The sequence below is a fragment of the Siniperca chuatsi genome, linkage group LG6 (assembly GCF_020085105.1).
Source record: "Siniperca chuatsi isolate FFG_IHB_CAS linkage group LG6, ASM2008510v1, whole genome shotgun sequence".
In the NCBI taxonomy this organism is placed as follows: domain Eukaryota; kingdom Metazoa; phylum Chordata; class Actinopteri; order Centrarchiformes; family Sinipercidae; genus Siniperca; species Siniperca chuatsi.
Window position 1 is genome coordinate 14,263,572 of NC_058047.1, and position 72,089 is coordinate 14,335,660.

General features: G+C 39.1%; 3 protein-coding genes across 6 annotated transcripts; 1 reads left to right on the forward strand and 2 right to left on the reverse strand.

The window, feature by feature from the left end:
* Positions 1–2,534: 2,534 nt before the first annotated feature.
* On the reverse strand, positions 2,535–9,731 carry tmem44 (transmembrane protein 44). Of its 3 annotated transcripts, XM_044201104.1 has the most exons (11): positions 9,429–9,730; positions 9,220–9,346; positions 9,051–9,141; positions 8,654–8,811; positions 8,242–8,328; positions 7,955–8,125; positions 7,325–7,486; positions 6,911–6,979; positions 6,651–6,782; positions 3,182–3,241; positions 2,675–2,814 (listed from the first exon to the last, which is right to left on the reverse strand). In XM_044201104.1, the coding sequence occupies exons 1-10, from the start codon at positions 9,596–9,598 to the stop codon at positions 3,221–3,223; spliced, it is 1,188 nt and encodes a 395-aa protein (XP_044057039.1). In that variant the 5' UTR covers positions 9,599–9,730; the 3' UTR covers positions 2,675–2,814; positions 3,182–3,220. The 3 variants fall into 3 exon arrangements, with proteins under 3 accessions (XP_044057037.1, XP_044057039.1, XP_044057038.1); XM_044201102.1 differs by lacking the exon at positions 3,182–3,241 and having other exon boundaries at positions 2,535–2,814; positions 9,429–9,731; XM_044201103.1 differs by lacking the exons at positions 2,675–2,814; positions 3,182–3,241 and adding an exon at positions 5,514–5,652.
* A 796-nt stretch (positions 9,732–10,527) lies between these two features.
* lsg1 (large 60S subunit nuclear export GTPase 1) lies at positions 10,528–17,924 on the reverse strand. Its single transcript, XM_044201105.1, has 14 exons — positions 17,673–17,924; positions 16,973–17,099; positions 16,353–16,473; positions 16,175–16,261; positions 15,897–15,983; positions 15,728–15,788; positions 15,150–15,326; positions 13,984–14,346; positions 13,552–13,653; positions 13,297–13,440; positions 12,294–12,417; positions 11,930–12,009; positions 11,267–11,437; positions 10,528–11,177 (listed from the first exon to the last, which is right to left on the reverse strand). The coding sequence occupies exons 1-14, from the start codon at positions 17,769–17,771 to the stop codon at positions 10,998–11,000; spliced, it is 1,923 nt and encodes a 640-aa protein (XP_044057040.1). The 5' UTR covers positions 17,772–17,924; the 3' UTR covers positions 10,528–10,997.
* A 1,145-nt stretch (positions 17,925–19,069) lies between these two features.
* fam43a (family with sequence similarity 43 member A) lies at positions 19,070–21,073 on the forward strand. 2 transcript variants are annotated; one of them, XM_044201109.1, is made up of 2 exons: positions 19,070–19,148; positions 19,267–21,073. In XM_044201109.1, exon 2 carries the CDS (start codon positions 19,300–19,302, stop codon positions 20,335–20,337), a length of 1,038 nt encoding a protein of 345 aa, XP_044057044.1. In that variant the 5' UTR covers positions 19,070–19,148; positions 19,267–19,299; the 3' UTR covers positions 20,338–21,073. The 2 variants fall into 2 exon arrangements, with proteins under 2 accessions (XP_044057044.1, XP_044057041.1); XM_044201106.1 differs by having other exon boundaries at positions 19,076–19,148; positions 19,264–21,073.
* The last annotated feature ends 51,016 nt before the right edge of the window (positions 21,074–72,089 follow it).

The window sequence follows — 72,089 nt, forward strand, 5'->3', positions numbered from 1 at the left end:
CATAGCCTAATTTACACATAAAGGACCTGGGACCAGGAAGTATTCTTCTGGACCTTGACCTTAAGCAAATAATGACGATGTTATGTATAACCTGCTGTGTAGGCCTAGTTCGTACACAATGCACAGAGAGCAGGAGGTGTGGGGGGTCAGTAGAGGGCCTAACAGGTTCATCCAACCATGGTCATTAAGCAAATATGCAAAAAAAAAATAGGTACATCCTTAGCCGCTATTCATCAAATGGTCTCTCCAGTGTTTTAGTATTGCTCCTCCATAAAGCTGAGTGACTTGCAAGAGACAGAGTAAACAAAAAGTGGTGAAAATCGAAGCAGCAGAGGCAAAAATATTCATGCTTCGCGAACACTAGCTCCTACATTTCCCACAATGCAATCAAAAGTGCCTGGTGCCCACAGGTTTTAAACTCCATGTCCCCAGTTTGTAATGCAGACTTTCTGTAAGAAATTCAAAGTCTCATGGCCAAGTTGAGACATTATACAACTGTTTTCGACTGTTACAACCTGTCACAAAGAAAACTTGTCTTTGTGTCAAATCAGTTTCACAAAGTTCTTGCACAACTCATTATTATATAATCTTTTATTCAGAGTTATTCAATAACAACTAGGTATTCATTAATCAGCATTCAGTTTCTGATTTATTCCTCACCCATGGTCACTGCAACTATTCAGGAATTTGTGTTACTCCTGAACAATTTCCCCTCTCCCTCCTCCCCTTCTGGCCAACATGCAAGGTGAAGAAAATGTGCTGCAGGCTCAAATCATCCAGCATCTTCCATGTCCTCTGCAGTGGAGCGATCACTGACGTACGGGCCAAGAAAAACAGAAAGGCCTGTTCCCCACTGCTGCTTCAGATGTGCTAATCCGTGCTCTTCATCACTTCTGCAAACAGAATTCCACCTTTTTATATGGGACACAGTTTGTTTTCCTTTGGCCCAGTCTCAGAAGGGACATAGATGAGGCCCAGAGATGGAGCAATGCTAGCTCAGCATTCATCATGACATCAGACGGCATGAATGTAGTACAAACATATTCTTTTCTTTAGTTTGTTGGATCTGTTAGGAAACTCAGATGAAAAACAGCAACTTGTGTTTTGATCTATTATCGAGATGGTTGACAGTTTAAGTTCTCAGCAGGTGTACAACAACTAAACACATAAACCTGTTGCAAAAATAATGCCCCCAGTAAAGTTGAGGAGACATATTTTACAATATGAGCTCCAGTTAAACTGCCACTATGTGTGTAATGATTGATCTTATTCAGCATCTCAGATTTCAGGCCTCTTTACCAAGCTGTTCACATGGGATACACTTCTATCCATCAGCAACATTAGATTGGCCTAAACAGCAAGAAGCACTGGATGGCTTTTCATTGTGGGTTCATTAGTCACATCCCAAATGTATTAAAGACAAACAGTTACAGAAATTAATCTTTTTTATATATATATATATATATATATATATATATATATATATATATGACTGAATTAAAGATGTCAAATGATTTCCACTATCAGTAGGGCTGGACAATATGGTTGAAAATATCACAATATAAATAGGGATTACATGACAAATGTATGTAAAATAACTTAAAAAATAAACAGATGTTGAAAGCAATTCATTTTTTTCTCCAGTGTTATGCACTACCTGACACTGAATTCTTCATGTGTGTCCAAAAAAAACTTAGATTAAAGCTTGCCCAGAATCATAAATTGAATTGTTAACAGAAATTGGTAGAGCAGTGACATAAGATCATATCATCTCTTGGTAATATTCAATTAACATTATTGATTTATCTCCCAGCCATGTTTACAGGCCAAACAAGGTGTTAAGTTACATTCATTTCTACTGCAGCAATTGCTTTGTTACACTTCATTAGTTGTTTCCCAGTCATTTGTCTCCAACAGACATGTCACTTGAGGACATGTAATAGGGAGGAGTAAAATGTGCTTCATAACTTTGCTTTAATCTGTGTATTGTTACGTTATCAGGTTTTAGGAAGTCCCTTCAGTTAAAAATGTCCTGGTCTGTTGCTCCAGCATCAACGTCTAAAGCCACGGAGCAGCCAGATGGACAGAGGTCGGAGGGATGATGGAGAGGACGGAGGGGCCCTGGCCGTCTAGTCTGGTGCTTATCTGCTCCGCTGGGCTTTTTCCCAGTCCAGCCCTGATAACCCGGGTCGACTAGCAAAATACAGGATATGACCCGATAACCTTGCATGGCAGCAGGGGTGCAATATTGTTTTATTAGGGGAGGTCTTTTCTGTAAACCTTCCTAACAGTTCTCAGAGGGCTTGATGAATGCATTCAGGACAGAGTTTTGATAGCAGCTGTAGTTGTTGCTCTGCTCTGACAAATAGCCATAAATTAGAGACAAAGCTGCATAATGCAACATCACCAAGCAAAAGACCTGCAATTTATCATTTTACCAACACTGGCCAGTTGAGGTGATGAGAAAGATGCAGTATATTACACACACACACACACACACACACACTAAACTGTAGAACAAGACAGATAACAGGTCAGTGTTAACACTTTTTATTACCCCTCAAATTAATGCACCAGATGTGTATCACATTACTAACTGAGAGCGACATTTCTTTGTCATTTTGCTAAGCTTGCAGAAGAGACACTCTCACCCTCTTCTGTACCAGAATGAGCTTTCTGTGGGAGTCCAGATATGGCACAGGTGCAGATGTTAAAGGGTTTGGGGTTTGTTGGCCACATTTGCACAGGAAACTCATCCCCCTCCTGTTTTGCTGTTTGTTCATTCCACTGGGAATTTGCCTCTTCGAAATCCCACTGGAAAATATGACAGGTCAAGATATTATAATGCAGAATTATAGCTGAAGGATTACAGTATGTCATTCTACAATACTTATATCTAAGAGTCATACCTTAGTAGCTAATTAATCGTCCCTGTAGCTATTCACTTATTCTATTATGTGTCTTGGGAGACAATTTAGAAATTATTGTTCTATAAAAGAAGATGTTAAGGCCTCAAGAGGGGTATGTTTTGCTCAACTGACAGACATCCTATAGTGGTTGCCATTTGCTCACACCACCTCAACTCTATCCAGGCTGCAAATACTCTTCATCTTGCCGAATCATTTCTAAAAAAAAAAAAAAAAAAAAAAAAAAAAGGCACAAATATGTTATTACTACTTACTTTTTCTGAGGCCTTGATCCTTATTCCATTTAACACTGGTTATTTGTAATGTTTGAGATCCTGAAATGAAGGTAAATTTTACTGTCTTATGACTGAGGTGTGAGAGAATAAACTAAATGCAAAAGGTTTAGACTTGTTCACACAGAGTTAAGTCCTGTCCAGCAGGCATCACACAAAAGACCATAAACATCTCCCAAAATAGCAGAGGGTAACACTGGCCCCCTATAGTCAAGGCAACCATTTTGCACTACTTCCTAGGCAGACAGGCCCAACCCAGTGCTGGTCTTTAATCAAAGATCCTTTACAACAGAACAATTGGGCCACAAGACAAATCTCGACAATTCCACCCCTAAATGCACCCCCCACCCCTCCCCTCCACAGTCTCACCCCAGCGAGCAACCAGCACTCAGCAGAAATGTGCAAGAAACACACAGCACAATAGACAATTCAAGCTGCTGGCTGCAGTGAGCTCGGACTGCTCAGTTTATGCAGGCAGCAAACAGTCCTCCAAAATGTTGTGTGGTTTTATCATGATCAGGGATTATGGTGATGTCATGTAAAGCCGACAAAAATTAAATTCATGTTAAATGTAAATACATTTTCTTTTTAAATTGTTCAACAGAACTACGATCTCCACCTTTCCTCAGCTTGCTTTGAAATATTTTACAGTTGAATAACCTCTGGGTTTAATGTAGTGGAAAAGCTTTGCAAAAATATAAAAAAAATAAATAAAGTGACAGTTTTCAATGAGCAGTCTTGAACTCATCTGGAGTTTAAACATTAGACACTTTGCCAACTTGTATGGAAACCATCTTTCCATTAAATCACCAAGTAAACAGCTTTTGTTAATTCTAACTGAAAACGTGGAAAACGTACGAGGGAGGGAGGAACTAACCTATGAATTTACCTGCTGTTGTCTTTGTTTAGAAAGACTACACATTTGTTCAGTGCTGACCAGCAAAGATTAGCTGTTATTGTCAGGAGTTTACAGATTTGGTCTTACAGACTCGCAGACTAATCTGAGCTGCCCCCAAAACACTGAATATTTGGACGCTAACCTCTACCAACCAATCAGAGTTGAGATAAGAGTTTTCAGACAGCCAAATAAAGTTGTATGCTTTCCCACATTCAACATGTACACACATACTGTGAATACTGTGTTGAAGCCTTCTTACGTCTAACACCAACTGTGCTAAGGGCATTCACATCATTTGCTTTTTCCTGTTTGGTGAACAGTATCAGGCTGCAATTGTTTGTGTGCACACCATTTGCCTTTGTTTCTGATTAAATTACATCCTCTATAGCTTGGGTTTCTACAGCAGCACAGTAAGGGAGTTTCTCTTGTGGCTGTGAGCGTCTGGGCCTGAAAAGGAAAAAGCTTGTAATTTCATTCTCCCTGCAAACTCAAACTATGTAATTATAAATGTGACCTGTCCATGAAGCAAGATTAGTTTTTGCTACGTAGCCAATATTTAACTCTGGGCACAATTGTACATTGCAGAATTAAGCCACATTCCCCTTTACTAAGTCACCACTTAAGGGAGCAGTGTGTAGGATTTAGTGGCATCTAGCAGTGAAATTGCAGTTTGTAACCATTTGAATACCACCAGTGTTTGGTTTGTCAATTTTGGGCTACTGTAGAAACATGGCGGTGCGACCTCTGTGGAAGGGGACCCACTCCCTCTGTAGCTATAAAACGGCTCACTAATATATTTCTGCTAATAGCTCCCCCTAAATGTTACACACTGGTTCTTTAAAATACAAACCCTGTTTCTCATGCTGCTGACATTCTCTCCATACACTTGTACCCACAAACCCGCATGCACACACAGGTCTCTATAAAAGTTTGACTCATCAATCCTGCAAAAATATGTTGACTGATTCTGTCTTCTTACAAGAATCTCTGATGACTGTCTGACTTACTTCCCTCAGAGTCACATGTGAAAAGCACAAAGCTAGGTCTACAGCAGTTCAAACCCTGTCCTGAGTGCTACTTCTTCTTCATTAGATTTTCATTTTGCTAATAATAACTGTTAACATTGAAATGTGAGGAACTGAATCTCATCTAATCTCACATGAACAGACATACATACATACAGAAGTATATAGATCTAGAGATACTTGTAGTAGGTTTGGCTCAAATATGGACAGAAGACCAAATAGTTCTGTTTTAAAACCTTTAAGTAGGGGTGATGAGTCATTCAAGAAATTGCAATGTCATTGAAAGTCTGTCAGCATATCCACAACAGCAATTTCAACTAAACACTCTCCATGTGTGTATTTTTATCATTAAGGCACAGAATCACATCTAGCTCTGTGAGACTGCGGGGCATCCAATTTTACTTAAGTTTATTACTTCCAGGGAAACACACAAAGTCATCAGCAGCAAATCCCTTCAGTTACTCAAACAGTTATCATTCTCGACTTTCATCTCTTCATGAACTTCAGTGTTGTGTTGTGCAGGGGAAAACCTGTTATATAAGCCCATAAAAAAGGCAATAAATGTAACATATTCAGGTCATTACACAAGGTGATATAAAACAGGTTAAAAAGCAGTCAGACACCCTGATATATTCATTCACACCTTCACAGTAGTCATGCACCACCCATTATGTCAACATGCTATCATCACCTAGTGGCACACTATGAGAAGTACACTTCATAGCATTATTTATTGACAGACTAGTCTGAGATCACTGTTCATTTGATACATTTTTTCAGTATCCACAATTGCAAAAAAGGCAAAGCTATTCCTGAAAATATAGTAATGATTGCAGAATACATATCTATGCAACATTGATACTTTAATTTTTTTAACACAATTTCAAGACAAGAAATAAGTAGGAAACAGAAAGTAGATATTTGAGGTATTCAGATGAGTCAATATTGCTACACTGCTGATTGATATCAAATAAAGGTGAAATATTACTTCCAGGTTATTACTGGCTAAACATTAAATCAGAGGGTTTAATAGGATTGTTTAAAAAAAAAAAAAAAAAACAATGACAACATTTTTTGTTGAGTTGCAGACTACAGTATCAGTATTTTGAAACATTTATTAAAAAAGGATTTTACTTAAAGGTCCAGTTTGTAGAATTTAGTGGCATCTAGTGGTGAAACTGCAATTTGCAACCATTTAAATACCGCTCGCCTCACCCTCACATTCCAAGTGTGTAGGAGAACCTATGGTGGCCGCGAAACATGTGAAAAAAGCAAAAGGCCCCATCTAGAGCCAGTGTTTGGTTTGTCTGTTCTGAGCTTCTGTAGAAACATGGCGTTCTCCATTCAAGGGGACCCACTCCCTCTATAGATAAAAACGACTTATTCTTTAAAAAAAGAGCTATAAAACAACGATTCTTATTTTCAGGTGATTAAACACTAATTGAAAACATACTTAAATATTATATTCAATTTCTGCCAATAGCTCCTCCTAAATGTTACACACTGGTCTTTTAAGTGTCCAACCCACCTCCAGATCAGAACTCTCTAGTGAAGAGTCATAGGATGTATCTGAGGAGCAGAAACTGTCCACTCGCACCATCCTGTTGAGAGGCTGGTCCTCCACCTCCTCCTTGGACAACGTCACCTCCTTAAGGCATATCTGCAAAAACAACAAAATACCCATACATATTCCACTGCTAGGATGACCACTTAGACACACAGAAAATATGCAGTGAAGATTTCATATCAAGAGTGCATTTATGTTGTTCTGATAGATTCTTTGCTTACTTTTCTTACAGGTTGAACACTGACATCCATATAGCGGCCCATCTCAGTCATCTTCTGGACATGTTTTGTCTTTGAAGAAAAAAGGTTGAATAGTACAATGTTCAAACCAAGACATTAGTGAAAAAGCATTAGCAGCATTCATTTTATGAAAATGACTCAAATCTTGCAGAGGAATGCCTGCATACCATCTTCTTTTTACTTTTAGTAGAGTGTGTGGCATAGTAAGTAAAAAAATTCCTATACTGTCAAATTTAGAGCTTTATTTACTCAGGGAGTCTCACTGAGATCAAGATCTTTTAATTAAACATTAAGAAATGCCAGCCGTAATCTTGTCCATGCAATAAATGTTGCAAAATAGTCCTGTACGGTTCCTAGAGTTTAGGAAAACAAATAGGATGTAAAAAACATGCTTACTTTTGTTTGTGCTGATGAGTGAACTTGCTGTTTTCTCTGTCTCTTCATGACAGCGTTTTCCTCAGTGGGGATGTGCGAGCCACCTAAAAGGCTCTCTGTGTCTGGAGAAAAACTGGTAAGCTTCCATCTGGTTCCTCTCTTGCACCAATGGATGACCAGAATCTGACGTTCTTGGATTAAAGATCAACAGTACAATTTACATACATTTAAAAGCAGTTCAAGACATTATTTAAATCCAAAATTATACTGCACGTTATTTCCCAGGGATCAAACATTGTGGGTAGTATTGTCCTTCTCTTGTATTTTACATTGATGACATTTGGGTTTCTGTTTGTGGTGCTCTCTCTTTCTGTTCAGTCATGGTGTCTCGCTGCTGCAGCTTCTATAAATCTAAAAAACAAACCCCTGAGAATTTTTCCTCAGGAAAAAGCTACCAGAGAGAGTTTAGATCATGAAAAAGCTTTCATAGGCTGAATCAACATTGTGTTATAAATGATACCAGGGACCATCTCCAGTCCAATGCCCTGGTTAAGGGCTTTGGCACGAGTTTTATTGTGGTGTTAGGGAGTTGAAGCCCTGAGCTTGACAGAGTGAGTAAGATGCAGTCACACCACGCTATATAAAGGATACAAGAAGGTCTAGGGTGACACAGCATATTGCTGACAGCAGCCACGGCATGACTCTTAAAAGAAACCCAAACTGAGTGGCGTAGAGGAGTATGGCAGCAGCATAGAGGGCGCCAGCCAACGAGCACAGCAGTCCAGAGAACATGTAGGCCCAGGTCAACATCTGTCCTCTGCACTAAAAAGGGAAAAAGTAAATGTCGTTCCCTTAAAAAGCAATTTAACACTGAAAAGGATTTTTGGGAAAGCTATAAGAAGTGGTTCTGACACAAAAATGCACTGTTTGTCACTTACTGCTCTGCAGAGTGCAGGGAACCTGGAGGTACAGGCGATGACAAAGGACAGCAGGCCAAGTATGTAACCCAGGATTTCAGTGTTGTCCTGTAAGAAGAACAAGCTGTTATAATGTTATAATGTCAGATACAATACGAGGTAAGGACATTCAGTCTAAATAGACTTGATTGAAGAACATGAATATCCATCCACACTGCAGAAATTGAAGATGCTGTGAATATATAAGCTGCTTTTAAAACTACAGAGCACCACATGAGAAAAACAAAAACAAATTTAATATACTGGCAGATTATTTCAGTTCATGCCACTTATCACTACACATGAAATGTAAATGTATTTGTCTATGGAACTACACCAAGTCATATCATTAAAAAAAGGACTACAACTAGCCACAGTGGTGGTGTGTGCTTACTTGGAGAGTGAAGTGCAGCAGTCTCCTCCTGCTGAGAGGTCTGTCTGCTGGGTGGTGGGTGACCCTGGACTTCAGAAAACCTCCTGCAACCACCATCAGCACACACACTGCAAGGAGGTGCTGCCTCCTCCGCCCCCTCATCATCCTCAGCCTCCTTTCTGAGGGAGAACACACACACACACGGGGAGATTTTTGCACTTGGAAACAGTTGTAACACATCACCTATTCATTTGTTTGGTTATCTGTAGAGCGTCTCTGATAAGTCTCCTTTCTGTTTTGACTAAAGGGTTTGGCCAGTCGGTTGCTAATACTAAAACACCTGTGCTACCTTTCTCCACTTTGTTTGAACATTGTACAGTTGGTTAGATTGTCTGAGAATGATAAGGTTTGAACTTACCTGCCTTCGAGTTCCAGCACAGGAGCACAGGGAAGCAGCAAGAAATAAAATGGACAGCATCCATAGCAGCAGCAAAGGCACCCATTAAAATCTACAGAGGAGGGAGCAGATATAAGTTATTATTACTGCCTGCAAAAGATGACAAGTACCATGATTACAACTATGTTACCTGAATATGCAACTGTCTGGACAGAATAGCTCCAATTGTGCTGCACATGTTACCAAGGAGGCTGTAGATGAATGTGATGGTTTCTCCCGGATACACTCCCCGATATCTGCACCTCTGATACACGAGCCTTAAACAGTGAACACGGGGTTCAATGATAGAACCTTTTCAAATATTTACCGTGAATAAATGCTGAATCCAGAACTACTTACAGAAAGCACGAGAGCAGTAAAAGCAGCGCAGACAGAGAGCTGAGACCGATGGGGACGCAAAGTTTGTCTGCGTCATGGGAGAAACAGGTAACGACTGAATCGACGCAAAATGAAACCAGACTGGAGACAAAAGTGTTGGGATTTCCGTCTGTCAATGCACGTTCCCCCATATTAATTGCAAATATGTTTACATTTCGTGTTACTAGAAAAAAAAAACTATTCCATGCAGCCGACGTGCAAACACGCGCGTCGAACGCACAAGAGCATAATGGTAACGAGCCTGATTATTTTAGGGAGGAGCTCACCTGTGATGCACCTGAAATACGTTATGTTGAAATTAACTATAGAGGTCTCACTTTTGAAGGGTTTGAAACTAACGCTTCCATTCATACAAAGTCAAAACAAATGTTCTGTTTTATCATGTAGTTGGAGATCAACCTGTGACATTTGCATCCAATGTTCAGGATCATGGCCCTTTAAATATTATTAATTGACATAGATCTTTGTTTGACATGATGTGACCGACGTGACCTGATAACTGTGGTGTGAAGTGTCTTGGGTTAAAGCTCTTGAATTGTTTTTGTCTCTGATTATAAATCAACACTGCCAACTTCATTATTGCTAGTCTGGGTGCTAAATTTCCCCTAAACAGAAAGGTCTAAACAAAAATCAACAAAAGGACAACATTCAGATAAAATCTAGATGTTTTAATGCCACACCTCTTATTTTTAATCAAAGCTATATATACATCTTCTGCACGCCTTCAGATTTCGTGAGTTTTGGTGAATTTAGCTTTATTTAGTTGAAAACATATGGGTGACCCTTTTCACATTACACTCATTTCATTAGATGTTGATATTAAAATACAGATTAATGTAAGTTTTTATGCTCCTAAACTGCAGCAAATAAAGCTTTTAAAGAAATGAATTCCTATATGAATGCATATGCCCATGTGGATTTCTAATTATTTGATGTGATTTGAATTTTCCAAAAACATTTGCGAGTACACATTATTCTTTTTTCTTTTCCACCTTTGCACTGTGTAGCATTAACCAACGATAGCATCGTGGAAATAGAGTGAAGAAGTGACACACCAACATGAAAACATTCAATTTATTTCATAATCTGGTTTGGTTACATTAATCACAACTGTATATGGATAAAAGCAGTGTCCAACATACAGTCATTATCTGGTTAATGAATACTTTGTAATGTATCTTTTGAAATGGCTTCAAAATACCTTAAAATAAATCCTTTTCAATGTTTTATAAAAATCACACCCTCTGGATGTTGAGTCCATTTCGAACACTGTGGTGAGATCTGACCAGTAGAAACTGGTGATCCAGTTGATGGAATGCATTGCACCAATATGATTTTCTGACAGATTATGCACCTCATTTGTTAATTTCAAGACAGTCTGACCTTTCCATACTTACAGGATTAAGGGGCCTGAATCTACCTACAGATACTGCTCAGCATTAATTCCTTTGGAATCACATGTGGCTTCAGGGGTTTTCTATTCCTGCTGAAATGATCTGTAATTAAAAGTTCTTTGATTTCAGATCATCCTCAGGCATCCAGATGCTTGTTAAGACGGCGTACTTTCTCCTTCTTGTTCTTGTTGCCGTGTTTTTTCCATGGTTTTCCCACCACCACCTCTGATCCAGCTTTTACTAGGCCGACGGGTCCACTGCCTGGTTTGTAGCCCATGACAGACTGAACCCCCTTGGAGAGCGCCCGCACATTCTCCTGAAGACAGAGATCCCATCAATAGTCATTTCATTTCACAATCAACAGCCATTTTTCTTACTAATAAGAAGACAGTAGATGTATCGTACCTGATGGAAGAAGTTCTTGTCAACCACATTTTCAATTCTCCTGATTTTGTGTTTGTTTGTTGTTGCGGAGAGGTCACAGCTGTCTGAGTCTCTATTCAGGAACTTGTTGTGCTGCGGCTGAAAGTCTTCAGCATTAATATGTGGAGGAGGATGGCAGTACAGAAGCTTGCCCTGTAAGGAGTCAATAATTTTAGTAGGGAGAGGATGTTCTATTCAGAATGCACACATTTTAAGTTAATGTATGGATGGTATAGAAACAATTGGTCAAATTAAAAAAAAACTAAGTCAACATTTCTCATACTTAGTCAACGATTATGTGATACAAAACAATTTCATAGAACAGCTACTCCAATATGGAGCTATAAGGCCAAAGGTCCCCAATGTCCTTTTAAATGTAAAGCAGGTATTGTAGGTTAAAGCTGCAGGTGAACTTAACAGATTGTGGCAACTAGTAGATTAAAATAACTTATTTTGTTTATTTATTTAATCAGAGAGAGGTGTTACATATTGACTTTACAGAGACTGTCTACACATTTTGGTACTCAATGGATGGTTCCTTCTGCCCTATTCAACCTTACCCTCCTACTATACATAAGTAGGCAAAACCAACAACAAAATGTACTAACTATAGTTTTTCAATTCTGATTTGGGTCTGGCACTTACGTTTACATAATCCTTCAGAATGTACCGGGCTGATCTGGACTGATCGGGCTGGCCGTGCGACGTCATAAAGCCTCTCATGTCTGAAATAGATGATAAACTTTATACAGCTCTTATCTAATAGCACAGTTTACACAATGCTTTAAAAACACAAAAATAGTTAAATAAGCAGATATAAAAAGACCACATTCAAGAGAAACTAGATTGAAAGAAAAAGAAACATGAAGTGGGCAAATACTACATAAAACCAAGTCTATAAAAATATTAACTGATATAAAAGATGAGGTTCACTCTCACAGCATGGCATTTTTTGGCCTATTGTTAATTTATTCTCTATAGAAACATTATAAATGTCCGGTATTCTCACATCCATAAGCCATCAGCAGCTCCTCATAGGTGGGGATCCTGTCAGGGTCTTCATCTTCTCGTGGTCGGATGATGTTGATGCCGTAGGTGCCTTCTAGCACATGCCGAGGGATCGTCTGACATATGTGACAAATCTGTTAAGGACTTAACTAAGATCAGCATCCGAGAAATTCTTAAAGTTGGAGGTGCTGTGAGCTTCATGGTGTTCAAATACAAGATTCTAGGTATAACATTTTTAACATCAACATATCCCAAAGTTAAAAGATGGGTTTGGTGTGATTACAGTTAGCGTAAAGTGTTCACTGTCAGAATACTTACTATCAATACACCTCATACTCCAGACAACAACCTATATCTTGTATTTTTAGGCATTAAGACCACATTTCCTATAAACCCCCTTGGTTCCTGCTACAGAAGATTTCGGCTTCTCCACAGGCCTTTAACTAAATTACCTACGTCCCACTGTGAGAAATTCTACTTTCTCAAAATGCATGTTATAATGACTTTGTAATTTTCAATAATTTACAGCTTGAACAAATCTGATATACATTGAAAGGCTCTTCCAAGAAATATAAAAAGATGTGGGGGCCTTTCTTAGCCTATGCAGAGAAAATTACTTTCCCAGTTAACACAGAATAAGATCCCATTTTACCTTTTTTACTTATTAATCTTATTTATTTATTTTTAATTCTGACCTGAAGGGTGAGGATATTATGTTTACTGCAATATGTTAAATATGACCAAGCTGACTGTTGGTGGTGGTGTTGTTTTTTACTGCACTACTATAACATGACCCTGTCACTCACAAGCGCTTTAACATTATTGTCATTATTTGTGTATAATTTTTTTTTTTTTTAAATCAATAAACAAAGTTCATTTAAACACTTAGAAAAATCACAACCCTACACATAGCACCTTAAACGGTCATCAATACTTCTTTCCTATAAAAAAGCTGCTGCTGGATTCTGCAGGTGCTGTGCAAAAAAAAATCTTACAAAGGATATAAGGGAGACTGCAGGAACGTGATCTCTCATCTGGTCAATGGGCAGGATCCCAGAGCAGATCATCTCAGCTTTGGTTGAAACAAAGGAGGGCATGACCAGACCAGGGCAGTCACAGAGGCACAGGCCTGGCTCCACATACAGAGTCTGTGATACGTGTCAAGAAAAGGCAAGAAAAACGATCACACCTTAGGCTTTCTGTTGATGGAATGAATGACCTGAATTCATAACGAGAGGTTTTTTAGAGAAGTCCTGTACCTGAAAGTGCTTAGTGTGTCCGGGAGTGGCTGAAACAGACACCTTCTTGTTCCTTAGGATAGTGTTGATGGTGGAACTCTTTCCCACATTAGGATACCCAACCTGTTGAATTCATACGCGATAAAAAGTTGGAATTGCTTTACAATCACTCAAAACAGATGATAGTCCTTGTGGAAAGTGTAGAGCCCCATTAACCCATACGTTTTTCTAGCAATTTTCCCTGTCATAACGGGTCAAAACAGGAGCCAGAGTCAATTTTCCATGCAAAACACTCAGGACATTTAGTAAGAACAAATGCAAAAAACATTCCTGGGGACGTATGCAATAGATTGCAATGTTCTTACTCTACACAGTATATGCCAAGTGCAAATGAGCACTAAATCAGAAAACTTTCTTTTGCGGTAGAGTGTATAGTGTTAACTTTTTACCTACCAGTCCCACTGTCAGTTGTCCGTCTTTCCACCTGGGCCCGTTGTGAACAGCCTTAAACATGTCCAGCAGCTCATCCTTATGCAGCAGACGGCTGGAGTTGTAGAAGGAGGATTTACTGGATGAACCAGCAGTCCCTTCCTCTTCTTCACCCTCTGAGCAGGTGTGCCAGTCCTCCTCTTCTACAGTTATCATTTCCTGCTGCTCTTCCTCTGTACCACTCTCTTCTCCCTCTTCATCCTCCTCCTCCTCTGCCTTCATCTCCTCCTCTCCATCTGCCCATTTTTGGGTCACGTCTTCATTGTCTGGCTGTCCTTCCTCTTCTGGGTCACTCTCTCCACACTCTTGATCCTCCACTTCCATGCCCTGTGAGAAGAGAGGGTTTGCACTTGGATACTGGGTTTAAAGGCAGCAGCAAGTCTGAAGATGCTAAAGAGCAAGACTATTCACGATCATTTCTCTGAAACAAAGAAACTACAAACTGATAACATCCATCTCCCCATGATGAGAGAATGTGGAAATACACAGTTATCTGCTCCCAAGAAATAAATGCATTAACACATACATAGGTAATGTTAAGAGTTAGGGCTGCTCGATTATGGCAAAAATCATAATCACGATTATTTTGGTCAATATTGAGATCATGATTATTCAACACAATTTATAGGGCTGATCTGAATGCTTCGAAGCATCTACAGTTGCCATGGTAATCAAAGTCCAAATCAGCATCAGGGTTTTTTTTTATTCAAAAAATCCCAAATAGCCAATGAAATAAGAAATAGTAATCCAAACGGCTTCTTAGAATGCAAGAGGATGACAGAAACGCAGTGCTTCCCCTAAGTTGACTGCTTGGGGGGAGGGGGCTCTAATTTATGCAGTGTAAAATGCCATAGGCTTAAGCTAATGAACCTTGACAGTTAAATGCTGAGAGTGAGTTTGGGCTTTTACGGAGGGGCAAAAGCGCACTGCTATAAAGGAAAGGGGTGCGCTGGATTTAAAACACAAGACATAACAAGAGCATCACTGTGAAACTGAATGCAGCACAATAATCGTTTTATGTCGATTATCTTGTTTTCATAATCATTGGAAGGCAAAATAATTGAAAATGAAACCTGATTAATTGCCCAGCCCTATTCAGAGTACAGCTTCTCAAACCTCCCTGTCCTCACCTTTTCCTCTGCATCCAGTCTGTCGCTCTCAGCCAGGGCAGACCAGAAAACTGCCCTCAGCCCCTCTTTCTGGAAGTGTCTGGCCCAGACTCGCCTTTGCTCCCTGGTCAGCAGGTCTGCCTTATTCACCAACAGCATGTTCACCTTATGCTCTGACACTTCCTTTACATACAACTCCTGGCAGCACACAACAGAAAAATTATACAGAATAAAATAGAAGTGAAACGTTCAGTTCACCTTTATACAATATTTCTGCTGGTTACAGGCAGTTTGATTATTTTTTATTTAATTAGATTATGCTAATTATTTAAAATGAACTACAGTAAGTATAAATGTTAGATAAATCTTTGAGGAAAAAAAACTCAAGATGAAAGATAACAGCACAAAAGAAAGCAAAACGCTACAAGAGAACAAACAGTATAAATGTGACAGAAAACATTTAGAATATGTATGTGTATCCAAATGCAGGAATAACTGTCATTGAAAAACATTGGAAGGTGTAGTCAAAGTTTAGTTACATCCACCTTAAGCAGTGCACACACCTTCCCTTTCCCGCTAAAGCAACTCTGCTTACTTACCAGGTCGGGACATCTGAACAGCAAAGGATTTCTGGCATCAACAATTTGAACGACGACGTCACTACAGGAAAACACAACAACAGTTTTGCCTTAAGTACTACATAAGAAGAACACATTCCTGATTAAAGGCAGGTATGAGCTGACAGGTGTATACAGCTTTAGTGTTTACCTCCTCTCGATCACTCTCCACAGTTGTCTCCAGAACTCCAGGTTCCTCTCAAATGGGGTGAGAATTAACTTCTGCTCCTCTTCTAGCCTTTAAAAGGTAACACTAGCAGTTAGATGGCTGACACTGATAATTCTACACTGATGTAACATAAACCACATATTACAAATGCTGTTCTTGATTTTGTACAAACCTTTTTAGACAATAAACATGCAACAATGACACTACTCCTTGTAAGAACACAATCTTTGTAAGAGCAAAGTTTACAGAATATTACGCACTTTGCAAGCTCTCGTCTCCACTCCAAGAAGCTGTCTTTCTCTGCTTGCTGAAGCGCATCTGGACTGGTGCTGTCATCCCAGTGTGGGCTTAAAATTGGGAGAGAGATATCACAAAAATTGAAAATGCAAAACACAGTGCAGCAATATCACAACAATTAACTAAATCTGTTCTACTTACCGTCGAGGAATTCTGAGGAAATGCTTGTTGTCTTCATGCAGCTTCTCCAACCTGGTTCTCTCCTCAGCTGTTAATAAGCCTGCTCTGGCTTCCACTGGCACAAACTTGATGTTGAGTTTCTCTGAGAAAACAAAGCAAGAAACAGTCAGAGACAGCAGTGGGATCAAAGGACAGACGTGCAGTGGATAACACAGTAACAATTAAGACTAAATATATTCGAACACTCTCAAAGCTGCTGCCCAAATTCCAACTTCCTCCAGAACACAAAAATGTATCTATGATCCTCTAGACAGTGAGGGTGAGGCACAACCAACAGTTCTCAATGATAAGAGTATTAAGACATGAGCAATAAGTCAATCTTATACATACGAAACAGAGTGGAATCCAGTAGATAGACACTGCAGCTGCATACAACACAGTACCAACAGGTACAACCCAAAATTTGCTTTGATACATTGTTTACATACAACAACCATGTAAGAGAACGGCATGTATTGAGGCTATGAGTACACCTTGCCATGCTTGCCAAGTAAAAATTATTGACAATCTTTGGCCACAACATACATGTACAACATACAACCCAAGAACTACATATATGAGTTAAATTAGGTATTACTTACCTGCAACAAACTCTGTTCCTGCCAATTCGGCAGTGGCCAGAAAGTCATCCATGGAACTCTGTTCTGTCACTGACTGCAGGTTCAGCCGTCCCCAGTCATAGCCATCATTCAGCTCACTGGTGTGGAGCTGCAAATGTGAAACAAGGGTCAAATAAGGCCTGCATTAATAACAACCCACACATTAGTCTAGGGTTATAGTGAGTACTTAAAAATCTGCAATACACACTGAGTGTCACATACTTTAACTCTGTTGAGTTGTGCCAAAATAGCTTTCATGGTAGTATCTTTTCCCATAATTGTCTTAGCATGCAAACATACTGTGGGTAATGATAGTAGTATGAACCAGCTCTAATAATCTGCAGATTGTGCGGTAAAAATAATGCTAATATATAATTAATCTCAATGCCGAATTTACAACAGGAACCTATTTATTACTATCATGTATTACATTATGTACTTAACGCCCCCAATATGCAAAGCAGCGACAAAATGACATTTTCTTAAGGGAGTTTGGTGTAAGCAACATACCATCCTTTCAGAACTATTGACAACTCTGCCGAACCCTACGTATAGTGAAGAAGTTGAGTGACAGTTCAAACAGGGCCAACAGTGAAGTTGAACTTAATACCATATTATGAACAGCGACCTCTATGATTTGTTTAAACAGGTTTAATATAAGCTAGTTGTTGCCATGTCTTACCCATGAGTCGCCCCTCTTGTTTCCTCGGCCTGCCTGGAGTCTCTCCTTTATCAGAGCTCTGCCCAGTCCTCCTCCTCCGCCTGCCTTCTTCTTACCCATACTAACTTCTGATGTTGTCACTTCACATAAAACACGGTAATATAATATATATATCGGAAAGGAGCAAAAACGTTAGCTATCACTAGCTACTGTGCCCCATGTGCACTCCGTTGTTGTCGTCGTAAGAACCGGAAGTGGGACAAACCAATCGAGTCTCATGTCCGGAAGAATAGACTTCAACTACTTAGAAATTAATATATTTAATTTAAGTAATTACGAATTGACATATCATATCTGAATAATCCATCCCTAAAAAACTCAACATAATATCTGCTTTATTGTAAGCATCTATAGTGACGTAGCTATGGTACGGTCCATTGTCTGTCCAGCTATCAAATGTGCCCTGAAGAAAATCGGACAGTGCCAATATTAGTTCCTTATGCCTACCTAGGGTCAGTTTTACAGTCAAATGAATATGAATACAGTCTTCATAAATATAGTTGTAAAGTACATTAAAATTCACAAATCAAAAGTTAGTATTGCCCAAAGTAACAAGTAAATCAGTTTCCATCATCACACAAACACAACAAACGCACTTCTGATATCAACCAAACGATGGCAGCATAACACAGCAGTGTCAAAATGACTCTCCTACCTTCCACATATACCAAAATGATGAACTGACTGAAATTGTAAATATTTGACTATATATTACTTTATATTATATTTCTCAATTTGACATAAAATCAATGCCTTTCATTCTCATCACTTTATGGTTTTTATTGTTAAAATTGCGTTTAAGTGAGATACAAAAGATTGTTGATGGTGATTGTGTTGGTTTCATCTCAGAAGGAGGATACACTTCAAATGTCAGGTTGAATTTTTAGAAAATATATTAAAGGGGACATTGCTTATCTTAAATTATGCTTAAGACGTTAAAATAACGGTAATTGTAAATGTATACGGACTTTGTTACTTTGCACTCAGTGGTGATTTTATATTTTCATTTTAAAAAAATATATTTCTTATGTTTTTATCTATTGTAATATCACTATAATGGTCAAGGAATGGTAATAAAGTTACGCTACTAAATCATTGTGTAACTGTTGCATTCAGCTAATTTGTCAATGTTTGTGCCTGTAATCGTTTTTATTTCATTTATTTTCAAATCATTAATATTAACTGTATACAAAATTATTCTGCAGCCATTTGGAAACAGCGGGCAAATGTGAAAGATTATATCGAGGAACACAGTCAACACAAACCAACAGGTCTATTCTCATTTGGTTCAGTCCCCCCTACAGTCACATTCAAATGGTTTCTTCCTGTATATAATCCGTGAAGCTTGTCTCTGCACAGCAGACTGTATTGTGCACATTGAGAGAGGACGGCGAACACCACAATGGACCAGCACACTTTAGAGGATGAACAGATGAAGTACAGTGTCTTTGCGTTCAGTTCTCATAGAGTAGCTTATAAATGACCTAACAGGGCAATAAACACTTCTAGGATTTAGTAGTAATACAAAGTTTTTTTTTCCTTCCTCTCTCAGTAGACTTTGTTGCTGTTGACTGGAAACAGCAATAAAATGCTGCCTTGGAAGAAGAATAAGTTCGACCTGATTGAGGAAGACAAGCAGTCCAAGCAGAAGGGTTATGTGAGTCTCAACTACTCTGCGCTCACCTCCTTCGCCAAGTCCTGCCCCGAGAGCGCGCTCAACAGGGTGGGCAGCATGTTCAAGTCAAAGAGGAAAAAGGTGAAGATCACCAGCGAGGACCCCACATATACGGTGCTCTACCTGGGGAATGCCACCACCATTCAGTCCAAAGGGGACGGCTGCACGGACGTAGCGGTGAGCAAGATCTGGGGCAAAAGCGAAATGGGCAAGAACGGCACCAAGATGAGACTGACCATCAGCTCGCAGGGCATCCGGATGGTGCATGTGGACGACAAGGTCAGGAGGCCGGGACACTTGTACTTGCTGCACCGGATAACCTACTGCGTCGCGGACCCGAGGCTACCCAAGATTTTCGCCTGGATTTACAGGCACGAAATGAAGCACAAGGCCGTGATGCTGCGCTGCCACGCAGTGCTGGTGTCCAAGCCGGAGAAGGCAAAGGCAATGGCGCTGCTGCTGTACCAGACCTCGGCCACGGCCCTGGCTGAGTTCAAAAGACTAAAACGGAGGGACGATGCCAGGCACCAGCAGCAGCAGCTCATAGGGGAACAAACCATCCCGTTGGTCCCCCTCAGGAAGCTGCTGAACGGACAGTGTTACTACAAACCCCCGGTGGAGCGCAGCCGGAGCGCGCCCAAGCTGGGCTCTATCACAGAGGACTTGGTCGGGGAGGAGGAGGAGGAGAAAGCGATGCACTTTGAGTGTGAGGACATTCTAGACACGGACGATGATTGTGTAGCCAACGGTAAACAGGAGTTGACTCAGATTATTAATGATTTAGGAGAGATGAGCATAGGAAACGATGTGCAGACACTGAAAGCTGATCTCAGAGTCACCAGACTTCTCTCTGGAGAGAGCACGGGGAGCGAATCCTCCATAGAGAGCAACCAGGAGCCCCCTGCGCTCATTAATGGCTTTGAGGAGGTAAAGGTGCAGGAAATTGCCTGAATAATTTAGGCATTTCTGGGCGCCTCTGACGCATTGTTTTGTTGAACACAAGAAACATTTCCTCTGTGGGCAACCTTGTGTTGCAGAGTCTTTGTCTAATATGTGCCTCCACGAATAATTGAGAGGATCCAGAAAAGATCTGGGACAATTACCGCACATTGACACACAATTGGGCTACTGAAAGATATTTTAAGATGTGTAAACACAGAGAAAAAAAGGAAAAACAAGTGCATGCCCATTTGAGAGATGACTGGTTGAACCGACAAAATCCCAGTGCGCCTTAGGACGCATGGCACTAATTCCATCTCTTTTATTTAAGAGGATTTGTTGTAGTCTGAAACTTGTTTACCTAAAGTTCTTTTCTCTCTCTTGAAAATGGCATCCAAAAAACATTCCGTTTTTAAAGCACGTTTTGCTTTTTTTCTAAGTGGTTCAGTGGGTCTAAACAGGCATCCTTACTTTTCCTGTCAGGGCGCTTTTCATTTATTTTATTTTGCACTGTTGTAGAATTCATTCAAGTATTATGTTGACTACGTGTACATAATGTTTGTGCTTATGTTGTCTGAAACATAAATGCCATATCTTTGCTGTGCAAAAGAAAAAACACCTTTATGTATTAAGATGTAAAGTAAGATGTTTTAAGTATAAATATGTTATTTTTTAAAGAAGAAAAAAATGTGGTTTGTTATGTGAACCTCATAGAATTATCAATAAAAAAGAAAGTGATATAAAGTCATTGAAGTTCATGTGTAGATTTGTGTTGGAAAAAGTAGGTCGTGATTTCTTTTTTATATGATTTACCTTGAGAGTCTCAAACTGAGGTCAGATTTGCACTGCTGAATAAAAGTCACATCGATGCAGGAAACAGAGAAAGACGTTTCTCAGCTGTATAGATTATAGGTATTATCAGCGTCATCACTGGAGTATCTGTGTTGTTGTATATACGTATTTCATTTAATAGCCTTGGCTAGTCTTATCATTTTTCGTCAAATTGCTTTCAGGGAACAGGCTGTAGAAGTTATTGAGTTAAGGTACTGAAGACCCATTCATTCTGACTGGCCTCAGGGAGGCCAGGCCACACAGAAGGACGTCACCACAAGCACAAGCAGTTAAACATCACATGGGTCCTTTAATGACTAGGCAGCAGAAGCACCAGAGGCCTTTTAACACCACTGACTGTTTTTAGGTTGCTATTATGTCTGTCACCCTTTGATGAGACACTACAGAGAGTCTGTTAAGGGTCAAAACTGTGACTCTATGCTGTATGTATTACACGAGTAGAACCACACATTCGTGCCAGCGGGGACATTTCATTCACGTTTAGCCTACTTACTGCATTAGTAGTGTTATAAGTCAGTTCAACTTCACCAAAATATCAGTTAATAAACGGAAGTGCCACTGATAAAAGATTAGATTACTTCCTTCTATTAAATGTCTCTTTGCCACCTACAGTGGACAGAATCACCTCTCATGCCAGCACCTGTGGTCAGCGTGGCATGTGACTTAGCGGCAGTTACACCACTTCTCCTGCTGCTCTAAATGCCGAAGACCTGCCACAGTCACTTCCTTTTCACGCCCAGCAACAGGCCTACACACATTCCACACAGTTCTCGCCAGTCATTTAGCCCGAGACAGATAAAACAACATCAACTAGAACACACTGATATTGATATATTGATGTGCGTAAGCCATTAGTGTTATGCGTCTGTTATGCCAGGGCTGCACCCCAAAGCCCACAGCATGCAGGGATGCTCCTCAAGTGCCAGGCGTATTCTCACTAACATCACCAGCACTGACGCTGCGCACTAACAGGGCTGAATAAGACATGGGAAAGGGGGAAAACAGGCCTGCTGTTACCCAGAGGAGTTGGATATTGGGATTGTTATCTGGACAGACTGTGTTTCACCAGCTGAAACAATCCCATTGGCCATGCTGAGGTATTCACTGAAAACAAAAACACTCCCACCATGGATTTAAAATGAGATCCAGAGACAGAGGGTAATGTATTTCAGCCAGTGGTTGGTGAGTCCTATAAAAAGCCTCCCAGCGGTTCATTATGAATTGATGTGCTTTCAGGAGGCACACACACACATGCTCTAAATCAAGACTGTTGTTTCTGTATTTGTGGCTAGTCAAATGGTAAACGTCCATGTGAGCTGAAATAGAGCTCAGAAACCCACACGTTTAGTTTCTCTTCCTCACGTGGTGTGATGCCCTGTCTACTGCAGCTGCTGCAGCCTCACAGAAGTCACCCTTACACTGAGAAAACAGCATGACATCATCAGCATGTGCCCAGTTTAATGTAATTAGTGGACAGCCAGTGCTCTTCAGCGTAAACATAAAGACAGAGCAACACGCCATTTGTCTGCTGTTCCTGCTTTTTACAGCTGCTGACGCATTTATAGACCGATATTTCTCACTTTTGGTATTCACAAGTCCCCTGACCAAACACTCAGGTGTCTGCTTTCCCTACTGTCAGGTATGTGTGAGTCACAGGAGAAAAGGCTACACATTCAATAAGAAAATTGTCTGCCAGTCACAGAAGCCATGTGTGTTGCTATTGGTTTTTCAATGCATGCCCGTCTTTCATGCTGTTATTAAACATGCAATCCAGGAATGAAAAGAAGAATCCTTAGTTTACAGTGATGGGTGATCATGCATTATTAAAAAGATATTATGTATCATTTAAGAGTTTCAAGACTTTAAAGGTAATAAAACATTATAACCATGTGAATTAACTGATATTTTTTACAGAAAAAATAATAAAAACAACAAAACTGCTATTTAAGGCAGCAACAAATGATTATTTTCTTATTGCGTAATCTGCTGATTTTTCACCGGATTAATCAGTCTATGAAGGTGATGTCTTCAATTTGCTTGTTTTCTCAGAAAAAACAGTCCAAAACCCAAAGATCTTCAGTTAACTATCACATAAGACAATACTCAATACTGAGAAGTTGGAACTAGGAAATGTTCGGCCTGTTTGCTTTAAAAAGGACCTAAATGATTAATCGATAATCTTTTCTGCCCTACAACTGTTAGCTATTCTGTGACAGCAATAATTTGCTTTATACCATATAACTAGTGATGGAAAAAGTATTCAGATTACTCATCTAAAAGTAGCAAATACAATCTAGAAAAATATGCCTTTTCAAGTTAAGTGACATTCAAGATGTCACTTAAGTAAAAGAATGAAACTATTAACAGAAAACTTGAAGTATCAAAAGTAAAAGGATTCATCTTGCAAGATGGTTCCTTCCAGAATATTGTATTAATCTATATGATATTAAGTTACTTCTATGATGTGTCAATGTGGAGACAACTTTAACCATTTTATAAACTGCTTGGAAGTTTAATGTATAAAAATACATTAAACTTAGCTGTCAAATAAATGTAATAAAGTAAAAAGTACAATATTTTCCTGTGAAATGTAGAGAAGTATAAGTAGAAAGTAGCTTACAATCAAATCAAAACAAATACTCAAGTAAAAGAACCTAAAAACTGTATAGTACTTGAGAAATGTACTTTTACTGTATATAAGTATACTGCAGGGTTCAATGAACAGAAAGTATTCTCTGGGTACTTGCCAATTACTGCTCTCTACAGTGATGCCCTGTAAACGCATGTAAACCCTTCATCAAAATGAATCACACTATAATTCACTGATTTTAAGTTCACTTAATCATCCTGAAGCAAACAATAAATGAACCTGGTGGTCACCGCCTGGTCTGACACAGAAGCAGAAGAGCAGAGCTTCCTAATTATCTGCAAGTGGAACGCCACTGTGGGCCATCACTGTAACAGATCCTCACCAGTGCCAGGCAAACACACAGCTTCATTTTGAACCATGCTAGAAAATCTGTTCATCTATAATGCATGGGGGGTCACCACAGCCGTTAGTAACTGTGCCTGGTTCTGATTACACCAGCAGCTCTAAGATGTCAGAGGGGTAAATCAGAGCGCAGAGGGATGGTGGCCTTCTCTTGGCTGTGGAAACATATAAACAAATCACTAGAAATAGTAGCAGAGAGCAACATGTCCCGGCATGCCCTCAGATCATAATTAGATGCTTTACATAGACAGTAGTTCAGAATAGGGCAGGTGAGGAGGAGATGGATGTGACGCTGCTATTTGTAGCATGAAGGTGTGTAATTGAGTAGAAATCACTGGTGAGGGTCATTTTACACACAACATAGAATTAGAGGTGCAGCAGACCTTATCTGCAAAGTTGTGTAGGGTGATGTATTTTGCCTGCTTGAATGAAAAAATACATTCATAAGGAAAACAAGACTTGGATTCTACGGTGCTGCTAGCAGCTCTGTGCGGCTGTACTTAGGCACTGTGGTGCTTTGAGCTAAATGCTAACATCAGCATGCTAACAAGTGACAATGCTAACATGCTGATGTTTAGCAGGTAGTGTGTACCATGTTAACCAACTTGGTTTAGTGTGTTAGCATGCTAACATTTGCTAGTTAGCACTAAACACAAAGTGCAGGCTGATGGGGATGTCATTTGTTTTGCAGATGTTTGGTCATAAACCAAAGTATTAGACAAATAACCTATGATGTCACTACATGAAAAGTTAGGAGATCAGCAAAGTTATTATAATTTATCCAAATGAGGACATGAATGTCTGAACCAAATTTCATGGCAATCCATTCTATAGTTGTTGAGACATTTCACTGAAAACCATAAATGTCAACCTCTAGAGGAAAAGTCAGGGAATCACCAAAGTCAGTAGGATTCATCCTCTGGGGACCATGAATGTCTGTACAAACTTTTGTGCCAATCCATGTATTGAGATATTTCACAGGATAAGTGAAAACATTGACCTGCTAGTGCCGCTAAATGAAAAGTCAGCTGATCACCGACACCATTAAGAGTCATTCTCTGGGCACTATTAATGTCTGCACAAAATTTCATGGCAATCCATCCAAACGTTGTTGTGATATTTTAGTCTGGGCCAAAGTGGTGGACCAAGCGACACTGTCATCCCTAGCTAGGGACGGCAATGTCAGGGAAGAAGCAAAAATGATAACAGATGTGTGAGAGAAAAGGTTTTGTGGGATTCAACATTAGTATCCTTCAGCTAGGATCATAACCTCTCCTGCCTCAGTTCACCACATACAGAGTTGCAGGTACTTACAGAATATTTCATCACTGTGCACTCAGCCATCATTCAGCTTCAATTTCCCCCTTGTACCATACATGCTGAGTGTCCCCCACGACACTTCTCGGTTCGCCTCCATACGAACTGCTCAGGTACTGAGCCGTGTCTGTCTCTATGGACAGAGTCTCATGAGGCCGTGAAACTCTAGATCTCTCAGTGTCCCATTCAGCCACTGCTGCTCTTGTTTTCCACTTGCTCCCGCACAAAAGCTCTGCCCCTAGAGAGCCATAGATTTCAGCAGGGTTATTTCGGGCTTTCCGTTCACGGGGACGAAATGGAATAACAGAGGAGGGAGAGAAAATCACGGGGTGACCCTCGGACAGACCTGCTGTCTGAGCAGCATGCAGAATCCAAAATGGGATTTGTGAGGCTTTTTAATGAGATACCCATCAGCATGTTTTGTGTAGGGGGACACTTGAGATGCAGCCATGCACCCAAAACACTCACTTCTCTTTCCATTTATTGTTCAGTGGCAAGAGCAAAGTCAGAGTAGGTTTTGAACAATTTTATTCACCAGATAATGTGGCCTACTTTTCAGATTTGTCCAAATACAGTTTGAGGAAACTATGGTGAAATCCACATGTGTAATTTTCCTGTTTCAAATACAGACAGGAAACGGATGCAATGTCCAACACCTCAGGTCTTAGGCATGTCCCATAGGATGCACATGTTTCTGTGTGTGCATGTGTGTGTGAATGAGTGTTAGGAGGTAGGTGCTTTTATGTGCTGACAGAAAGGCTTGGGACACCAGTGCTGGATCTGAGGAGCAAAATACAAATATGTCCCCAATCTGAGAAAACCTTAACCAAAAAGTGTAAAGGTTTACACTGCTATAAAAACATCTTAGTTATGTTTATCTGCTTTGCACCTAGCATTTTATGAATGGCTGTTATCTCAACACGATACCTTTTATTATCAAAGCTCTGAAGGCTGCACTTTGTGCTGAGGGTGTTTGTGTTTTGAGACTTACATAGATTATTTTTAAATGTCATTGCCTTACACATCAGTGAGGGTCCTCTAGTTTTGAACACAGTGACGTATTTACTGAGAGACTCCTAGAGCTCAGAGGCATTGATTAGACTAATCAAATCTTAATTTTCCATTGGCCACATGACCTGTAACAGACAGACCTGGTCACTGATAGATGCGTCCTGACCACTATATTTAGATCAATTCTGTGCAGGACATTGTGTACAAGCATGCTGCCGCCTGTTATCGACAGACTGTTGCTGTGAGAAGGGATCAGGGTCTCTACTGTTGCTGGACGGGTGTTTGATCCATAGCATTTTGTCATCAGTTGACATCCATGAATAGGTGTCCTATTGACAGCCCAGCTCAAAACGTATCAATAGACGGCCTGGTTGGCTGTGTGCTGTCAAAATACAGTTTTTCCGGCCATTTACGCATGTCAGTGTTTTGGTCTAGTCAAATATTTAGAGTGGACTAGATGACTGAAGATAATGGTAAATTACATGATGCAGTTTTACTGCTGCTGCTCTTCATCAACAACTACTACATACTTTTATGTATATATAATACAGTATATGGTATAGTGGTCCATGCTAGGTGAAAACTTTATTTATTGATTATTGATTTTAAGAGCTGAGAAAAATATCTTTGTTTCCAGTTTTAGTGCCAGATCATGTAATCTATCTTTCCCCTGAAGTAGAAACATCAAATCATTCAAATCAGAGTTAGAAGGTTTTCATGTGACAAAATAACTCTATACACAAAAAACAACGGGTGAAAGGCTTGCTGACCCATAATGGGGTCAGAAGTAACGTGAAAAAAAGGAGTGGAATAGAAAATTGAGGGAACGTAATATGTGCACAAATGGCACAAAAGCTTGGACTGACAGCTCTGGATCTGGATGTGTTTCAAGCTTGGCGCTCTTCCTTAGGTGGTATAACAGTAACTTAGGAACAAAAATATGTACTGAGCACGCTTGGCACAAATATGATTTGAAAACAATTTGTAGGCTTTTTTCCCCTGCATGGAATACCAAATTAGTGTAGTTTACCACTTCAGGTCCGTTCACTGTCTCATGTAGGCAAGTTGTCGATTACAGTTAATACTGTATGCCCAATTTCACTCAGTTGCTGGTTCATTAGGTACACCTAGCTAAAACGAATGCAGTCTAATACAACAGTCCTGCAATAAATGCTACCTTCATGAGGGTTATAATGTTCAGTTTTTGTTAAAATTGTTTCTGATTCAACTTTATAGTCATTTCGGAGGCTGCAGTTTGCGCTGCTGTTGAAACACATTGCTTTAGACTGAGAGGTGTTTCTAATATTTTGTCCACCTTATCTATATCAATGAGGATGGGCAAAATGCTTAAAACCACCTCCACCTATTTGCCGTTATTTAAGATACAATCATCTTTAAAACCTAAAATTCTTGAAACTTTGTTACTTAGACAGCGTTTGAGAAGATTTGCTCTTCTTCAGCAGCCCTCTATCGAGTCATTTTAGCAGCTTATCAACAGTCTTCTTTTGTTGGCTAGAGAGCATCCCTACTAGGTGGCTGCATGCCTTGCTCATGGGCACTTTCCAAATGATTGCCTTTTCTCAGATAGTTTGACATCAGTTTCAGAACTGAACATCAGAAGAAACCGCATGATTGCAAAGCAGCAATCAGTGCTGTGTAATGTATCTCCGCTCCAGGCAGATAGTCCAAACCATGTGTTTCCCTGCAAGGGGAATGTAAACAAAACAGGCTCTTTTGTTCGCAGAAATCCCAGCAATGTTTATCAGTTGTTGCTTTGTCTAAGAACCACTCCTTAGAATCACACCACAGAAATGTAAAAACTTGCTGTAGGTGCATGGATCTCAGCTGATAGTGTTTGCACTGTACTTTACTGTAGTGTAGTCTCTAATGTTGGTTCTAAAGACTGATATGAGAATGTCACATTCCTGCTTGGACTTAGACTTGGACTGGAAGGAGTCTATTTGATTGACTTATAGTCTGCATGACTGAAAGGAGAGCTGTAATTTTCATAGCTAAAACAGGTGAAACAACTTTAGGAAGAACTGTGAACTGTGTAGGCCTTTGACAGACCCGAGCACACTGGTAGGGTGAAGGCTGTGTGCCGCCATGTTCCCTCCCTGCAGGTTTGTGTAAAGTACTTGACATAGTTGTGGTGTGTGAAACTGTAAACATCCACAACCCTGATGTAAAAGCCAAATCACTGCTGAGGTACAGAAAACATATGATGCAACATGGCAACATCTCCAGTGGACTGCTCCTGCTTAATATTTGTTCATACTCAACTTAATACATATTCTTTTTTTTTTGTTTGTAATCTCTGTCTTGTGCTTCAAGTCACTGTTGACTTTTTCCATGTTTAACTAAGACTTCGATCTTACCCTAACTTTAACCAAGTGCTGTGACTTCCTAAACAAAAACATAAAAAAGTTTAATAGTGTTTTAGTTGCTACAAGCAGATACTGAATCGCAAGAGCAAATATTGTAGGAAAACAAATGAAATTTCAGATGCAACCTCCTTAAGACCGAGTGTCTCTATGCAGGATAGTAAACTCACACACCGGACAACAATTTCAAATTTCAGATTATGTTACTTGAACTATTATTGGAAGAAGCCAAGGCTGCCCAGCAACATCACCAGTTAAAAATAAAACTCCAGTGGTGACGAGGCTGACTTATTTCTTTACTCAGTGTCACTAAGTAAAAGTTATTTGTTTTATACTTTTTTATACTTTCTTTAGACAGTATAGTTAAAAACACAATTTGCAATGTCCAAGTGAATGTCAAACAAAAAGGAGTTCTTACAAAGAACAAACATAATTCATGTGCATATTAGACATATTTCAGATTAAAACATGTTTTAGATTAATCAAAATAATAATTTCACAGTCTTAAAATCATCTTGCACCATCACTTTTCTCAGTTAAGAGAAACCAGGTTTCATCATCAGCGGCTTCAACATTTTCCCAACCATGTGGGGCTGGCACTTTGGATTTAGCCAGATGGCAGCTCATCTCTTCCAAGCCTCTTAAAGCTTCTTAAAACACAGGCCATGAGCTTCAGGAAACAACAGAGCAACCTTGCTTAGACGTCCACTGCCAGACTGTAATCTCACCCCCACCCCCTCCTACAACGCTGTCTCCATGGGGTTAGCATGGCATCAGGTCTCATGAGCCCCACACTAGGAAATGTACAGTGGCCTTGGCTGTTGCTATGCCCACTTTGTCACCTGGCTTACCTGAAGATCAGCCTTAAAGTGGCAGTATATGAGCGTGATCTTTGATTTGTGTTTATTGCTGCTAAACATAGATTTTTCTTTGCAGCAGTTTGTATGTTTCTTTACTGAAGTGTGAGTTTAGTCAGGGTTGTTCTTGCATGTCATGCCAACTACAAAGTTTTTCTTTTTATTTAATCCCCCTGTTGCTGCTGCCAAGAACATAAAACACATCACTTCCTGTTCACCAGGGGATTTTTCCTGTGAAAGAGCTACCTTACACTGAGTGCTTAGACCAGCAGGTTTTTGTGAAATGGGTGGACTTTGTGTTATATTAACTAGTACCAGAAAGCAGATTTCTCTTTATAAAAACATTACTGATTAAGAGATTTATGTTGCTGTATTAGAAAGCAAACTCAGCAGTTATCATTGGGAATCTCTCTCTCATAGTGGCTCAATCAAAATGCCTTTAGTTTATCTGTCTTGGGCTTTTATTTCGTGCCAAATATCCACATGGCACAAAATGTACTGCTCCTATACCACATAATGTAGTGTATGTGGTTTGTGCCACACCCAGATGATTGCAAGCATAATTGTGTCCTAAAACACACAATGTGACTCAAGGATACATAAAAGCAAACACTCATACAGGACACACAAGAGTATGCTCACACAGAGTACAGACGCAGAAACATAGAGGCTGCAACGACAGAAATGGACACACACACACACACACATGCATTTCCCCCAAAACACACACACACACACACACACACACACACACACACACCAAGTAAAACAAGATGTCACTTCTGTATCAAATATGAAATGCTCATAAGCTTAAGGGGGGGATCATCGTTTTTACACTGTCACAGGAATGAAGAAAACTCATTCTGGAAACAATCTTTTCACAGAACAAGCTAAATCAAAAAAACATTCTTGAGCTGAAAGATGCGATTGTTCCAAAAAACAAAGATTTTTTCATAACATCAAAAGTGTGTGTGTGTGTGTGTGTGTATGTGTGTGCTCACACATATGCTGAGTTATGTGCCTTTGTGTGAAAATATGTGCTAACAAACATGCCAATGACATTCTTGCAGTGACCTTTGACCTTCCTGTCTTGTTTTTATGTCGGCCACTGCAGATGAGTCATGTTTGCCCCTGAGAACCTGAGTGTTAAGGTCAAAGAGACATTTTCTGTGATTTACATTTTAGCTGCTAATGTTGCTGATGGCTTGCTGGCACACCAGGCTGGTTAAAACAAACAATAGGAAACGTATCCCGATCGTGTTTGATCCAGGCCTGTTGTGTTGTGGCAGTGATGGTGATGTTTGTCACCACTCCAGCTTGCTGCCCTGTGTGTTATCAGTGTGGAAGAAGTGGCTTCCTACACTGCCTCGCTCTCAAGTTAATGTGCATAAAAGCTGTATTTGGCCACTGCTCAGCTGACAAATGTGCAATAATCATTTTATTTGAGCATGATTTACCTGCTCCCACTGAAAAAATGTCTCTTTCAAGAGCTTAATTTCAAAAAGAGACTACATCCGTTTGAAAAATGGGATGCTGACAAAATGAGTGCTGAATGAAAGACAAAATTGTTGAAGTTATCAGCTGTTATGAGGTTTCTGCTTAGGAAATAGTACAACTCTTGTGAATGCAATTGTGTAACTTTTCCCTGTGCACTCTTAAAACTTTATCTTTTTAGTATTTTTTAAGTATTTTTCTCCCTTCTTTGTGTGTCTACATCTTTCTCACTCTTTCATTATTTCTCTTTCAGTTTCAATCTATGACTTTTTTCGTCCCGTTCTCTCTGTCTCTGTCCTCTTTCTCTCTATTCTCCAAGTTCAGTGTTTTCCATCCTGTGTCTCAGATCCTGTGTACCAGAGTTTTCATCACAGTCACAACAACAACAAGCTGTGGCTGTGTGTGTGCGCGCGTGTGTGTGTGTGCGTGTGTGTCCAAGTTTCCATACAGGACGACAAAGAGAGAGTGGCAGTTTTGCAGTTTCAGAGAGCAAGCCTTCGTCATTTCCTTCCCGTTTCCTTCACTTCATTCTCCGGTCCCCTGCTGCAAACTGCCCCCTCTTTCCTCCACCTGGAAACACTCTCACACAAAGAATCTGACACACCACACAAACAAGCTTACAAAATCATTTTAATGCACACACTTTTGAACACACACAAAAGCAAGCAAATACAATGCAGATGCCTCTACAGGATTTTCACAAAAAACAAAGCAACAGTAATCCAGCCCTGCTCATAAACATAACTTACATTTATTCATATCCATGAATGCACTTCTACATGCAAATCATTTTTACGTGTCACCGGCTGATGTGTGTGCATGTGTGCGTTTTTGTATGTGTGTGTGTATGTATTATATGTTTTTTTAAGGGTTTGTGATAAAATTGAGTTTGTGTGCACTTTACAATATTTTGAGCTTATGTGTGTCCATGTTTGTATATACTGTATGTAAGCACATAGCATAAGCATACAGTATATACAATATTACAGTGCATGTACAACTGTTTATATTATTACATTTTGTGCACATTTGTGTGTCATTAATCAATTCTCAGGTGCAGTTATTGGGCTCACTTCACTGAATCAACATATAGTTGTGATTGACACAGCAATGCAGACTTTCAAGTGCAGCAGGTTATTAAAATGGGAGTCAGCAGGAACAGAGGCTTCTCTGTAATACCATAGCAATAATATCTGAGAGGGTGCTTTTTAAAATAATGGCACCATGGTGACACGGGGCCAGCTGAGAGATGCCGTAAGCATCAGCAAAGTACCTTTAAACAATCACAAGAACCCTCCTCTGTGGTTTCATGCTAACCTCGTGGTATTATAATATGCATACAACCATTTCCATTGTATATGTAGGGAAAGAGTTTATGTAGCAGCTAATAAAACATGTCCAGTTCTGCTTGATGGGAAAGATTTGGGTTTGAATCCATCTGACAATCAGTTTGCTAAACTCACATACGACATGGACGTGAGAAAGCAAAAGAATTGCAGTGCGCTGGACTGGATACAGAGGATAAGCACATTTCTCCTTAATCTTTCAGCTTATGAAAATTAAATTGACAGATACCATTGTTTGCTCTAATAAGCAAATCGTACTAACTCTGTGCGACAGAAATGCTCCCAATCAGGATTCTTGTGATTAAATGGGATTGTACTTTGTGTGTGTGTGTGTGTGTGTGTGTGTGTGTGTGTGCGTGTGTGTGCATACTTCACAATCCAAGGGTGAAAGAGACAAAGCTTTGTGGGACTGTGTGTGTGTGTGTGTGTGTGTGTTCATGAGCTTGCTTTGTCAAAAGAATCCACCACAAACCAAACTTATAAACAACCTGCACTGACCCAGTAAAACCCTGTGGTCCCCCAACACTAACTGTCATGGTTTTGGGTCTTGGGTTTAGTTATTTCCTGTTTAATTTTGTAAGTGTGCTGCCTCATGTGTTTTGTGTAGCTTCACTTTTCCCCTCCTATTTTGATTATCTGCCCAGCCCTGATTAGTTGCACCTGTGTCTTGTTATCTCACCTCACCTGAGTGTATATAGTCTGTGTGCTACCCTGGTTTCTTTGCCATGTTGTCTTAGTTTATGTGCCTTACATTCCAGCCATTTCCCCCAGTGTTTGTTTCTAGTATTTTTGGACTGTTTTCCTGGACCTTGCCTGTTTTATAGATTTTGGATTTTCTGCTTGCTCCTAGTCGGATTTGTTTGCCTGTATTGGACTGCTTTCTGGCTTTGACCTTTTGCCTTTCTCACCATCCCGTAAGGCTTTTGTACATTGACTTTTACTCATTAAATCATTGTACTGCACCTGCTCTGCCTCTGATGTCTGAATTTGGGTCCAATTCCTTGTTTTTCCCTGAGTTCCCTGCTTGGCACATAACACTGACTTAAGGCACGACACAGGCTATGTCTCACAACATTTTTCTCTGCGATATTTAAAACTGATTTGCTGGCACAAAAGCACAGAAAAGGAGCACCGTCGTGGCAACGATGAACTACAACGTTCTTAGTTTGAGTCTGGAAAGGGACCTATATTGCATCATTCCCTCCTGTCTGTCATAGGCTTAAAATGCTCTGCAGTGGAAATGCTTCTATTCACAGCTAAACCGTACTATGAGCAGGTATTAAGGAGGGATAAGAAACAGAGAGCATGAGAAACTGAAATCCTTCAGTGAGATGAGGTGAGAGTGGGGTTGGAGGAAATGGGGGCAGAGGTGGATTCATCTAGGTCTTGTTCCCATCTGTCACCAGAAGAGTCACATGCCTCCACTCACCTTTCTAACCTGTACATCTCGACACAGCGGAGCAGACAGGAATGCAATGTCGCTCATATCTGGCCTCTCTGAAGACTTTGGCATTCCTCCAATAGCTTGAGAGAAAGGGAGATGAAAGGGGGAAAAATAAGAAAGAAGTTCAAAGAGAGGGAGGAGAGAGAGCAAGGTACAGACTGGAGGGGGTGAGAAAGACTGATACACAGAGAAATATAAGTTAAGGGATCAGACAACCTCATCTCTTCTTCTGTGTGTCTCAGTTATATTTTCTAATTTTGTTGTTCAGTAAATGCCATTAAAATTTCCATTCATTGGCATATATTACAGAAATCAATACAGATATGAAGTGAGTATACAGTTTAATGTAAGGAAGCGGCAAAACACTGAATGTATGCCACTTCTTTCACTTTGATAAAAGTTTATGGATAAATCATTATGTTGCACTATTGTTGAGTGACAGAATGATGTAATAATTTATTCCCATGGCTCATAAAAATAATGCTGACAGGTTATAAATGTAAATTATTCAAAATGGAGAGAGACAAAAAACTGTAGCCACAGAATCATGTAGAAACTCTGAATAAATGTATTTCTACATACATTGGAAAAAAAACATCCATACATTGCTGAGTTGTAGGCAAAAGAAGTGCAAGATATTTGCATGTTTCATAGTAGACAGAAAAGACTGGGAAAAGGTTGTGTATATAAGTGCGCATGCACCAACGTGCATGGTGCCTGTTGCCGTTGCTCCGTCTCGTCGTCTTACTCGTAGCTGTATTATAGTGTATTATATTTTGATTTGCTTAGTACATCTATTCCTGTGTGCATTGACGTGATAGTGAGCAGCTGTAAAAAAAAAAAAGTCTCCCCTCGGGGATCAATAAAGTATTTCTGATTCTGATATAAGTCTAATCATGCAACAGCTAGCGAAGTGTGATGCTAGTGTGCTTCATGCTTGATTTCAATGTGTCAAAAATGTAATCATGGTGTGAAATGTGTCACTTTCTCTGTGTGCCTTTGGTTGGAATTGACCCTGATTGGCTTTGTCAACATGGAAACATGTGACCAACAAACTATGAGTATCGATAATACCTCCAACCAAATATGCCTGTTTGTGTGTTTTGTGGTGCTACACCAGCCTGTTGGCAACATTAAAGGGTCAGTTAACCAGATTAGAAAAACATTACATTCACTCATAGTGGCATCTGGCTATGCAAATAGTTTGAGTTTTGTCTGCAGATGTTTTGAATGCCGCCACCTCAATGCAGGTGACCTTTGAAAAATGACCAAAAATGACCTTTGAAACACACCACAGCAGCTTGTCTTTCTACAAACAATGTACTGATTACTGTGGGTAATCCACAAACCTCACTGTGATCCCATTTTTCACTGGAAAGTTCATTCTTCATTTTGCATTTCTTGCATTTGGCTTCTGTCGGCACTTGTGTGCAGGTTGGATATTCTAATGTGTCAAAGTTGTCACACATAACTGCTATTGTCTGCAGTTGGTCATCACTGGCATGTTAGATTTTCAGTTACACCATGTTTTGTCCTTGTCTTGAGTCTGTGAGTACACTGCATTTACTTGCAGAGCTGCCAAATTTGATTTACGGTAGTTTGAAGTATCTCCAATCTTGCCCAGTAACCAACCTTCTGACAAATCCCTGTTTGATGTATCCCTACCAGCACCAAAGCTACTGTTCTGTACCTGTGATGTGACCTCTGACCTTTTTGTGGAGCAGAACAGGAGAAAAGTGAAACATCCCTTCAGTTAAAGTGAGACTCTTTCCGTATGGAACATATTACATAGACACACCGAATAGATGGTGCACAAGAGGCTTTAAATCAAACTAATGAGGGCAACGGGTTTGTATAATCCTCTGCCTATATAATCTGTACATTGCAGAGCTGAAAGGATTCCATCGGAAATCATTGTCATCATTTCTTCTCAAGCCATTTCCAGTGATGTGGCTGATAATTATAATTATCATGCGGCTTTGTTGAATACTGTGGCATTAAAAAAACGTCAGTTAGTTTGGAGTAATGGAATGAAAAGTTTTTTTGCCACAGGACTTTCTTTTCCATCAGAAAACACCATGGAATATTTTTCTAATATTAATTTTAATATATTTGGAGAACATGAACCTTTAGCTGCATGGTTAATGGCTGAACTGTCCCCAGAAAAGAAAAGAAAAAGAGAGCAAGGAAACAGCGCAGAAGTAGCAAGAGAGGTGAAAAGATACAAAGAGCTGGACAACAGAGAAATCAACAAAATTGAAGACAGACATGAAGTCAACACTAAACAGAACACGGTATGGGCTATGGTAGTGTTTAAAGCGTGGTTAATCGAGAAGAAAATGTTAACAGACTTTGACAGTTATGGGAAGGAAGACCTCAATCAGGTGCTGCGGTTTTATGCAGGTGTTCAAAATGCCAATGATAAAACTTACTCGATTGCCAGTTACATAGCAATTAGGGCTGGGATATGTTGACACTTGTCAAAGTTGGACATGATGAACTGTGCTGCCTTCAAATCCAGCAATAAGGTGTTTAAATCTGTTCTTAAAAACCTTTGCAAAAACGGGAAAGACATCAGCCAGCACCACCACCCCCCAGGGGTTGCATCTTCACTGAGCCTGATAATCCAAACTGTCCCGTTGCCAGTTTTAAAAAGTATTTATCCCTCTGCCCTCCTGAAGTTAAAACTTTCGACCTTCACCCACTAAAAAAAGACCAACAGCTAATGAACAGACAAGCAGTGTGTGGTACTCTCGTGAGCCCATGGGGCACAACTTCCTTGGGAAAATGTTACCCCAAATCAGCCAGGCAGTCGGGCTTTCATGGAGATACACCAATCACAGCTTGAGGAGCACAGCTGTCCAACTCCTCTCTCAGGCTGGTCTTGAGAGTAGGGAGATCATGTCTGTGACTGGGTACAGATGTGAGGGCAGCCTGAGGAGCTACTGGGCTCCAGCCATTACAGATAGGGAAAAGTGGAGCAAAATCTTGTCCTCCAATCCAGGAAACGGCAGCGGATCTGGTGAGCGCCCCTCCTATTTGCCTATTGCTACACACTAATTAACTTAAGTGATAAGCTGTAGTGATAATAGTAATATTGTTACCAGTTAAAATGTTACTAAAAATTATGTTTCCAGGTATTTTAACTGCAAAGGCCCGGCAAGAAGGAAACGAGATGAATGAGGACAGAAACATCAACATCAATATTCCCAAAGAAGTCCCATTCACCTTGTCTCACTTCACCATCAATGGAAATGTTCAGTTTAATGTGAATTATAACGCCAAGAAGGCTAGGCTAATCTTACAAAGGCTCCAGAGTTTATGTTTCTATCGATGCAGTTCCAACCGTAGAATCTAATGTTCTAGACTAGTTTTTTTAGCAGAAGTAATACAATCATTTTTAAATCAATAAAATAATTTTTATTATACGGCTTTGTTGAATACTCGATTCTGACTGGTCAATTATGGCATTCTATGGTCTGTTATTTCCAAAGAGCCAACCGTTGCTATGAATAACAACAACAACATCAATTAAATCAATATTTGGTGTCAAATTATTGATTTCGTTAGTAAGTATCCATGTAATAAGCGGGATAATGTACAACGAGCTGGTCATTATTGCGAAATTATCCTTTACTTAACGAGCAAATTGGAAAAAATATGCACAAGCCTGTGAGTTTAAAAGTGACAATTGAAGACAAAAACAGACACTGTGCATGACAAACTACATTAACAACTGAAAAGGGCTGTGGTGCATCAAACAAGGGAAACAGATTGTACTATAGATATTACTCGTGCAAACTCCCCCTACATGCTATGTTGTTAGGACTCATTCACATGAGAACATCTGCAGCCGTTTGGCACATTAGATCACAAGCTATCAAGGCAACTCCCTTGAGATTTAAGCTGCTGAAACACAACCTAATAACACAGCCATGGCATGAATTTGATTAGGTTTTCAAGGAATGTCCCTAATCTTTATTTGCAGTTTTAGTCACTTGCCAAATCCTTCATTTTTTTGTTGTCTCCACCTTTCTCCCTCCATCAAACCGCAAGAAGAGAGAGGCAGATGAATGAGAGGCAGAGATGAATGAAATGAGAAAACACAGGACAGAAAAGCCTTCCTATGTCAAGTGTTGCATATGCATTAACAAAATTAAAAACAGCTGCAGCAACAACAACAACCTGGTGGGATGAGATTCAACTCAGCTACGAGGGCGTCCCTTGAGAATGAAGGTTTTCACTCCTGTCGCTGGTTTGGTGTCAATTATCACACCTTTAATAAACACTTTTGGGTCTGAAGAACGAAGTGACAAAGACACAGAGTGCATGAATGCATATGAGTGTGTGCGAGTATGCTTCCTGTGTATTTTTCTGTGTGTCTGCAGGCATGTGTTTGCCTGTACTCATGTATTATTCCTGCCTGTGTGCCGGCTTGTACTCAAATAATGGATTTCTAAACCGTTTGCTTGTGCTGTTGAACAAATCAAATAATAATTATTATTATTAAAGAGTGTGTAAAAGTTAAATTTAGATGATTTTCCACCCTGACAAAAATAACATTCTGTGGAAAATTCATCATCAAGGTATTTTTTCTGAATGGAAAAATACTTGATATCAGAAGCTTCAGTCTAAAAATAATAACCACAGCCTTGTATGCACATTTCTAAATGTGTTCATTTGTTTATGTGTGTGTGTGTGTGTGTGTGTGTGTGTGTGGGAGAGAGAGAAAAACATGTACACATGCACACACACGTTTACAAAAAGAGACAGAAGGAATGTGAGAATGTGCATGTTTGTTTTGCATGTGTCTGAGCTCTGTGTGTCTTCAGCAGGGCTCATTGTTGTCGTGCAGAGGCTGCCTATCTGCTCAAATAACCGAAACTCTCTTATTTCTGCGGCTGGATGGGAAACATGGGTTTACAACATTTGTGTTGCAAAAGCCAGAGCTCAGTGCTAAGAAACACACGAAGCTGACTCTGCCCAATACACAAGCATGTGGTTAAAAATAGATACCCAACACAGGGTATCTGAAGCAACCTGTCGCTGAGGGAAAAGGGGGTTGGGGGTCGTGGTTGGCAGAGCTTATTAAAGATTGTGTGGACGTGAGGGTGATCCCCTCTCTGTCTGTGTCTCCACTTTCACTCAAAACCCCCACAAGGTAAAGGACACGCATTGACTCATCCATAATCTCTGGTCATTGCTGTACACACTACAGGCCCATGTCTTTCACTGCTAAACCACCAGAGCATAATATATGTACTGCTAAAAAGAACAATCAACATTCAGTCAATGGTAAATAGATTGCAATCATATAGCGGTGGCGGAGCCATAATGGGAGCCACTAGCCGTCAAACAGTTTGGGGGTCAGTGTCTTGCTCAAGGACACTTCGACATGTGGGCAGGAGGAGCCGGGGTTAGAACCACCAAGAGCAGCAGCTGCCCCAAAAGGTTGCTGCAATATTTACAAAAGGGATTTAACATGGCAGGGTGAAGTAGAGTAAATGTTTATAGAATTACTTTTCTTTATTTGGTAAAATTATTAGTAAAAGCAACAATCTGCATATTTTCACGAGTCTTTGAGATTGAAAAGATTAGGATTTATGGTTGAGAGACTACAAGGTTGTAGTAATCCCATAATAATTTTATAGTAAATATATTCTATTGTATGTTATATTATTAGATTATTATTACTCATACATTAATGTAAAAGCAGGATTTTACTGTTGTAGTTGGTTGAGGTGGAGCTAATTTTGAACTATTTTGTATCGGACTGCAACTAGATTGTTTGGTTTGTAAAAAAAATAAATAAATACCTTCACAATACTTGTTTTGTCCAATAAATAGTACAAACCTCAAACGCATTCAATATAAATTCAAACAAAATTAAAATAATTAAAAAGAAAGGCAGCAAATCCTCACATTTGTGAAGCTGGAGCCATTAAAAATTTTTGCATGAAAAAATGACTTAAATGATCAAAATAGTTGCTTAATTGATTGATTGACTAATCATTTTAGCTGTACTTGTATATACTGTTGGGTAGTTTAATTTATAAGAAAACATCATATTTTACAAGCTCATATTTTATATTTTTTGTGTGCATCTTGATTTGTAAAGTAACTAGTTACTAAAACTGTCAAATAGTTGCAGTGAAGTAGAAAGTGGCATGAAAAGCAACACAAGTAAAGTACAAGTACCTCAAATTTGTACATAAATACTGTACAGTACTTGAGGAAATGTACTTATTTACATTCTCACTGGAAATGCATAATCTTCCTTTCACACCAGCACTGAGCACCTGTGGCGAGAAGGATAATGAAGCCAGGATTCCACATCTTTGTTGGCTTGAAAGGGGTGTAACAACCCCAATGTCAGCATTCACATGAAAATCTGATTAATTCTGCACCTGGAAAGGTTTTTTAATAACATGTTTGTCTTTAGTAGGCAGATAAATGTTAAGACAGACAGTGCTAATGATTCACGGACCAGATTGGGACCTTAAGAACTCTTCTGAGAAAGCTGGATTGAGGTGGAAGACTTGTCACTCAGAAGAAATTTAGGTTGGGGTTACGCACATTTTATGGACGTTATGGATATGACTTCTGATCGGATGACAGCCTTCTTTCAAAAAACACAGAATTCCCACAGCCACTCACAGCTGCCACTACATGATATTGCCTGGTGCTGAGTTTACATTAACTTTTGTTGAATTTTGTTGAAGTGATAGTGAAGTGTATGAACATACAATATGTCGGTATAAAACTTTTACTATCATCAAAAGAAACAAATCAGAATCATCAATCATATGCAAACCTGAATCACATTTATGGAAGTTGGTGACATGGCTCCCTGACAGTGCTCGGTTTCAGATTCAGAATCAATGTCAGGCTCAACACTAGTTTATTAACAAGTACGTAACAAAGAAGAATAAAAAAAACTATAACAAGAAATGTGGAAGAAAATACTGGGAATGACCATGTTGAAGGAATCACTCACAATAATGATGTGCAGCATCATGTAAACTGGGTTGCAAAGGAGAACGTGTGTATAGAATCATGTAAATGGATAAATAACACTGTTATTGTCTTAACTTGGAATTTTATCAGTAGCTGCATTGTTTTGTGTGTGAATTTATAAGCATCTATGCAAATGTCAACATGTGTATGTGATGCATTTGTATATATACATGCCTGGTTTTGTATTCTATACCTTATTCTTTTTACACAATAGACATGTTCAAACACTGTGGCCTCCCAGGTCTGAACTGACACATTCACAAAGCTGTGATTTATCGGTTCGAATGGCTATGTGTGTGTGTGTGTGTGTGTGTGTGTGTGTGTGTGTTTGCGTGTTTGTGTGACTGAGACAAACAGGGACATTAACAACAGATGCAGAAGAGGGGGATAGAGACAGAGCAATGTGCACATTAAAAAACACAAATTTAGATAAAAATGCACAGACACACACACACAAAAAAGCTGTCCAGCATACACACACAGGAAGTGTGATGGATGAACAGGCGTCATGGCGGAAGGCAGTGGGGCCAGAACAGTCTGTTGTACTGAAATGTTTTCCTTGATTCAGTGACCTGCGCTCTTCAACCTCCCACATCACCTTTGACGCTCCTCCAAATATAGAGTGAGGACGATTTCCTTTCTTCTGTTTTCAATGTCTGTCGCAAAAAAAAGACAATGAACCTCAGCCAATCCCTGCATGAAGGCAGTAGCTTTTGCATTCTTTAAATGTACTCAGTTCTTGCAGTAGCACATTAGCATCATATATACCTTATAAGACCAAGAAAATTATATACATTGTTGTGCTGAGGTTCTTAGAGTAAATATGAAGCTACAGCCAGCAGTTGATTAGCTTAGCTTAGCACAAAGACTTGAAACAGGAGGAAACAGCCAGCCTGGCTATTTCTTCCTGGAGTCTTGTCGTCAGAGATAGACACAGCAGAAACCTTCGGACAGAGCCATGCTAGCTGTTTCCCTCTAGTCTTTATGCTAAGCTAAGCTACATACCTGCTGGCATGAGATTCAGATTTACAGTTCAGACATAAGAGTGGTATCAATCTACTCATCTAACTCTCGGCAAGAAAGGAAATAAGTGTATTTCCCAAAATGTTGCACTATTCCTTTAAACCCTATATATATATATATATTTACCCCCAAACTGGAGGAGTGGCTACAGCAGATCCCTGGAAGAACAAAAGACATCTCAGTCCAGAAGAGTGCAGTACTGGGAACAGCAAAGATACTGCGCAGAACCCTCAAGCTCCCAGGCCTCTGGTAGAGGACCCGAGCTCGAAGGATGAGACCACCCGCGGAGGGTGAAGGACAAAGTTTTATATATATTTCGTATTGAAAACTTTATCTCCATATTTGTTGAATAGTAGACCTTATGCTGACCTGCTGAAGTCCTCTATGAAATTATTAGGAAATGAGAAAATAAAATAAAATAAAGTGTAAAATGGTATTGTTCAAAAGAAAACAGTGTTTGAGATGAATGAATTGTAATGATTGGATGTGGGGGAAAATGTGAGAACAAATTAAATCAATCTGAATTTGATTCACTTTAGCTAACAAACAGGAAATGAATAAGAAATGTTGTGGCTGACTATCTCTTAAGTGTGTTGTCAATCTATATGGCTGCTATCTTCACTTCACACTGTATTGTATTGTTAAAGTTGAAGGCCTCGCGTCAGAACAGAGGACAAAAATAGTCACTACGCTGTAAACAGGAAACAGGACAGAGGTTTGACTATGTGTGTTTTGAGTGTGTGTGTGTGTGTGTGTGTGTGTGTGTTTTTAACTTCCTCTGTCCTGTCATCTGCCACCTCTCTCTTTCTTTGTCACTCTTTGTGTCAGTTCATTCATCATCTCTCACACACTCGCTGCACTCACTCAGTTTAAAGATAAAGAAGCCCCATCTGACTGTGTGTTGGTATCTTAGAGTGTGTGTGTGTGTGTGTGTGTGTGTGTGGACCTTCCTCCCTCCAACAGGATCAGCTGACCTCACACACTCGGGACTGCAGCGTCAGCTGGAGGTGGCGCCATACTCTTCGGAAATTTAAAAAGTGAACTTCCACTCACACATTGTACTACGCAGGCTTGGTAGAGTCAACAAGATAAGACAATGGCTTTTGGGAGACAATTAACTGATTTTCAGAATTATTACAAGGAACACCTCTGAAAATATTTGCCCAAATGCAAAAACAGAGTTGAGAATCCTGGAGAGCAGCCAGTAGGGAAGTGCGAAGGAGCTCCAAACACTGGCCTCCCCGGTTACTTTTAATCACTTAGCTGACAGTCTTATCCACAGTGATTTACAAGGAGTGCTGCAGTGGAATTTGCTCCAGTTCTGTTATCAAATCTGATGTGTAGACAGACAAATGAAGAGATGATGCGTCCTCCGAAAGCCTGGGCTAGTTAGTAATACTCTGAAAACACAATGCTGAAATGCCACAATCCATCAAATTAAACCCAAATCTGAGTGTTGTCTGAGATATGAAATGAATAAAGAGAATAGACACTGGAAAATTAGACTGAGATAAAGTCTGGGTAAGAGCAACAAAAACGGCCGTAAAATCCATCAGATCTCACAGACTTTTTATCTTAAAGGTGCCCTGTGGAGTTTTCTTGTAAACAAACTAAAGTTATGTTTACAAATGAACAGAGATCTGTTTAAAGGAATAGTTCAATATTTTGTGACTTATTATTCACTTTCTTGGCGAGAGTTAGATGAGATGATCAATACCACATTTATGTCTGTACGGTAAATATGAAGCTGCCGCCAGCAGTCAGTTAGCTACCTTAGCTACCTAGCCAAGCCGGTAGAAACAGCTACCCTGGCTCTATCTAACAGTAACAAAATCTGAACACCAGTGAAAACAAACAAAAGTTATGTTTACATTCAGTGTTACTTACCAAAACCTTGAGCCCTAACAAACACATTCAATAGATTTGCTTCCTAATAAAACATTTGCAAAGCAGATTTTTTAAGTACTTTAAATCTTGCATTGTTGACATCCATGCGTACTAGCTTGCTTCTTCTTTCCTGGACAAACAAAACGGGGACCCGCTCATAACTACTAGAGGTCAAAAGCTCCAGAGGGAACCTTTAAGGTCTTCATCAGTCAAATTATCAGATTGTATTTAGCACAACTTGCATCCGTATGCATATAAATCTTTTTACTAACACAAGTACAAAGCACACTCCTTTCTGTCGTCTTTCTTGGATCTCAAGGGTCTTGTGCAACCTGATAAAAATGTTTCTGATGTCAAAAATATTATTATGCTTTAGTGTCTGTAAGGAAAGCCTTTTGTAATTATTCACCTTTCAAATAACAGGTCAAATGCAATAATGTAGTTTGAAAAGTGAAAAGAAAAACAAATAAATCTTAATTGTGTGTCGTTATGAACACAAGGCTTCAAAAGTAGACATGTGTTTGGAAATTGCAAACCAGAGAAGTGTCAAACTGTTTGCATTAGACAGTCCGCTTGCCAGAAATTCATCAACATGAACAAATCTCTCCTGAAATCAGAAACCAGAGAACTAAGACAAAAGCATCTGATGTCCTCAGGAAGTGTTGATTGAACTGTCACAAAATGGGAACCTAATATTACTGCAAGTATTTCTCCTTGGACAAAACTACAAGTAAAAATACAGAGCACACAGTACAGTCATCTGGTGAAAGGAAATGTTTAATGTTGCTTTTAAAAAGATAGAGAGCACATGTTCAGTACCTTCAGATTTCTTTGTTAGGAGGAGAAAGGAGGTCAGAAAAGGTCAGACTACATAGTTCGGCTGTCAAACTCTGCGCTGTAATTGGCTGTGGATAGATGTATTTGTGTGTTAAAACTTTGATTAATTTAGCGAGTGACTGTAGGTCGTAAAAGAGGAAGTGAAACTGAAATTGAAATTGCATAAAATACATTCTCACTTGCTCGCATCTTTATTTGATTGCTAATCAGTTTGATTGCTTTGCTAATGGAAATGTTTGTTATATACGTATGGGTGGGGAAACACTCAGTCAAGTCTAATTTGAACACGTACTCCAATATAATGAGCATCAGAGGAAAAGTACACAGTGTAGGTGTTGGCAATGTTTGTGGGTTGCTATGACACAGTTGAACAAGTGATTGAATCTTTACAACAGAGTCAGTTCCGACTGGCTGCACCTTGCTGTCATGACTTGCAATTTAAATGCAGCCTACACTTAAGGTGGATGGAACTTAAGGTAGAAGAAGTATTCAGATTCTTTACTTAAGTAAAATTACCAACACAACACTGTAAAAATACTCGTTCTAAGTAAATGTACAGAAGTACTATCAGCTAATTGTACTTAAAGGTGATCGACATAGAGCTTGTTTTATTTACTTTATATAGGTCATTTCCTGCAGTGGTCGGTGGGGATCGGGCCCCCTCCAATGGGTCACAAGGTATAATGGAGCAGGAAAAAAACAACTAAATTCTACTACAAGCATTTATATTTAATTTTTTCGCTTTTCTCTAATCTGTGCTATTTTTGTGAAATATGAACATGAAATGGAACATGGAACATGGAAATAAAAGTACAAGTACCTCAAAATTGAACTTTAGTACAGTACTTGAGTAAATGTACTTAGTTACTTTACACCACTGGATTGAGGTGTGTGGAAGTTGAACTGCGCCACTCCCTTGTCGGCATGTAAGCACATGTTCAAAGTTACTCACATTTGCATACAGGTAAGCATGCATGCACACCCAGAACCACACACCCACATACTTCCACACATGCACACTCCTGCCGCCTGCCCCACCCAGCTGAGCCTGATCTGTGTCTGGCTCCTGTCCTGCATCCTCCTCTGTCTCTGCTGATTAGCGGCACGGCTGAGGAAGTCTTACAGGAGACGACACCAGCGGCGCACTGCTCCAACTTGGCCTGCATGTCTGGGCTATTTCCAGCCGTCGCCGCCCGGCCTCAGGATGCAGCCCAGAGCAAGAAGAAAGAAAGCAGAGGATCCTGACTCCCAACTACTCTTGGCTCGTGTCGTCAGTGGCTCCAGAAAAAGCCCTCCAGAGGTGTTTCAATCAGTGCGGCCTCTGAAGACAACCTGGTCATGAACCCCAGAGCTTTGTTTAAAATGGGACAGTAAAGGATTGCTCTTTTTGATCAAATTCAACACAAAGGGCCATTGATGTTTCAGGATGTTGTGCATTATGTTGCTGTTGGCAGTACAGCTGACTCAGCATCTTGTTTTTGTTGAACTAACATGGAAAGTTTGTGGCTGTGATGATGTCTATTTAACCTCTCGTTACCTGTATTTTCCCCATTTTATTTGAAATTGTTGCATTATTTTCTTTTGTAAATGTGCTCTGTTTAACATTAACACACTTACTCACAGTCACAAGGACACCTCAGCAGGTGTTGTCCTGAGAGAGGAGTGTTTCTTCATCACCATCTACGCCACACACATATTTTCCCCGAAGAACCAAACTGGCAACCTTCCAGTCACTCTGATCTGCCCTTGCCACTGGCAGATTACATCCTGCCTGTGTCATTAAGACATCTTTCTGCTGTTTTCATTAGTGGTCGCATTCAGAGTAACCAACAAGGTTACCAGAAACTGCTCTTATTCCAGGGAAATGTGTACGTGTGGTAACCGAGGGGTGTGTCTCTAGGTAGCGTGTGTGGAGTTTACATGTGGTATTTTCAGCAGCAGCCAGGTTTAAGTAGAGGACTAAGAGTCAAAGATAATCACAGGGGTCCTGACTTAGTCTGAACCACAACTCCAGGAATAAACCTTCAGAGATGTTAGAAGCAGTCAAGCCCCTAAAGACAGTGACCTGATTTGAACCTGAAAGTTTTAGAGTGCACTCAGAATGGGTGATGTTTCCTCACATTTTCTAAAAAAGAAGAGTCTGGATCTTTTTTGATGCATGGCTTGCCACCTGGGAAGGAGATTCTCTATACCACTTCAAACATTTTTATGAACTAATACTGTTATTAGCGTGACCATGAGTGAGCAAGTAGGTGGGGGTTCTGTGGCTGTTTCCAGAGTCAAACCTGAACATTATGTCTGACTACTAGGTCACTCTTCTACTCAATAAGACTCTAAGACAAGTGGAAGCATGAGCCTATAATGTATCTACTTCTTACATAAGACTGTCACTTAATGATTATCCTGACAGAACTTCTCTTATGAATTTATGTTCAGAATGTTTGAGTTTTTGTACGTGAAGCTCTGTTCTTTGTTTACTCCTGCCCACGTTATACTAACCAGTTCTCTAATCCAAACAATTCTTTGCACCTGGATTTTTTTCTGGGAAAGATGTACAGCACCAGACAGTATTATCTGAGATTAGCTTAAGTCTTTCCTCAACATGCTAAATTAGTTTTGCATTAAATAATTATCAAAGTTCTGTTACTGTTCTGTCAAAGTTGTTACAAATTATAAATAGTATTTTTCCCCCAGTCCTCTGAGGTGTGGAAGAGGAGAACTACATTTTGTAAACTGCGAGAAACACATAGGCAATATATTCATATAGCACTGTATATATACACACACGAAGATGCTGGTGTGTTGTGAAAGTAATTTTCAAGTAATTTTTTCATGTTTGCCTACTGTCACATGCACAGACTGTACTGAATGTAGTGAATACAGATGAATGACACTGACAGTCACCTCTACACCCTTGTTAAAATTAACACAATCAAAGCAACCAAGTCAAAGTGGCAGCGACTGATTTCCAACAAAATACTATGAACATACTACAAAGGTTGCATATGGGCGATGATTGACAGGGTAGGTTGTGCCAAACAAAATGAGGTGAAAACACAACCAGCCTTAGCTAAGCTACCTCTAGAAACAAAAGTATAAACAAAAAGGGTCAACTATCTTATCTACAACAAGAACTAAAAACTTAGAGGTGGCACCAACAACTAAACCCAATGTTTCTAGACTGAACTATGCGAGTGAAAAAAAATTTACAGGGTACCCCAAACTCACCTAACATCCAACCTCTTTCTATATACCTTGCTTTATAATTTTCCAGTTTGCTCATGCACAATCCAGTCACAACCGGCATCACAGAGTAGCAGGCTAGCTGGAGGTGATCTGTGAGCTTGGCAACATACTCTGGTATACTTGCAACTCCAGTCTCCGGCATTACCATCTGCTCTTTAAGGACCCCCAACCTCATGTCCAAACACCAGTTCAGCAGGACTGAAGCCTAGTGATTCCTGCACAACTTCATGTGTGGCATACAGAAGGGGAACACTCTCATCCCAGTCTCTGAGAATTATAGCAGTGTTTGCGTAACACGGACTTCATGGTCTGATGAAATCTTTCTAGTGCCCCCTGGCTTTCAGGATGTAGTCGCTAGAAGTTAAATGTTTAATGCCTAATGTCCTAAGGGCATTAGGAAACACTTTGGACGTGAAGTGTGTGCCTTGATCAGTTTGAACCACTTTTGGTACACCAAATACCGAGAAGTACTTTACCAGAGCCTTGGCAATGACTGGAGCGGTGATTCTCCGTAGTTGAATGGCTTCTGATACCTGGTGGGAGCACACACTAGTTAGAAGGAACTGTTGTGGCTTTAGTCTTGGGCAAGAGTCCCACACAATCACTTTTTTGAATGACTCACCCATTACTGGAATGGGGCAGAGGGGAGCAGTGGGAAAATCACCTGGTTTGGTTTTCTAGCAACTTGACATACATGGCAAGAACGACAGTGGTATTCACATTGAGTCCTAGCCAAAGAAATGCTTAAGGAACTATTATAAGTTTTGGTGACCCCCATGAGCCAAGGACAGTACCTGAGAACAGTAGGTGGTAGGTACAACAACCTGGTAAGTCACTCCAGTCCACCTCTTCTGGGACTTCACTAGTCCAGCGACACATCAGCAGACCATTATCAAGTAAGTAAGCCATTTTCTACCTCTTGGCTTCTTCCTGGCTGAGAAGAGAGGAGTGACATTTTGAAAGGATGTTGTCACCTTGCTGTGCTATGATGAACTCCTCTCTTGTGGCTGGCAGTTGTACAGCCTCTGGACTGGAGGGGGATGTCATAGGGTTAGAGGGCTGATCCTTAGGGACTAGTTTTAACAGCATCAGGAAAGTCCTCTGTAACCAGAAAAGAGTCAGACAAGTCTGGAACATCTTTGACTGGGCCCTTGTAACCACACAAGCAGAGAAGATATCTGGTCTAAGGTTTTTGTACTGAAGTATCAAACTGATTCAGGGCTGTTTAGTACCTCCAGCACAGGTATAACCTTGCCCCCTGCTAGGTCATTGCTCAGAATGAAAACACTTTTAATGGGCAAGGCCGGGAAGACAGCAACTTAGAATTCACTGACAGTCAAAACTTAACATGAACATTGTCAAGGGGCAGGTATGAAACTCACTACTACACAATGAACAACTGCACTTGAGTGACATGACGATTTGAATGACAAAGGTAGGATACCTTCCCTAATAATGGACTGAGCACCACCTGTGTCAGTATCATTACTGGTTGTTGATCTTTTGGATCTCCAGTTAGTGACACAAAACCCCATAAAATGAAAGGTTTGTAACAGGGCTCACGTTCATTATCTTTGTGACATTACTCTTCCTGGCAGTGACAGTCTTAATCAAACCCATGCCTTTTGACTGATGGGAGTGTTTTTACACTTCAAAGATCAGCAATAATGTGACCCTTCTTATGACAGCAGTATTCTGTAGGTTGTGCCAGACAAAATGAGGTGAAAACAAAACCAGCCTTAGCTAAGCTATCTCTAGAACCAAAAATATAAACAAAAAGGCTCAACTATCTTATCTACAACAAGAACTAAACAAAACTTAGAGGTGGCACCAACAACTAAACCTAGTGTTTCTAGACAGACTGAACTACATGAGCAAAAACATGTACAGGGCACCCCAACCTAACCTATCATCCAACCTCTTTCCATATACCTTTTCCAAGTTTGCTCATACACAACCCAGACACATAACCAGTGTCAAAGAGTCTACACCTGAACTTATCTGGCAGGCTTCTTTTATAGCTGGCTTGGCATAACAATTGGCCAGCTTCAGAATCAGTTGCACAATAAGCAGCAAGGCTGGATGGCACAGATGCAAACCAATCACCTTGTTAGCACCTGGAGAGGACACAGAAGAAGGGGGAAGAAGGGGAGGGAGAGACAAAGCAGTAAAGAAAACAAACAAAGCCTGCTTGGCACGTAACAACCCTGTTGTTCTTGTTAACATAGCTGGATTAACCTGCTCCAGTGCCCCTGGGAGGCAAAAATAACCCCCAGTGTATATGTGATTGACTCAACATAAACATCACCCAGTGTAACAGTGTGGCTCCTTGTTTTTAACAGTTTTTGTACAACAATGGAGGTCTATGGCACAGAGGAATTATATAGGCGAGATATCAGGCTTGGCTACACAGTACTTGTTATTACTGTTGGTTTTGGTCTTTTAATGGGATTTGTTGACAAAAAGAAAAATATAGAATATGACTAGCCTGAGATCTGTATGACCAAATTCCTGCTCATGTGGCAGTCTGCAGAGTGAATAATACTAATACTATACTCTGCCTGCTGCTGTGAATGCTATAAAAATGAGAATATTTGGCACCACTGAATAAAACAATTGTCATGTGTTAGTTTTCAGTGTTCACCTCCCGCTGGCTACCGGGACATTCTGCTGACTGTAAGAAAACTTTTTGGAGTCTGTAATTAGTGTGACCGGCTTGATTCTGTGCCAGCTGACTCGCAGGGTGCCGCATGTTTGCTGCACAGCAACACACTGGTGGCAGCACAATGACAGTGGAAGCTGTGTATGCATTCCTCACAAAACACTCATTACTACAGTTTTTGAGAGCATGGCTCCAGTAAAATGGGTTACACAGTCACACATAGATTGATACACACTTTGCAGAAGACAGATAATTGTCCCAGTAAGATTAATAGTAAAACTGAAAGTGAAGCCTTTTGCTCATTTCTGTGTAAATCGATGGATCACTGTCTTGTGACAATTAACAGGGACCTCCTGCTATTTCCAGCTTGCTTTCTACTGGAAGACACGTTATGATTTTCATGTGAAATTGTTGTGTCATCTCTGCTGGGCTGCACGTCTGGACACGTCTAGGATTTACAGTAACCCCAGTATGGCCAACAGGAGGTAACAAATACAGGAACAGAATTTCAACATACCACATCTGTTTTTCTCACTACATTTGTGATGATCCCACTTGTTTCCAACACATTTACTCTACAGCAAATCACAGAAATACTGTATACGTTCACTAGGACTTTCTTCTCTGTAACCTTTGATCAACTTAACCTTTGTCCTTGTAACCCCATGTTCTCTTGTATCAGTGCCCCAGTTTTTGCGCTGACTATAATCTTTGGTTGACTTCTTGTTGATGTTGACACGGTCTTTTTGTTTCCTCAGGCCTTGTGCAAAGTCTCTCCTTCTGTTGTACACTGTAATTCTGGAAAGAACAGCCCAGTAAGGATTTTTGCCTTGTTTTCTACAGAATCAGCAACATGTCTGTTTTACTGTAATTCTGCTTCACTTTTTCTGTTTCATTTACTGCACAATGGGCACTAATGGTTTGCTCATGCTCATGTGGTATACATTATAATATATTATTATGATATATATTATAATAATTCTGTTGGAATGTGTAATGATTTGTATTCTTACATTAGCAGTTGCACCTCATTTTCGATTTAATGGCCTTGAACCTGCCAGTTTTGAGTGGTCTTGACCACATATACAGTAAATTTTCTTATCTACAAACATTTCAGAAAGAAGAAAACAAGGAGACTGTAGACTAGTTTCACAACACACTGTAAAAGTTGTAAGTACATATAAGGATCTCATTAAGTTGCATATTTATACATGAATGAACTAGTTTAAGTATTTGGTAGAGAGAAGTTATTAAATGCTTTGCAACATAATACAATTGTTTTCACCACATACAGTATGGATATCCTTGATTTGACTGTTGGAAGCAGTCATGATTCTGCTCAATCTTTTAAAAAATGCCATGACTCAGGCACTTTTGGGAAACCCATCAAAGAAGAGAACTCATGCCTTTCCTATAACCACCCACCAGAAAGAACAGGTGGTCCTGACTTCAGTAGCATCCAAAAATGTCATCCTGCCCCCGTTTCCAGATCAGGTCAGTTTCACTGTGAAAACACAGAAAAATGTCAAGATATGGAACAGTTTTAGACAGTACAATGTACTCAAATAATCAGTTGTTGAAACTTGCTCTTGCATGTTGCACTTTAGGACAAATCCCACTTAGAAATGTCATATCAGGTATTTTACTATTAACAACTGATGTATATCTTTTAACGTTACATGTAATGGGTCCAGCATAGGTGTCTGGTTGGTATTGGTCTTTACTTATGTGTTATATCAGTAGAGAGGATGCAGTTCATCTGAATGTACAACAGACTGTATATAAAGGGAGTATGCCAGCGTCTGAAGGAACTGATCATCAGTCCATCTTGACACTTTAAGGCCTCTTCTTCCCTCCAACACACACAAACTCTGACTCTCTCTGTCTGTAGGGATCATAGGACTCATCTATTGTATCCTCGTCAAAACTTTAGCTCTTCATATGAGCGACAGTGAAGCCATTTGTACCAAAAGATCATGTCACACTTTTCCAGAGAATTATTGTTGATCATTTAGTGATTAATTTGATGTCTTTTGGTATTCTTGATCTAGAAATTTAGTAAATTTATTAGTCCTCTCACTGCATGCTGCACACACACTCACACACACATGTTTATACTTCTGAGGACCCTCACTGACATGGGGGTTTCCTTAGTCAGTGAACCCACCCTTAACCAACACAAATATACACCTAACACCAACCATTGCCCTAACCTGACCTTAAACCTAAAATTAAGTCTTAACCCTCAAACAGCCTTTTGAAGTAATGAGGACTGACCAAAATGTCCTCACACTCAAGTTTAAGGATGGAAATTGGTCCTCATTGAGCACACGCACATTCTAGAAATGTTATATCCCTATACTGTATTCACATTTAAACTGGGAGAACATAAAACAGTGGAAGATATAAACAGACAGGATTATGGGGATAGATAGATAGATAGATAGATAGATAGATAGATAGATAGATAGATAGATAGATAGATAGATAGATAGATAGATAGATAGATAGATAGATAGATAGATAGATAGATAGATAGATAGATAGATAGATAGATGTGCACTGACAAGATTTGCTTGGTTTTCTAAATTTCTGCCTGCAGCTATAATTATTAATAATTAATATTTGTAGTGTATGTGCTGAAATGAAATCCAGAAAGATTCACTCTGTGGGTTTGTCATAAAGGATAATTCTAGATGCAAACACATTTCTTTGACATCAAGTCAGATAACTGAAGTTGAACAATGTACCAAAATGATATGCTAGCCTTACTTTCTTTGCTTTTTCAGACAGTCCACTGGTGAAAATTTTATCTTGGTTTCCTAGAAAAAAATCCTTCTTTTGTCCAAATCAGATGCAGAAATAACAAAACAAGGCATTAACTGGCCTCACTGCCAGTGTCCATTCAGTGCTACATCTGTGAACTATGATTATGTAACAGCAGGTACAAGTGAAAACAACACACTGGGCTTTTATAAAAGGCCCCTCGTAGTAATTGTTCAAGGAGGGATTTAATGGTGCTTCGCTGCTAATTATCGTCAGGCCTTACACTGAACTGATGTCACTTACAGGTGAAGATGAGCCATATAATGAGAATTGCACAACAGGAGATGGTGTTGTCTCTCTGCGGAAGTAAAGACCTTTCAGTGATTGATTTGTCAGGTGCGTAAAATCACTATTTGTGAGTTATTTATATCTTATTTTATACAAATATTCCATTAAAATAATTACTGTACATGTAAAAGACGTGGTTGTGACTACAGTTTAACATTATGGGTTGTTAAAAGTTTATGACCAAAATATCCTTCTTTAATCCATTTAGCACTGAGGCTAATATGCAACAAAGTTGTATTCAGAAAGGTCATATTATAAAGGCTACTCACACTAATGACTGCTCTGCTGCTCTGTCAGTGGGAAGCTCATATTCCAGGTAAGCATGGTGTGGAACAGGAAGCTACAGTGGCAAGGCTTGGTTAATCTCTGTCTAGGCAAGTTTTATCATCCATATCTTTATGTGTCTGACAAGCAGAGGTCCATCTACCGCCAACCTATTTCACTGACTTTATGAACAGTCAGCAGACGTTTCTCTGTTATGTTGCCTTCTTTAAAAAAAAATTATTTAACCTGCTTGGTTGAACCCTGGGGCAGACACAAGAGAAGGTAACACACAAAAGCACAATGAACACAGAACATACACAAACAGAGCAGTCAATACATTTGTGTTTATACACAGAGAAACAGACATATATTTACTTCTCTCCCTACACACAGCTGTCACATATCATCACAGGTATATAGGGTCTGTGGCTAAAAATATAACATGAGTAGATTATGAGGGTTATCACGGCAGGTGATAAAGAAGTAGTAAAAAGAAGCAGGAGGAGGCAGATAGAGGTTTCAGTTTTGTTTGAACTCCATGTTGCCAGGGACAAGACATATCTCTACTGATATATCCCATCCTATATATATACTACCCAGCCTATAGTCTGAGCAACAGTAATCTACTGTAGTATACCTTCCCTAACACTGTTTACTGCCAAACATTACGTTAAAAAATTAATGGACACACAAACCAGGGGCCCTATTTTAACCCTACAACAACCAGTGCAATGCACTAGGTCACGCGTGCAAGGGCAATGACTGTGTGTCCAAGCACGCTTGCTATTTTTGTTTAGATTCCATTACTAAGTGTAATGTTAATTGGAGGGTGTGGTGATCAGTAATTATCTTCTCAATGACAGTGTTTGCCTCACACCTTTTATACAGCTGTTGTACGAGTTCAGTATATGATGAAACCGGTTTGCCCAATGGAGAGGAGAGCGCAGACCAGCTTTTCAAAAAAACGTTGTTCTCACGGTGTGAATGACAAGGTGTAAACATACAACACCAAGAATAAGAGTGAAAATAGATGACAGGTTTCTAATTCTAAATATTTCTAAAAAATATTTGGTTGAACAGTGTACTGGCCGGTGCATGGACATAACACAAAAACTAATGACTAACATAGAAATAGCAGGTACAGAGACATGAGAGAGAGACAGAGATGCAGTAATGTTAGTCTGAACCAACTAGTCTAACCCTGCGCTATATGAAAAGACTAACTTACAAAAATTGTGCAATGCTAAGGATGATCGATGATAATAAAAATAAATAAACCAAGTCTATGAATGATTAAATCGCAATGTAAATAGAGAAACATAATGGGCACAGAGCATAGCCTTGTGGTACACATTAGTACTCAATATAAGGATGACTTCATATCATTGTGGCAAAAGAGATAAATGTTGCAACAGATTACAGCTTAGATAAACTGCAATTAATCAATAATTTGTAATTAAATTAATTTGACTAAAATTGAAATCCATAAAATGATCTTTAGTGCTATATTGCAGTATTTTGTGGTGTCTTGTCTTGTGTCATTCACTGCTCAAGTACTCTTACCAGAATAGCAAATATTTGGGTACAGTGTAGACTCAAGCACCATGTTTTGGAGTGGTTCTGCTGTATCCTAGCAAGCTGCCATTGTTATTATTTAATTATTTAATCAGTGATTCACAATTATTGAGTTTCAATGTACGCACACACACATACTGTGATACTACAGTAAAAACTGCACACATTGTTTAGCCTCTTTCTGTTTGGTAACACATGACATGGTTGTTCTGGTTGTAGAAAAATCTGATTTTTCACACAATGGATCTTCTTAGTGAAACAAAATAAAGAAATAATGAGTGCATGGGATTCTTCATCATCTGGACACAAACAAAGGAAGTGGGGAAGGACAAATCAGTGCAGATATTATTACACCCACTGTGACATTTAATTAAAATCTGATGTTTGAAATTAAATCTCAAACATCCCTGTCTGTTAAGCAGACTGTCTCATACTGTTAGCCTCTGCAGCGGACCTGGAAGACCCACAGGGGCTGTACCTGCCACCCACACAACACACTGCAAATACAAATCCACTCTCACACACACTTGCTGTGTCTGATGCAATCTGCTGAAATCAACATGCTTCACACTTCACCTGAGGAGCCCCAACAGGTCAGGATGTAGGAACAAGTGCATTTTGGAGGAAGTATAGTAGGTACAGTAAGATCAGATAAAGAACTGAATGGTTCTGCTTTGCTCAAAGACAAAAGTATTGAACATTTGATTTATTGATTGCTGTTGGGATGTAAACATAATTTCAACAAATATAACAAAAAATGCTTCTGAAATGCATTACCTACCCTAGCTTTAATGACTGAATATCAGAATCTGTGACATCAATTTACCTCTCTTACTGTAGACTTGGATTACACCATTTCAGGTTCATTTATCACCAATTAATACCTGGACTTTCACAAAAGTACTGTCTGAGCAAAACCACCATGAGAGACAAGTTTACAAGGTCGAGGATAGAAGAGGATTTGTGAAATGTGTATGGGTTTGTTGGACAGCTGAGATGTAGGAGAGGTCTTATCTAAATATGGCAAAAACTGCCCACAGATCCAACTTAATGTGTCTTTTAAGACACAAGTTATTGCTGTACAGTCAAAGAGAAAATTGGGTTGAAGAGAAAGAGAGTGAGAGACAAGAAAAAACTGAAACCTCTCCTTTTTTGTGTTTTCCAATTTCAAAATTAGCAAGGATTTAAAAACTCCTTCCTAACACAGAGATCAAACAGTTACAGTTTACTGGGATGCAACAAAGCTCTATTTGAACTTTGAGTACAGAAGGAAAGGTCACAACCTGCATCTGTGTGGGGATAATGTGTTGCAAATTGAGCTGAAATCAAGATCTCCTATCAAAATATTTGTTGAGCACTTTTAACTATACACAAGTCCCCTGATGGTGTTTATGTGTGACCAGCTACAGTGAGGTCACCTCTCTGCTCTGAGTTCAGCAGTTTGGTGGCCTTAAATCCAAACACACAGCTGTATGAAATCAAACCCAGAGATAAACAATGGAAACATACAGAGAGAAAAAATAGCTAAGACTCTGCAGGAAGTTTTACGGCTTGCCAGAACTCTAACAGTGCACAACTCAGTGAAACACAAAGATTAAGAATCATTTCTTTGTCTTGTTGTCAAACCACTTTGTTGTAAATGAGCCAACCTAGAATCCAAACTAACGACGTCATGGTTAAATGGCAGATGTCTCAGACCGTTGGACCACTAGGATACCTTGTCTTTCCAGGATTTTAGTGATTTCCAAACCTTCCACTACACATTATGTATGGACTCATCCCGCTGATCTCATTATAACCACAAGTGAACGCTCTCTGTTGAAAACATGTTAATATCAATATATGTCAAAACAGACTCCCTGAGGCAGCTTGAATAGAACTGTCTTTCCAAGATGTTAAATTGAACTGTTTAGGGTCTTTTTTCTTTTTCTTGTCATCACTGCCTAGCTTCATTTTAATTCAGCTATACAAACAACCAAGCAGCTCCACAAGCTGTGGATGAAATGCCTTGCTTATAGGCAGGAGTGGACATGAAGAGGAGAGCATTAATCAACCAAGCCTTTAAATAAGGTTCAGGGTCACTGTGGCAGTAGTTGCAGAGGGAAGGTTCTGCTAACATTTATTAGAAATATATAGGCTAATAAAACAATACAAAATATGATTTAATCTAAAATACCATAAAAACATTATGGAATGATATACAACATACTTACAGTGCATACCTCCACCAAGGCCACACATTCCTCTAAATTCATTTTAATAGTTTTTATCTGCATCTGGATTTAGATCTACATCAAAATATACATATGATGGCAGATAATCATACTGACTTTAAATGATACCTAAATCCTTTCTGGGAATATTACCATGTTGCTTTAGTGCCAGCTAAATGCAAAATGCCATCATTTTTTAAAAGTGCTAGTATTTGCTTGTGTTATCTAAATTTGGTTGCAGTTGCACAGTGTGTTCATGAATTATGGCAATTTAGGTCAAATAGGCCACTCTTGGCAACTAATCAAGACACACAGTATGAATATTAGAAACAAAATCTATTCAATTCATTCTCGGCACATGGCCTACCTTTGCATCAACTTTGCAGGTTATGCTGAGGTTGGTGAAAGTGTCACTGCATGAGCATGTCTCTGTCTAAAGCAAACTGTCACAGCTGTCCAATGGGAGAGCATTGAGAGTGGCACAATGTGCTGGTTAGTCTCAGTGTGTCTTCATCTGGGATTGCAACAATGTGGCCTGAGGCCATGTTCTGCTAAACACTACAGTTACATAATATACGTATATGCACATACACACAACCACACAGACGCTCAGCCCAACAGGTCTCTTCAATCTGCGTACAAATAACATGACTTTACACATTCAAATTGTGTGCAGTGCATATGCCAAAGTCCACCTCCTTACGCAGACTTTGTCGCTCTTTATACTACATCACCTGACGTTTTTTTCTCTATGACATTCGCGTGTAATATGACACTCCGTCTCTGCACAATATGTTTTTATTGCTCATACATGAAATCATGCAGTCATACTGTAAGTTTGGGCACACGTTTATACATTTTGCTTCTGTTATCTCACAGTGTTTCCTACCATGCTCCTTCTTTGGTAGATCAAAAACGTAACATTAATTTAACAATTTATACTACCAGAATTTTTTAAACAACATTGTTTAAAGATAAGAAGCTAAGTTAACATTAGCCTTGTTAGATTCATGGCTAGCAGACTCGCTCATTTTAAAAGACAGTATTAGCAGTACAGTTCTTTATGTTTTTTATTTGTTAGTTTATTTATTTAAATTCTCTAAGTATAATGTGAATTTCTGCAGGTGGCACTCTTTTCAATGTCTTACTATTGCTTCTAATGCTAACTACCCAGTTTTTTCTGTTTATTCCAAACGGCTACCACTAGGGCTACAGTAAATACTGAAGCCAATGGGTAAGTGCCTTAAACTGTAGGTCCCCACCCCATGAAATGATAACACCCGACGTTAATATCTTAATATCTGACTTGACTTCTTGCCTGTTGGTGTATTTAAAATGTGTTTTTTCACTGAGAAAATATTAAGGCTTAATGAGAGATACTTGGGGATGTGTTTGTTTCATTGACAGGTGTCACCTTATCTTTTGATTTGCATCTTTCACCCAATTTAAAATAAATCATGAGCCTCCAAAAAGGAGTCCAAATAAAGTTTAAGCTCAGTGTAGTTTGTCTCCCATTCACATTTGTTTAAACATCAGTAACATTAAACAAAATTGTCATTCCAAAACCAAATCTGAAAATCGTAAAAAAAAAAATAAATAAATAAAACAAAACATGTGTGGTTGAAGTCTATTCGAGCATCTGGTTTGTATCTGCTATGGCACACAACATAAACTATTAGAGAAACAGGGACACGATCCATAAAGTTTTCACCACTTTTAGCTGCCTCAAGCTGAAGCTGTTATTTTATACAGAAACAACCGTCACACACACCCAGACACACAGGCTGACAGTTACAACAGAAAACAGTATTGAAAGCAGGAATAATCTTCTGTATCTCATCTCATCTCATAGTAACATTGATATTCTTATTATCTAACCATGACCATGATCTTTGCCCAATCTTAACCAAGCCTAACAATAATTTAGTTGCCATGGCTTTATATTGAGGGAATATCCAATTAAAAAAACAAACTTTATATGAATTGAATTAATTCTGTCTGATTTGTTGAAAACAATGCCCAGTAGAATTATATTTACCAATGCAAAATAGCAGCATATGGACATATTGTGTAGGAGCATGAACAAGGTCTAATTCCGGTTGTAGTTTCTTTAAGAGCTTTTCCAGGAATTTTTCAGTTTGAAGATGTGTGTTGGTGCACATGTCAGACAGCCTAGACGTCTTGTGATGAGCTTTCTATTGATCTGTTCACTGCCTGTTGAGTCCAAAAACATGTCCAAGGAAGCCCTGCTGTGCCTATAGCCAGCACCTCCTCGAAGATGGCAAAAACACACACAGCAAGGCCAAAAATACCAAACCCTCTAAAATTTTCTGTCACAATAAAGCTTTCTGAATCTGGATTTAAGAGATACGTTCAAAGTATAAAAGTCAACCTCAGTATGTTCAATCTATGATGCTCAGTACACTTAAGGAGTTATTTTGCAATGATGTATTGCACACAGCAATAATGAATAATAATAAGTTTTTCAAGCTGAGAAAATGTGAGACTCTGATATTATCTTTCCCCCTTCTGATAGATTTCTCATTGGATACTGGGTGAATAGTGCAAAATGTGTTAAAAAAGTAAATATTGGACTGAACCCAATCATTTGATGTCAGAGCACTTGGATTAAGCTGCAAAAAAGCATCCTTTTATGAAGAAGATGAAGAGGAATCTGTTGGTTTGGGGAAAGATGATTTCTGTGCTTGCTATTTGAAATTTGCACATAAAAACTACCCTTCTATTTTGCACGAGGAAAAAAAAAAGCCATGCCACACTGATTTTCTGACTTTCTAATTTCTTTCGCGGAATTGCAAACCGCCTCAACTACTGAGCAAGTTATTACACAGACCATGATGCAAGACAAGATCATGTGATTATAAAAGAAAATACAAATAGGCCCTAAGAATTCCTGATTATTTCATTCTATTCAATCACTGGAGGTATCAGCCAAGTGTTAAAAGAACCCAAACAGACCCAAACTGCTGTTCTCTACTCTCTGTGAAGCAGTACATTATTTATATATCATGTTCCTGATCACAGTCTTGTGAATCCAAAATTAACTGAGACATTCAATCACAGCTCTGGCCAACATTTCATGCATCTCTCTGACCTACTGCTTTGTGGAAAAACTAACAAAATCTGATGAAGATCCATCCAAGAGGGAGGAAACTTCCACCTTTTACATTTAGGCCTCTGGCCACTACAGGAATGTTTTCAAATGGCTGTAACTGATGTGAAACAGAATAGCTATTTCAAAACCAACAAAATGTGATTTGAGAATATCCCCTAGTCTCCACTTATAAATTGTAGACATAGTGGTGGAATCACTTAGTGCGTCCCCGTTTCTATTCTGGACAGAAATTAGAGCACCTTGTTAGTCAAACACAGTCAGGGTACACTAGCTGTAGACATACATGCTCTGAGTGCTGCAGGAGAAAATCATTAATGAGTCCTATAAATATCTGAAGCTGGTGTATATTTACCTCCACAGAGGTGTGGGTTGGTCTTTTAAATTCAGATCCTTATTACCATAGCCCACTTTGTCACAAGACCATCTTCCCTCTGTGTGCTCCATGCACGTGATATTTAAGAATGAGAGAAAGATGAGGCAGGAAAAGGGCAACATGTCCTCTCTAGAGGAACACACACACATATGCAGGCACACACATCACATGGTAGGTGCCTCCAGATCTGTCCTGGGGGGTGGGGGCTGATAGAGGAAGGGAGCTCATATCAGGCATTTTTTGCACATTACAGATTTTCTCATTCTCTAAAGCCATTACTCACAATAATGTGTTTTATTTAACGACATCAGTGACAAATAACATGTCATGATTAATTGTACCTCACACATTAAAATATGTTGCTATTCATACTAAACTAAAGTGCAAAAGTGGCTTTGACCTTCATATGCAAGAGAAGAAAACAACCAATACTTTATTAAGTATTATTAATTATATGTTCAGAAAAATATTGACTTGTTTGTTTCCTGTCTCAAAATACCTCTATTATATTCTACCTTTGCACCAGCAGAAGAAGAACAGGATTGTAACCAGCCAAAATATGATGGCAGGTGAGCAGCCTGCCTCATTTCTGTTTCTAAAACTGCATAGTAAACAGTAAAACTGCTCTTAAACTTCAGGAAACCACCAACCAGTGTTGGGACAGTAACTTCCTGTACCAGTTTGGAGAGAATCTGTATTCCACAACATGGCTGATTTGGGAAACACTGAATTGAACATTCTTGCAGAACCACCTGTGTTCCTTTTAAAAACACTGTTTATGCTAGCTGGCCACAAGCTGAGACCCCAGGGTGCTGAGGGAGAACAACAACAGAGAGAGGAAACATCTGCAGAGAGGGTCAGCAGCACATAGTGGAATTTCCGCACATGGAGGATGTCTCATAAAATCTGTTTTTTTTCCATCTTAAAGATTGAACATCCAATAGAGTGAGTCCTAATATAATAGAAATTTGTTTGTCTAGTTATGTTTTTTTAGACAACCAAGCACCTCTTCATTCCGTATCCCAAAAAAACTAAACAAACCAAATTAAAAAACTAGAAAATACTGGGAAAAATGGAAAACCCTCAATAGTTTTCTAAAAATAAAGTCAGTACATTTTTCCATGAGAAGTGAATGTCACAATCATGGATCTCACAAGTATGATATCATAACACAGATCAAACTTTATTAATTTTAAAAGTGTATTTATTTAATTTACATATTTAATTAGAGTTTTGTTTTTACATGTTGAATTATAATAGAAAATTTGCAAGTGACACAGAGTCACCTGCTCTATAATGACTCCTGGCATGAAAGCAAAAACTCAGCATTAAAAGCCTGTTTTCAGAAGCTACTGCATCTTACACCCTTCAATTATGAAATGTCTTTTACAGCTTTTTTCCATTTGCTGATGAAGACCATGAGATGTGGTTGAAAGCTCTGAAAAGTGGACATTTGACTTGAAACTTTGTCACACAACTTTTACAGCATGCAAATGTCTGCTGTATTTAACAGCAGTTTTTTTGTAACCCAGAACATTGAAAACACAAATGGAAAATATTTTTAAAAAAAGACATATCTTACGTGTTTTACATTAATAATGGTCACCATTTGTTTTTTGACAGTAAGATAGTTTAAACATGGGTTTGTTCATATGCTGATTATTTATAAATCTGTGAAGTGAGCTTTACAAATCATGCAGCAGGATGGCAGTTCATTTCTCTGCTGCTTAGTTCTAAACTGAAACTTTATTTATTATGTCTACTTTGCCATTTGTTTAGAAAAAAAGAGATTTTCCCTCTAAAAATCAAACTCTTCAAAAATGTATAGGAATCCTAAATAAAAATATCAATAAATGAGTCTGAACTTGAATTTCTAAAGCTGCTATCCTCATGTAAGGTCCACATGCAGCCTGCTTTGTGTCTGGTGTGTTATTGTTTTTTTCTATAGATGAAGAATAATAACACATTCTCCACTATTTTGGGCTCTACCAAATGTGTTCAAGTGTCACAGTAAAATAATTAATCTAATCAATCAGCTGGATTCAAGTGCTGCTGTCAGATAAAACAAATGCATTATTGCTTCACTTGCTCATACAACACTGGAAATAATATTTAGAAAAGCAGCAGTAAAGCAGTTGTTGATGTTTGAAGTAACAAATGTTTAGGTTTGTCCCTATTAAACATTATAAGCCTTCTACTGACTGTGTGACTGTTGAAGTGGCCACACATCTGAGCCAGAAGACAAACGTCAACAGACAGGTCATCCTTGGGTCAGCTACTATGTCATCTGACATAAAGTCAGGCTGCCCTAGTTACTAGCACTATTCATTTTCTGATCATAGTTTGGCCTGGGTGTAAGTGCTGAGGGGAGTAAACATCACCTCCCAAGGTTAAATGTTATTGAATTTATGGCACACAGCGGACCAATCGAATAATTGAGGGTTTACATCAGGGGAGCATCCCAGACTCAATACAATGAACTGAAGATGCCTGGAAATACTAGCAGAGTCACATTTAACACTAAAATAATAGTTGGTGTAAAATCACAACATATTAACCTTTGTTATAAGTAGTAATCTGTTCTGTGTAGACAGAACTTACACTGTACAAATAATCCGACTGTTTTCTATTGCGGGTCAGCAAAGAAGAGGAAGTATGTTACCAGGGTTATCAAGTGGGTACCTGCCATCACAAATGTACAGGTGAGTTAGGACGATAAATAATAATGGTGACACATATTTTTTCCCCCGACATTTCAACAATGATTTTTCCATCGGGTTGATGAATGTCTTGAGAGTCACAGCAGAAGTAGGTCAGTGTTGAGAATGGATGTATTCGTTGACACAATGCTTTCTACAGTATCTGTCCAGGAATTTATGGTGTACCCTCTACAAATCCAATTAACCTTCAAAATAAAATGTACTGGCCAAATGCTAAACTTGTTTAAGAAAACATGTTTAACTACAACATGACATGTGCTCAATTCTGACTTCAAATACCGACTGGACTGATTAGAGAAAGCTGTTATTAAAGGTCTAGTTTAAAACACAGTTGTCCATTTCATGACATTTGTGAGTCATTGTTTATTTTATATTATGAATGTAAAAACAAATTTACAGACACAGGCATATAAACAAGCAAAGTTGCCATGTATATTTACATTTTGATAAAATTTGAATGGATGCTGCCCATGCATCACCTGCGCCTGCAACAGCTGTGGTGGGTAGCAATTGTTTATCATTACCAAAAGTCTGAACACTTTCAGGGTTGTAATCTACTCTTTAATGGTGGTTGAATTACTTCTTATATGTTACTAGGACACAGATAAACACACCAAAACAAACAGAAAAGAGGACAGAACAGAGAAAAGTCATTACTTTCTCTAATTTGAACATCTGTGTGTGTGTTGGCCACTACATTAACAATGGAAGCTGATAGAAGTGCATTTGTGTGTATGGAGTAGCACTTCCATGGCCTTGTCCCATCTATTCACATCCCTCCCTCGTGTGGCCTACATACCTTCCCCAGTCAGAGAATGAGCATCACACGTGAGTTCAGCATCCCACCTACATCCTCTGTTTTCTCTGCTGTCACTGTGAGGAAAACATGACATTAAAAGCTCTTTGACCTTCACTTGTTTATTGGTTTTCATTCGTATCTGCTACACATCTACATGTCAGCACATGCTTTGTGGTACGACAGTGAATGTCCTGATGAATGGAAGGCTTCATTTCAGATCATAACAATCAAGATACAGTGAGGACATAGTATCATCTAATAACTTTCCTCCTCTAAAGCTCTAAATGACACGGACATCTGTAATTTGATTTTAGAAAAAAATGTAGTCATCCGTAAACCCCAGACATATTTTACTTCACACCTGTTTCCCCAACATTTTAAAAACATCAAAACAATGACTTCTGAACAAAATTTCTTTTACTGCTATTAACTATAGACCTACTATAACTATGTGTTGCCTGCTGTGACACTGGAATAATCACACTTAAAAACACTTTCTTGTATAATTTTGATGCTGTGTTAGCTGTTGTTTTAGTGCTTCCTTGGTTATACCTTTGTTTGCTTGGGCTACCACACATGTGGTTGTATAATGTAGTTTAAAGTAAATAATCTGTGTTGTCAGGATATAGATTAATTGAAAATGAAAATATATACAAAACAAACAAAATCATAATCATAATCAGGTTTATTGCCAAGTAGGGTTTCACATACAAGGAGTTTGCCTCAGTATATTGGTGCATAACAATAAACATATTAAGTAGAAAATATAAAGAAAGATGAAAGCAAGCACTGCAAGTCAGGAAGCATTAATATACAATATAAAATTGCCAATTAAATAGGGGAAAAATATAAAAACAATATGTACAATATGGAGGTTATTTAAATGAGTGAGCTGTGGGGAATGTTGTTACTGGTAATACCTCGGATGATGCTTTAAAATCATAATTTCTGTTGACAGTTAAATTCTTTGCAGTATGAATGAAGCCTGTGGCCTGGTTCAGGCAGGTGCGCCCACACATGACACACTCTACTCTGCTGGAATATATATCAAACGCACCTTTAGCAATGACGCGGTTTATTTAAATTGTCGGTACTCTTCAGGTTCGCTTCTTTGCTAGCTCTACTGTGAAAGCTGTACTTAAACACTTACTGCGGTGCTGTTCATGAACGTTATCATTTCACAATCAACTTGACCGACAGAAAGTCAGATAATGCTGCTTCAGAACAGATTTGTGGAGGAATATTTGTCTTTAACTTGCGCTCCCTGCTGCTTTCGCTGCTAGCTGTCGGTTCATAACGTTACATCAACGGTCGTCCTCAAACGTCTCTTCAAGCTGAAGATGGAGTTTCCTGTTGACATCTTCAGGGTTTTCTTCTCCACGGAGGTGCTGGGGATTACAGCTTTGCTTCACCAAGGTGAGTACATTATGTCTCGCCGTTCAACTGTTTTTTTTGTGAGCTTGGCAATTTGGCTGTGGATTGCGCTGTAGCTTGTTTCCATAAATGCTGTTAACTAGCTAACTGTTAACGTTAGCATAACTAAGTGTAATATTTGCTTTGGTATTAATTTCTTTCTTGTAACGTTAATAGCTAATCTTGTTTTTCTTTTGGTTGTTGTTTGGCAGGTGCCTTTTTATTCCCTCGTGCTGTTGATTTATGTATCATAGTGGTGACATTTTGAATGAGTTTATGAATGTTAGGAGTTGGTTAACTAGCTTATACCATCTAGGTTGTTGCCTTAGTTTTGGCGGTTTTTATCGGCACAGTGCAATTTCTGGGATCTAACGTTAGTTAGTTAGTAGAAGGTAGCTTAATATTGTATATTGGCTTCATGGATGTAATCAGCCCATTCTCATTATTGTTTTTCAGTATTACTGGCTTCAAGAGAAACTCAACATGCACTTGTTGACTAAGATGGGTTGTCTTTTCTCCACACATTCTTCAGCTAAGCATTTGAGACACATTTGAACTCAAAAGCAAGGAGTTTACATGGCAGCTTGCGTTACTATTTTTAATATCATAATTGCATCTAAACTGGGCTGGGCTCCTCTGCTACGTTTTACCCTGCTGCTCCACTCAGCCACACTCATTGCCAACCTCATCATTTAACTCAATAAGTTTATAATCACCTGCTGCAAACCTGACATGTCTTTCCATTTGGATAGCTGGGGTTATTTTATCCTTCTCAATTCACTGGATAGTGTATCTCCCCTGCAGTTGTTGGAGGTGCTTTGTTTGGGCATGGTCTTGGGGCACTTGGTGCAGTTGACCCTCACATTGTAGATTCAACATAACAGCTGGTGTCAGGCTCTGTATCTAATGTTTGTATGGGGGATTTTATTATCGTAACTTCCCAATCTCCGCTGTGCTGAGCCGAGCGGAAAATGATGAGCTCAGATATCTTGATGCCAAATGTCAGCTCTGCACAGACTCTTTATTCTTTTTCCACGTGAGCTGGCTGACTGAAATAGTGATTGGTATTGAAACCCTCTTAAAGTATTTCCGAATGGGACTCTTCCAGTGATCATTTCCTCCTGACCATCTCCTCGAGCGAAGCAGTGTGTCACTTTGATTCCAGGGAGTGATAACTCCTTGTCGGGTTATAAAGGATAGTGTGGCAGAGCCATATATTTGAAATCTAACTGGCCTGCAGATACAGTAGTAAGCTCCTATAGTAATGCCTCTATAACAGTCAAGCTCAAACGATTAGTCAATCAATCGAATAGTCAATCAACAGAAAATTAACCACCAACAATTTTGATAATCGATTAATTGTTTGTCATTTTTCAAGTAAAATGCTTGACGTTTTCTCCTTCTAGCTTCTCAAATGTGAGGATTTGATCCTTTTCCTTGTCATATTTAATAGTAAACGGAGCATCCTTGTGTTTTTAACTGTTGGTTGGACAGAAAAAGCAATCTGTATATGTCACCTTGGATGAAATTCTAATGGACATTTTTCTCTATTTGTTTTATATTTTACAGACAGAACAATTGATTGATTAATTAAGAAAATGATGTGCAGATTAATCAAAAATCAATAATAGACAGTTGCAGCCTTACATACCACAAGCAACCTGTAATACACTGTCTTAACTGCACTGCACTTTGACTCAACACAAGAAAATGTATATATCACCTGAAAGTGGATTATTCACATGAAATTAAATCATGTAGAGCAGGCATTTAAAAGCCACTCTAAAACTTCTGTGAATTTAAATGTTTTTGCACTGATTGAAAATTTAATTGTTGTTTTAAAAATTAAAATAAAACATTATGTCATTATATTTATAAACACCTAGGTGCTAAGAAAAAGAGACGAATGAGCATAGGCAGTAAAGAAAAAAAACTCTTGCATAATATGATAAAGAATTTGTAAAAAAGTAATTATTAATTAATGGACATCCTTTTACTGCAGAGATTGGTTAATAAAAGCAAGAATCTACTTAAAGTCATGATTTGTTGGACAACACAACATGAAGCAGGAGTGAGTAATTTAAAACCTGTGCCTTTTACTTTTGCAGTCTCTCTGCCTCTCTGCCTTTAAAACAAGAGGCTACATTTATTCAGACAGTCCATTTCTATAGCATTCACAAAGGTCTTCATCAGCCTTCACTCAAATTTGAAGCTGTATTGAATGAGGCTTTCATTCTGGATCAATACAGCAGCTCTCAATAGGCTCACATTGACTGGACAGTGCGACCTGGATGGCGGTGGCATCCTGCAGGAGCTGGTGATCAGGATTTCAGGAACAGACAAGGTCATCTTGCACATAAAAAAGAAAAACAGCCTTCACTAAAGAGGCCAGAGCCAGTTTCCTAACTCTGCAACATTCATCCTCTCAGTGTTTGGCCTTTGGCAGATTTAGACCTCGCTCTTGTTCAAGGACTTCAGGACTGTCCGACTCCATATTTATGAAATAGGACAAGCTGTCACAGCTGGATGTGCATGCTCACACACACATGCACAATTATATAGGTTGTTTATATTGTACACGTTGTGATGAATGCAGAGTGTTGTGTAGCTGATAGAATGTGTCCCATTGTAAAATATATTCACCATCTTAATCACTGTTGCCATATACAGTTTGTACACACTAATGAACACAAAGCAGAACAGGGCCATGCTAACACTGTTCTTCATCCCCTAATTACTGTGTTATAAGCTATGAATAGTTTTCCCAACAGTGAAGCCATGCATCCTTCTGTTTCACTTGTCATATGATGTTTTTCATCAACGACTTTAGCACGCTTTCTCGATCATTCCTCAAATAAAGTGCCCGACGCACGTTATGTGGTGACATGGCATTCCATTACTGCAGGAAACGGTATTAGCAGACCTTTAGAGGCTGCATGATGCCACAGAGTCGTCTCGTTCGATGCAGCTGATGGCATTTTCACGTGACAGGTAGTCTACTAATGGCATGATATGGTATGAGTAAATGAGACAGCTGTGAAGAAAATAGGTTGGAAGCAGATTAAACAGACAGCACCCTCAGCATCATCTGCTTGGCGCTCTGCTCTGTAAGACCAGGCCAGGGTCAGAAAGATAGTCAAATATAATCTCCAGCTATGATGTTTTTGCTGCACTGAGCTGTATGATCCATTATGTTTTTAAGCATAAAAAGATATTTATGGAAAAGAAATAATCCACATGGTGCATTTCATCCTGCTCATTTGGCTTCACCACATAAGAGACATCAGATGAGCAGACAATCATAGCAAACAAAGTTTGTATACTGCGCTTTCCACAATCTATGATATTCTCCTGTATAAGCCCTGGCAGTTATAGTGTATTAAAATTGGGCAAACCCCCTTCTGAAAATGGTATCGCAATCCTCAAATGTATCCACAGTTTTGCAAAAGTCTGTTATTAAGAAGAAAAGAGGAAAAAACTTCAGTTTACACTGACCCAAAGCTGAAACATTAGTCAATTAATAGATTAGTAGATTAACAGAAAATTAATCAACAGCAATTTTGATAATTGATTTACACATTAAGAAATTTTTTAAGCAAAAATGCCAAAAATGAATTGGTTCCAGCTTCTTAAATGTAAATATTTGCTGGTTTTTACCTGTCCTCTATGATATTGGATTGAATACCTATAGGTTTTAGACTGTTGTTCAGACATAAGCAAATGGCTTTGGGCTCTGGGGAAATTTAATAGGTATTTTTTCACTATTTAATGGACTAGAGCAAATGATTAAGCAAATAATTGAGAATATAACTAGCAGATTAATCGCTAATGAAAATAAATGTTGCAGCCCTATGCTGAACAAAGACAGAAATGGATAAATTGTTTTGACAAATGAGCCTTGAATTATGTGACAAAACAGCACATTTTTAAAGTTTTTTAAATTAATTTTAATTTAATTTAAGACTTCTTGTATGCATATGCTCATGTGCAGACACTCACACACTGCTGTTTGATGTAGCATCTGCTTATTAAGAGCACCCATCACCTTATGACTTCTTGAAAATCTTATGACTTCTAAAATCTCTTAGCCACTTGCGAGAGATAATAACACGAAAGTGAACTCGCCCTGCAGGGATTAAGAAGTTCTATCAGTCAGAGCCAGGCTACCTGTCCGCCCTCCTAAGAGAGCTAAAACCGCAGGACGAACCTTATTAAGGAGGAAATAACTCAAGTGGATTGCTAGGAGCCCTGATAGGGGATCCAGCAGTTTCAATTTGGCCCACCAAGAAGCCTGCGAGGTCATTTTGAACGAAGATGATTTCACACACCAGTAGTTCACGTGCATTTCAGCCGCAAGGAAATTTAGCTCCTAAATGATAAGTGCTATTTGGCGTTGTGCCATAAGATGCAGATAACCCCTGAAGTGGAAGAGAAGTTGAGTGAAGTTGTCTTCTCTTAAGAGGTGCCAAGTTAACCGAATTGAAATAAGAACAAAGATAGTTCAAGTTAGTTATAGAGCTTTTAAAGGGACAGTTTACCCCAAAATCAAAAAGACATATTTTTCCTCTTACCTGTAGTTCTCTTTATCCATCTAGTGTTTTGGTGTGAGTTGCCCAGTTTTGGAGATATTGGCCATTCAGATGTCAGCATTTTTAAAATATAATTGGACTATATGGTACTTGGCTTGTGGCGCTCAAAGCGCCAAAAAACTACATTTGAAAAACTCAACAGTGATGTCTCTTTCCAGAAATCATGACCCAGTTACTCAAGATAATCCACAGATTTGTTGTGAGCAGTTTCATGTAGGAACTATAGATTTTGGGGTGAACTGTCCCTTTTTAAAGTGTTTTTATTTTTATTTCAAGGATGCACTCAAAAAACACAAATCTTTCAGTTCTGGCCTCAATTTTTACCATTTTTATTTCTAAAGCTGATATGTTTCAGCAATCAAACCTTGTTAATTATAAAAATTAACATGAGTTTTGTGTAGCATTTTCTGAACACAGAGGTCAAAAATAGCAATCCAACCAAAGACAGCATGTGAATTACATTATTTGAAATGTAATTGATATTTTTCAAGTTTATAATTAATACATTTATCAACACTGTTTTGAAGGAATCTGCTGCTAAACATTAAAGGAATCAGAACCTGTAAGTATGTCAAAGTTAGAATAAAACAGATGCAGGGGTTTGTCCAATAGATAGATAGAGACTTTATTCATCCCCAGGTGGGAAATTCTAATGTCACAACAGCAGTAGTACATGAACGACCACACAAGAATAGTGCAAAAAAACCCCAACAAATATCAAAACAAAGTATCTAACAAATATCTAACAAAGTATAAAAGTATGCCCTTTAAACAACACTGTGCATGCACAGTGTGCACGTTGCTGTAAGGTGTGCAAAATGGATGTAAGTTAAGGAGATATATTGCACTTTGCCAGAAGTTACAGATAATGTAATTGTAAGTCCAGTTAGAGAGTGAGTCCAGTAGGATGTCCACTGATGTCCAAACTGTGACAGAGTGGGCATGAGTTAAAAAGTAGTAGTACTTGTAGAGCAAGCCAGAGAAAACACTAAAAAAAAATAATCATAATTTAACTAATTATCAACATTAAACTGGAAATCTGCATGATAGTACTTTTATTTTTGTTTATTTTAGCAACATATAATAGGGCACAGATTTTTGCACTGTACCTGTCACTTACTGAATTAAACTACTGCAGCTTATTAGCAGTGTTAAAAAACAAGTATATGCCCACATTAACTGATTATGACCACAGTTCAACA

Excerpts from the sequence above, each read along its gene's own strand:
- tmem44 (XM_044201102.1), bottom strand. The coding sequence starts at position 9,598 with ATGGGGGAACGTGCATTGACAGACGGAAATCCCAACACTTTTGTCTCC. Across the intron at positions 9,142-9,219 it reads CCAGACAGTTGCATATTCAG|ATTTTAATGGGTGCCTTTGC; the intron begins GTAACATAGTTG and ends CCTCCTCTGTAG. Across the intron at positions 2,815-6,650 it reads TAGAGAGTTCTGATCTGGAG|TGGGATTTCGAAGAGGCAAA; the intron begins GTGGGTTGGACA and ends CATATTTTCCAG.
- lsg1 (XM_044201105.1), bottom strand. The coding sequence starts at position 17,771 with ATGGGTAAGAAGAAGGCAGGCGGAGGAGGAGGACTGGGCAGAGCTCTG. Across the intron at positions 12,010-12,293 it reads GCTGCTGATGGCTTATGGAT|ACATGAGAGGCTTTATGACG; the intron begins GTGAGAATACCG and ends CATCTATTTCAG. Across the intron at positions 11,178-11,266 it reads ACAAGAACTTCTTCCATCAG|GAGAATGTGCGGGCGCTCTC; the intron begins GTACGATACATC and ends CTCTGTCTTCAG.
- fam43a (XM_044201109.1), top strand. The coding sequence starts at position 19,300 with ATGCTGCCTTGGAAGAAGAATAAGTTCGACCTGATTGAGGAAGACAAG.